Source organism: Agelaius tricolor, unplaced genomic scaffold, assembly GCF_023055355.1.
Source record: "Agelaius tricolor isolate 1412-34295 unplaced genomic scaffold, bAgeTri1.0.p SCAF_2, whole genome shotgun sequence".
Taxonomy (NCBI): Eukaryota; Metazoa; Chordata; class Aves; order Passeriformes; family Icteridae; genus Agelaius; species Agelaius tricolor.
The window spans coordinates 35846192-35918280 of NW_027269262.1; the positions used below are offsets into that span (position 1 = coordinate 35846192).

The 72089-nt window shown below is 37.5% G+C and overlaps 1 long non-coding RNA gene across 3 annotated transcripts; it reads left to right on the top strand.

Moving 5' to 3' along the window:
• The first annotated feature begins 864 nt into the window (after positions 1-864).
• LOC139604876 (uncharacterized) lies at positions 865-16765 on the top strand. 3 transcript variants are annotated; one of them, XR_011684138.1, is made up of 4 exons: positions 865-3282; positions 4529-4595; positions 6985-7053; positions 13972-16765. It is a non-coding gene; the product is annotated as an uncharacterized lncRNA (long non-coding RNA). The 3 variants fall into 3 exon arrangements; XR_011684134.1 differs by lacking the exon at positions 13972-16765 and adding an exon at positions 13286-13965 and having other exon boundaries at positions 867-3282; XR_011684135.1 differs by lacking the exon at positions 13972-16765 and having other exon boundaries at positions 870-2978; positions 3187-3282; positions 6985-9454.
• The last annotated feature ends 55324 nt before the right edge of the window (positions 16766-72089 follow it).

The window sequence follows — 72089 nt, forward strand, 5'->3', positions numbered from 1 at the left end:
AGTCTAAATGAAATAATAATATCCTTATTAGTGAAAACCAGATTGTTGATACGATAATTGAGCAGATTTATTGTCATCTCCTTGGACTAGTCTGCTGAAACAGCTTGATGTTTTATTTAATCTCATATCAGAGGAATTGCAGGCTTGTAATCCATCATTAAACAACATTTAGAATGATGGATGAAAATGTCAGCTTTCCCAACATAATCAATCCATATCTCATTAAAACATATTATTTATGTTTTTTATAATGGAACTGCAGGGGTTTCCCGAGGAAATAGAGACATCAGCTGTTGTTGAAAGATGAGATGAGCTATACTGTAATTTATGAATTAATAAATGCATATAAAAATACTTATCCACGCTATCAATTGTCTTTTACCATTTTACAAATAAATTGAGTGCCTTGGCTTTTTCCTCTTTCTGTGTATGGCAGCATTTTGTTATGTTTATTTTGTTAGTAATAATTCAGTGAGGAAAATATTAAAAAGCATGTAGGAGAGACCATTTTGCAAATTATTTCCCAGACATGGTGCAGGGAAAAGCCCTTGAATGCAAATTAGTAAGAAAGACTTTACTGTTCTGTTGCTGTTTGCTAAGGTCAGCTTTTGTCTCCGTCAGTCCCCATGCAGACAAAGCAATTCATTTCTATAACTACAATAGAGCTCCATTTTAAGGATACTTTCTACTGTGTTCTGGCTCAAAAATGAATGAAACTTTGATTTATGTGGTTATGGTGCTGTTGTAGTCATTGTCACAATGGCAGCTGTTGCCTCACTTTACATTTGAGGATCACTTTATGCTTCAACTCCTAAACATCAAGAAAAGAAAATGAGTAGTAAATGTCTGCCTTGTGTACAACAGACCAACTCATATTTCAGATGAAAGTGAAGACAAAATGTAGGTTTGATTTGCCTGTGGAACTACCATTATCTGCATCAGTGGCAGAAGGGAGTTGGCCACAGGAAACAGCTCCTATCTGTTCAGCAGCCAATGCAAAAGAAAAAGAAAAATTTTGCATTTTTGTCCTAGTGTCTTTATCAGGTCATCCTCATTGCACCAGACCAGTGACAAATGTATGTGTTGGTCATCTAGAGGTGCTTTGAATTCCTGATCCTATATGGGCTCTGGGCACAATGCACTTCCAAAATTTGTTTCTGAGTTAATTTTACCAAAGGCAATGCTGGCTGTGAAGGGAGAACAGTCTCTACAAGCTGTTAGCTTTCCAGATAACAGCCTGTGTGTATGGAAAACCAGGTATAAGACATAAAGATCTTATATTTTTCTCCACCTTAGACCTGCAGAGCAGAGATATTTTTCTTCTTTTCAATTTTCTTTGATTCATGTAACTTCACCTTAGTGTGTGTGAGGGGGGATCTGTATACACAAGACAGCAATTTTGGCTTGGTTGGTGCATGGTTCATGGAAGAAAAGGTACAGCACAGATTTTAAAAATATTACTACTTGTATATCCTAAAGAGGGGGAAAAAACTCACTTCTTCATGCAATGATGACATAAATTACATTATCAAATCCCCTAGCCCAATCATAAAAACAATCATAATATTTTCACGCTTACTCAGGAATCTATCAGTGAGCTACTACAAAACTGGTTATGCAGATTATGTGTCTTCTGAAATTACAATGATACTGTCTTCAGATTAAATAAAGGTACTCTTTATTTATGGCAGCTGGAAGAGTAACTGGAAGGCAGAAAAGATGTGCAAATTTCAGCAGTGATGTCCAGAGCAGAAACATGAATGTATTATAAAAAAAATGGCAGAAGGGAGAAAACATATTTGGTTTCTGTCAATAAACCAGAGAATGCACATATATGTCTGATTTAGTGCCTATCTCTGAAGGGCACACATACATCAGAAAATATCTGAAAGTCATATTTAGGGAATTTTTCTTATTCATTCTTCTCAGGCAAGGGAAAAGAGAATTGTGTTCTATATTATGTTCTCTCCCACCACAGTTTTCTAGGGAAAAAGAAGAGTTTAATCCCTAAGGAATTGTTCAATCAGCTTTATGGTAACGATGAGACTGATGGTGCCCTTGAGAACCTGTATGAGATGGCTGTAAAAACAGAAGATGAGGCCATCTTGCATAGCCAGCCCTTTTCAGTAAGAAATAGATTCTCTTTTATCAGATAAGAAATGTATCAGCAACAGGAGACACACAGTCTACCTTTTCTAGTCATGAGAATACTTTTCCACAAACACTGAGATTTTTGAAAAGACATGTTTATCTTTTCTCCAAGCTTAATTTTGACAATGTTGTAAAGACTTCTAAGTGACCTGAGGATTCAGTAAAGTTGTTCCTGTTCTTTAGCAGTATTGTGCTTTGCCAGCAAGTGAGTAATTTTCAATAAATATGCCATTCAACTTCAAAAAAACATGGACTAATGTTAGTCTGATCCTTTTAGTTGAATTTTGTTTATTTTTCTGAGGCCAAGAGAAATAAAAAAGCACCAGCAGTGTGTGGGTTTTGGAAAGAAAAATCTGGGCAGCACTGATAACATTCAGGCAATCAGTGAAGCCAAAATTCATTCTGTTCCAAAGAGAGGCAAGGTTTTAAATAAGTACAAATTGAAAGCATTTGACCATCAAAAACTATGTAAGGAATGAAAAGTGTGGAGAATCCACAGGTATCAATGTCCCTTTTAACATGTTAATATTTCACTTTTAGTGAAGAAAGTGATGTATTTAACCACAATGCATTCTTCAGAAAAGTTGGCACAAAGAAAGAGAAGTTTTTGTGTTTATTGTTATTAAACTAGGTATAAGCTCCAAGCAGAGCTACCAGATAGGCGTGGGTTTTTTTGGTTGTTGGGGTTGTTTTTGTTGCTGGTTTGTTTTCTTTTTTAATAGCCCTAAAGGGATTAAATGTCAGAACTTAAAACAGGCCACTGAATAAGAGCAAAGAGGAAGTGGGACAGTGGATCCAAGGAGCAGAGGGATAGAAAGTCATTTGGGGTGAGAGTTCTGTCAGATGCAATTAGATAATGTCTTATTCCTCTGTGGGTTGTTATTTTGTGATAAATACTTCAGGGTATTGCTATTTTTCATAATTTATTATATGGCTTATAACTAAAGCTAGGTTACTACTTTAAAATTAGACTGTAGAAATAAAGGCATGGCCACCTTCTTTAATAGCAACAAGTGATGTTTTAATTAACTTTAGAAAGAGTGGATGGTAAAAGAAGGAAGAATTGGATGGTGAGCTTTGAGACTACTTAAGAACTGCTCCAAACCCATTCAGGGCACAGCTATGATACAGGTGAGTATCGTTCTAAGGCACAGTTAATGTGGTAAAAAGCTTTCATTAATATTTTAGATGTGGTTGGAGAAATTAGGTGTCTTGCACTAAATATTTGTGCTAAAGTATTTTGTGCAGTAAGAGAAAGAAACAATATAACTCTAACTTTGACACTAATATTCATTACATGTATTATCTGTATGAGCCCACAATATTTCAGATCCAGTGTCTTTTTTATAGTGAGTGTCTTTTCTGTAGTCAATTTTACAAATAAGCATTAAATAAAAATGTGTTAGCTGTATGAATCCATGATACTTCAGATACAATGTCTTTTTTATGGATTTTTTTTGTATATAAAGAGTGTCTTTCAAATAATTGATTTTCACAAATAAGCATCTTAAGTAAAAATACTAAAATATAAATATGTACTATTCTGTATTATTTCTATAAATCAGTTTCTGACTTATTTTGCTAGGAAGAAACCATCCCTTTTTGCACTTAGTGGGTATGTAGTCTGCAATATTGAATGAAAGCACCAGTATGCATTATTTTATGATGGAAGCTATCAATAATCTGTACCTAATATATTGTATTGAATGAAAGACTACATAAATCAGTTATACAAAGGATCGTACAATGCTTTTAGTGAATTTCCAGAGAGTCAGAAAACCTATAAATCAATGTATTTTTTAATCAATTCAATGTCAGTGGGTTTAATTAATTCAATTTGCCTGAATAAAATTAATGATGCATTTTTAATATTTGGATTTAAAACAAATATTCAGAATGACATCTTTTATGTTTATAATGTTAAAAGATAACAGTGAGTGAGTGAGTGAGTGAGTGAGTGAGTGAGTGAGTGAGTGAGTGAGTGAGTTAGTTAGTTAGTTAGTGGATACTGTGCATCCACAATGTGCCAAAGTAGTTTGATTCAAACCTGAAGTCTCTGGAGTTGAATTGTGAGAGTGAGAGAAGATTAAGACGCCAGAGTGCACTGAAGAAGGATTTCCACAGAATATCTGGGTAGACTTTTCAGGTCATTTCCAGTGACAATTTGAGGAATACAATTTTAACTTGTGATGGGTGACTTTGGCTGGATGCCATGCACCCACCATACTGCTCTATCACTCCTGTTCTCAGCAGGACAAGGAGTCGGGGGAGAAACTAAGAGAGAAGAAAGCTCCTGGGATAACATAAAGGCAATTTAATAAAGGTCATACAGAAGCAAAGGAAAACAAGAGATTTATTGTCTACTTCTCATCATCAGGTTATGCCTACCTCCTTCCCAGAGAGCAGGGCTTTAGCACTAATAGTGATTGTTCTGGAAAACAAAGGTAATAGCAAATGCCCCTCTCTTCTCCCCACCCTTACCCTTTGTTTTATTTGCAAACCATGTTAATTTGGTATGGAATATCCTTTTGGTCAGTTTGGGTCTGTCCCCAGCCACTGGTGAGTGGGGAATGTTGAGGGACAGTGCTGATGCTGTGCCAGCCCTGCTCAGCAGGACCCAAAGCACAGGTGAGTTATCAACACGTTGCAGAGCAGAGCTCTGTGGGGTCTGCTGTGGGGAAATGAGCTCCAGCTCAGCCAGAGGCAGCACATTCACAAATCCAGTGCTCTTCAGCTCAGAGCAGCCATTTGGAAATGGAGAGCAATTCTGTGGTGGGATCATTGGGAGAGAGCCTCTAGACATGCAGAGATGCTCTAGTTTATGCTCCATCGAAGGACACAAATCCCTGGCTGGAGTATTTCAAGTGAAAGGATCCAATAGCTTTGAACAAACTTCCAGCTGGGTACAGCTGTCAGTAATTATTAACCTCACTGCAGATATGAAACACCACGGAATCAGTAACCCATATTTCTGCCTCAGAGAGGTAGAAGTTGTTCTAACTCTAGAATGAATTGCTATGGTCTTATCTTCTCCTGTACTGATTTGTTCTGTTCCTCTTGATAAAATAGAACATACAGTGCAAGAGGGCAGAACACAGTATCATTTCTGTGTGGAATAGTAGTTTCAAATCCCATGTAAGTGCTTTAATACTATACTGTTCAGGTGAAAATTGCAAAAAATATTTATCTTCACTGCCAGTTTGGCACAACTGCTAAGGTTAGCACCTGGTTTATGGTGTTGATGTCAAAAAATTAAAGGCAGTTTAGTCTATGGATTTCAAGGAAGGCAGTTCAAAAATATGGGAGAATAACATGCTTTCTCTGAGCCTCACTGAAAAGAAAAGCTATTTTAGTACTTAAACCAGCTATCCATGAGCTTCACAGTATATAAAAACATTTGACAGCAAACATGATATTTCTTCACATATGTCTCCAAGCAAAACTTTAAACTGAAAACCAAGGAAATGCTTCTAGTGCAAGGGTAGTGGGATCTGCCTTTTGATTTTATGAAAACCAAAAGCAAGTGATGGCACATGTTGTGGGACTGATACAGAGAAATCCTCATTCTGATAAAGGCAGTAGTTTCTTAGCTCCAGACTCACAGTCATTAAGCAGGTGGTTTTCCTTGCATGTGTGTTTTGCTAAGATGGAAGCATAATAAGAGTTTTTAATTTGACTTGGCTTGATAGAATCTTTATGCTCATTACAAAGAATTGAAGAAAAGCCAATTTGAGAGCAAAAGAAGAATTTTTACATCACTTACCAACATATTTATATTAGACACAGTGTAAACAGATAAACTGAAAGTATTCAATACATTTTTTGTTGTACTGCCTACAAGAAAACATCATTGAAACAGCACTGAATTTTTAAAATGAGATGTTGTCTAGTCACTGCCATGTGTGGAAGGTCATCAGTATTGTCTGCTCCTTGGTACACCTTGGAGATATCACAAAAGCTGAAGACCTTAGAGATTTGAGGTGCTTCCACTTGAAACTCTAGCCAGCTGATGACTGATTACTGGTTATTTGAATAGTGAGAACAACATAGTTACAAACTTAATAAATGTTTATGACTAAAAATGATGATTTAACAATGGTTAGTTTAACATTCAGCTAGTGATTAACATGTGCCACATGTGCTTCATTATCAAAATTGCTAGGAAAGATACTTTTCATGAAATAAAAATATCATTTTTATTATAATAATAATTCCATGCTATATTCACAGTATCTCAGATATTTTTGTTTGTTTGTATTATTTTGCACTGAATAAAACAATTCCATCTGTTCATGTTGTGTTTCCTGGGAGCTCATTCTCGACCATTTGTCAGCTGGTTGCTGTTTTTTTTAGAGAATGATGATTTTTTTGTCATAACTCCAGTAAAAGTTAATGGGTTCTGACTTCCTGGATCAGCTTGTAGGTCTCTGTGCACTGTCTCTGCTTTAACACATGATGAGCATGCAGACCCTCCTGCCTCCAACACTCTTTAAGAAGCTTTTGCAGTAATGATTTTTGGGAACCCATGGAGTCCGACATTTCAGGTTTAAAGAGGGAACTGCACACACCTCTCGAGGGCTCTGTGTGAATCCTCTGTTGCTGGTCCAGAGCTAAAGCACACGGCTTCTCCTCCTGAAAACATCCTGGATGTTAGCACCACAGTAGGTACAAACCTGATAGGACATAACAGAAGCCTTGCTACTGGCATAGACCTAGAAGGAATTTAACCCAGGGTATCCTTCTAATATCCAAGCATTTGCAGGAAGAGGATACTGGGTAAGAACTGTGCCACTCTCTTTCGCAGTAATGTGAAATCAATCCTTTTGTTCTCAGCCATAATCTTGAACGTAAGAAAGTCTAATGGGAACACTGTATATACCCTCAGTCCTCCAGAAACTCAAAGTAAGTACTGCTTTTCTGTTCTTGCCTTTCAGAACCTGCTTGATAGTTACCAGATGCAAAAACACTGGTAGCACAGACTTGCTGAGTTATATGGTATTCAGAAAAAAAACTTGTAATTGTAGCAGTTTAAAAGCTTTGACTGTTACTATAAGCACCGCTTCTGGATTAAATATGGTACCACTTTTTCAAAATAAATATTTTCAGCAGGCCCTGCAGTTAAGTGCATCATTATGATTAATTTATGCAGAATGAAGCAGCCTTTTACTTGGTAATGATTAGTGAACTTTCTAAATCTGTAAAACTTCAGTAGGCTCAAGCTCTCAATATATAGCATTGTCTATTTTTACACCACAGCTTCCATTTAACAGGACAGGAAACATCTCATCCTGAAACTGCTGATGCTGCAAGCTCCAAAATAAAAACATAAAAAAAATAGGCTTTTACTTCACCTACAGTGCAGCAGGAGTGTCAGCCCATATTAGTTTTTATCTGACCAGAAAGCAAAACCTATGAATTTTTATCACAGCATTATCTAGAAATAAACAAAAATCCTCTTGCTACAATCTTGACCCAAACTTACCTTGAGATCAGAGATTAAACAGAGAAGAAATGAGGGTGAGTAGAAGTAAGTTTAACTTTACCTTTTTTGTTTTCTACCAATTAATTATGACCACTGCCTGTTTTGTACTTAAATTTGATAAAACACTTCTTGTGTAAGGTCCCCATTAATTTGACCAGTTTCTCAGCCCAAGTTTTAGAAATTTGGAAGGTAAATACATAATTATTTAATGCATAATACCAATATGTGGCACCACGATGTACTCAGCTGGAGCTCTTGTCTAGGCCAAGTGTAAATGCACTGTAATGCTCAGGGGGAACTGGTGTGACACCAGTGTAAAAGGCAGGAGAATTAGAGCTTTTTGGTAAAGTGCTTTCATATTCTCACCACAGCCTTGTCTCTTCATACCTGTTCTGCATCATCTCTTTCTGAGCACACTTTGTCAGCTTGGAAGGAAAGCTGTCACCTGAAGTTTACATGCATATTGAGAGAGCAAAATAACACCCTTCTAAAATGCTGTGAGACTTCAAAGCCATGTATACCTGTGCTGTATTTTGTGAGCTGCAGCCCCTTTACATGTTATGACAGGATCAGCTGAACTCAAAAACTGTTTTCTTACCAACTGCTCAGAACCAATTGGTGCTGTTGCAGCTGCTTTACAGATTTCTCATGGCAGCAGGGAAGCTGCACGGGGAGGTCAATGCCACAGCACTTGTCCACAAGGCAGTTGTCAAAATGTCTGAAGTACCTGTTCCTGTCCTTAATGAAGATTATTCTTGATTTAATACAACTTCACTTTCACACACAATGTAAACCTCATAATTATCTATAAATGTAGTTCACTGTGCCCAATATATATATACAATTTCCTTCTTTTTTAGGCTGTGAGACAGGAACAAACTTATGTCCCATACAAAACCCCATTCCATGTCCATCCAAGTCCATTTAGGAGAAGATACTGTGGGTACTAATTCAGCTCTGTATTGTTCCTAGACCTTGTAATACAAACAAACACAAAGTCAGAAAAATGAACACACATCTAAGTTACTTCTACGCTTTTTGGCCTTTAGTGCCTAGGATAAGAAAAAGCCATGAACGTGTGAGGTGCTTCATAAGCTGATTGCCTACATCTGGAGCATAAATGTCTCCAGAATAGCTGCTTAAAAAACCATATTGCTGAATTGGGATTTGCACATGACATACTATAATTAGAAGGGGAAGCTGCTTGGGGAAAAAACAGACTGTAGAAGTAGCAAGATATAACGACAATGTTTCCATTTAACTTTGTTTAGTGCAAAAGACACAAAATGACAACAACATTCAAACTCTCTTTGTGCAGATGGCCCAATCAAGGGTACTTTATCTCTCGCAGGTTAACTCCTTTAGTCTGTTTTGGAAAGATGCTACATGGAAACACTTATGTTTGTCTTTCTCTAACAATGTTTTTTCTCACAAGGTCAGATTTACCAGCAGGACACCAATATCCACAAAAGTGCACTAACGAGGCAAACATGGATTTGGTGTCATTGAGTTCCTCCCCTGGTGTTTCAAATGGCAATTTCATGTGGGTGAAGTGAATACCATGTGAAGTGACAATTACATCGTGAATTGCTGTATTCTGAAGTGGAAATGAGGCAGACCTTATGCTGTCTATCTGTGACATGACTCCTACTTGTGCAGGTGCAAAAGGAGCTATTTGATCAAAGTGGTCCTGCTGTGTAAGATACATGCAAGTAAAAGGAGAGAAGAGAGGATTTCATTTTTACCACTTATCAAGCATTAATAGAAAGTCTACTTGATTAGAAGTGGGACTGTTTCATTAAACATGATCACTACAGTTTATAGGGTTTTTCAGTTCCTTTCTTCAGGGTGATTTCTCTGACTGCTCCATGAGTTACCTTCTTCCCAGTCATTTCTCTTGCCCAACCTTGACCCACAGATAGTCTTTGGCATTTCCTGATATTGTAGCTTGTGGTAGCAGAAACTGCAGAACAAAGTCTTCCCTGTGGCCTCAAGCCAAAGTGTTAGTTGTTGGTTAATGTTTAGAATGGAATGCTGACAGCCATGGGTGAAAGAAACCTGACATTTTGCATTTCTGTAAGCCTGAAATTGGAACAAAAAAATGCACTGAAAAATCCACATCCTAGCCAAAATTTTTTGATTCTTCAAAGAATCAAATGCCTTTGCAAGATTGCAGTAAAATTTCATCCAAATATTCTTTTCTCATATCACATCCATTCTCAGTTGTTTAAATAAGGAAATCATGCTTTGTAGGGGAAAAAAAACCCCACAAACTAATAATAAGCTCAGATTCTTAGGCAAGGCAGGGAGTCAACATTTGCCATGGATGCAGTCATCCATTGAAGTAGATAGTCATAAAAGGAAAAATTAAGGGCAAGCTTTGACCTGTAATTAAAACAGCTTTTCTTCTAGCAAGCCAATAAAGTGAAATATATAGTCAGTTATTGTCAAAGTACACCCTTCACTCTGCTTAACACATTGCATAATTTCTCAGGTTAGAAAAGACACCAGGCTCTGCTACACAACATTTTGATCATGCAAAAACTTTATTGTTGGTATAATGATGCAACTCAATACTTTCATTAAGCTTTTGGTGCCTGACTGTAGTTACCTCACTTTCCACATTGAAGTTTATGATCTGCTCCTCATTTCCCAGTCAAAAAATTATCATTACTTACATAGCTAGCATACAGGTGATTCCAGTTGTGGGCCTTTGTCATTAGAATGAGATCCATCACTGCTTTAACACACTGAAAATTATGATGATAAGAAAGGTGTGGTAAAGAATGAGTCTGCCTGGATGGAGTGGTGAACACCATTTCCCATTCTCAGCCAGGGTGGTGCTCCTGCATTTGGACTTGAAGGATCTGACCTACCCTGAGGCTGCTTTCTGGGCACAGGTGGTTTGAGAATACACAAAATTGCATCTGTCAGTGCTGCACAAGGCTGTAGGTCCTTTCTAAGAGAAAATGTTTGCTAGCTGAGAACGACAAGAAATTTTGTTGGAGGAGGACATCTGGTGATCTGATAGGTATTTACATGAGCTGTGCCCTTGCACAGCTGAGTCAGCCAGCTAACCAGCTACAGGATTTCTTGCACAATAGTGAAGAAGTGGGCAGGTATGCTTTGCTGTAAATCTTGGGCTTTTGCTGAGATGACACCCAAAACAACAGCAACCTTTTAACTGCCTGATTTTCAAATCAAGGCTCTTGAAATTAAATGTTGCATAGAAGTAGTGATTATGGCTACACTTCTCCTCTACAGCCATGCCATCTCCCAGCCTGTTTTGCTGACATTAATGACTACTTACACATTTCTAGCAGAATGGCCATTAAGATCCTGATATATTTACTCCTGAAGCTTCCCCTTGGACTACACATCTGGTCAGCGTAGCAGCATCTCTGAAAAACACTGACAGCTTCTTTATAAAGATTTAATTAAAAATTATTCTGAAAGCATGGTTTATTACATCCCAGAGTGATGAAAATCAGTTATTCAGCATTGTAACTGCAATGGGAGAATATCTCTGTAGTTCATGCTATTAGCCCCTGACAGATTGGATTTCTTCTTCCACATTTCAGCTTTGAAAAACCCTGCTAATAACATGCAGCTTTTTATGCTGTTTTTGTACCAAACTAGTAACTGCTGGGGTTTAATGTCTGTGTGTGTGTGTGTGTGTGTGTGTTGCAGGCAAACACCAACATGAGTGGTTTTCAAAGTCACAGGGAATATCCAGAAGGGTTAAGAAAATCTCTTCAAACCATGTTAAGAAATCACATCCTTGATTCAGGACTGAAACCCACCCATTCATATCAGAACATATCCTAAACACAGAATCAAATTTTTAAAGAATAGCTTATACTCATAAATCTATTACAGTATGAAAATTCTAAATCAGCTTTGAATTTGAGGGGGATCAGTCCTGCCCTACATAGTCTTAGGCTTGTTATGCTGTATGATGCTTGTAGGTGGCATTCTTCCAGCTTCCTAATACAAATATTCCTCTGAATAACTGATTTTTCTGGGAAGGCAACAGCAAATGATAGATGATAGCACTAATACTGGTGTACAAGTCATATAACCATTTTATATAGAGAGACAATTATTTAATCTTCTTCTCATTTTGGCCAACATAGCCCATGGAAGCTGGCAGCAGAAAGAACTTTTTAAGGAACAATAATCCTGGGTGTCTTATCATAACTTTTTCTTAAACTCCTTTGGCTATTGAACAAGGAATTCAACTTTCCCTGCACATGGGCAATTTCTCTCACAGGCAAGGTTCCTTTGTCATGTAGAACATTTTCATTCCAAAGTTTGATAAACAAAGTCAGCATTGACCTTGCTGTGGTTATTATTCTGTTTTTTAATATTTTCAAAATGACTGATACTTTGTCTTCTTAAATAAAGAAAAATCCTTCTCAGAAGAAAAATATATAAAAATATATTGCTTCCTTCTATTTCTGGATTCTGAATATTACCGGGTGCCAAGCTCTGAACATAATAAAATTGAAGACCCATGAGGGTGACCTAAAGAATCACAATGGTGAAGAATTGTGATATAGTGATTTAGCTAATTTTGTAGCAGCTGCTTGACCCTAGAAAAATGAGAAATGAGTTTTCTGTTGCTAAATTTAATGAATTCCTTTTCTGTCCTCTCATAAATTGCCAAACTTCATAAATGAAAACAAAGATGAGGTGCATGCAAATATAAAGGTTAATATGAAAATACATAATTTAAATGGAGAAATGCTGCATATTGCCATAGGAGGATTTTCTTGCATCAGATATTGCATAATTCTTCTAAATAAGGTATTTTAAAATTAGCAGATTGATGTAACACAACTTCTGTATCTTCAGAGCAATTTTCTATTATTTTCAAAACTGGCTACATATTCAAGAGCATAAATACAGCTGAGTGACTTCATTTCAGGGTAATTTTAAAGCCTCATTTACTTCTATTTTACTACAATCTGTAAGTTTGCAGTAGAACAAGGCAGCCACTTTTAGTTAGAATTAGATTTAAATACCTTTCTGAATCAGACCATGAAGTGCCTGACCATTTAGTAGGAACATGACTTACTCTTTTAGTTGTGTTTGCAGTTGTATTCAATTCAGTGCGGCTCAGCTTGATTTTGAAGGAAGCAATAGGTGTCATTTATTGGTTTATGCCACATATGAATAAATGTACCATCAATAAGCAGTGGTCAAATTGCTCTTGATGATCCCTCTAAAATGCTCATAATTACTATTTAATACACTTATGGTAATATTAAAACTAGAAATTTGCCAAATGGGGCAAGTTTCAATGTATACCCAGCCTCTAGGCTAGGCTTTTACTAGTCAGACTGTTCTGGGTGTATACAGTGGCAGTCACTAGAGTCCCCCAGCACCTAATACTCCCATATTCCATAGAGCTCTTTCAACCCAGCAGATGTTCCAAGGAACCTTATGAGTTCATGCTCCTCGGGTTTCTGTGGTTGAGATCACTCTTGAGGTATTAGAAATAGGTGATAGGTATTAGAAATAGGTGATAGTTATTAGAAAGTCTTTTTTTCCAGCCCCAGGACTGAAGAAGTAGTCAAGATTCATCTGTTCTGCTTTTCAGGGTTGTTTATTTTCTCTTATCTATAACATTTTTTCTCTGATCTGCAGGGATCTGTCCAGCAGCTCATGTTATGGCACAATGCCTACCCTTGGGGTGGTGTTATCTTTTTATACTAAGAACTACGTGTACTTTATTTACAATAATTTTCCAATACCTATCACCTATGTTAGACAGTCTGTCTCTACTCTAAACCAACCCAAAAGTGCCAACATCACAGCAGAAGATGTAGGACAAGAAGAAGAAGAAGGAGAGGACATGCCCAGATTCCTTCATCTTGCTTCTTGATCTCCCATTCTAAAACCCCAAAATTCTACTTTTTCACCCTGTGACAAATAAACTATTATTCTACTCAAACTCTTGTGGCTTGTAAATCTTCAAACGAAGTTGGTAATTTTTTCCATGGGCTAAAATTGAAGGCACAAGTGACTTTTTGATTCCGTGCCAAGGTCTCTGAGCCCCTTGCCAGGGTTTCAAGTCATCCAGGGCAGTCAGAGGAATGTCCTGGGTCCTGACATGCTCAGGATGAGTTTCCCTGCGAGCCAAAAGCCTTTCTGGCACAAGACTCAAGTTGCATTTCCCAGCTCTTGTGATATCACTCTCGTGTTATCAGTCTATGTGATAACAACTTATACTTAACTTTCCAGGATATTTAAGTACTATTTATACATTTAGTAAAGGTAAGATTTCAACAGCTACAAAAATTATATGTAATTTTCTTTTATGGTCTTCGCAGGCGAGTGAAAGACAATGGATTTCTGTTGGATCGGCGGAAGAAATGCGGCACTCAATATGAGTGATCAGCAAGTCTCAAACTTTATTGATAGTTCACACATATTTTATATTGGTGTTAATGAAGCTTATACATATTGCAAAGCTGAGCTCATTATATCGGTCAACCACGCCTACTTCTATATTCTTATGGTTATTTTGTTACTACTTCTACATTTTTGTGGTTATTCTGCTGAAACTATCCTCATATTTTTGGCAAAAGATTCTCTCATCTATCCAGTTGTTGCATCAAGGGTACAATGTCCTTGTCACTGGTTGGACACTGACTGCTGAATCCTAGACTTGCCTCCTTCTAACTTAACCAACTGTATTATGTCGACGTGACCTTTCTCAGCCAGCCAACTGTCCACAAAGCTCTCCACAGATTTCTTCTCTACAAAACTCGAGGGATGCTGGAAGTCATGAAGTCATCAAGCAAGTCACACAAGTGAACGCAGTTGCACAGGTCAGGAAACGGAGATGTCCCAGTAAATCCTGCTTGAGTCAGTCACCAGTAACTTCACTGAAATGAGCAGGATACAAAAGGAGTGCAACCAGGATCTGCTAATAATAAAGGATGTGTTCTTGGGGTGAGAGGCCTCCTGGTACTCGCTGAGGAACTCTGCTGAAGAAAGAGCAGTGTGGCTTCGATGTCTTTGGAAGCCACAAAACTGAATTTAAACTGTTGAACCAATCTGGTAAACAATCTGTGCTCTAAACAAGTCACACAAAATGTTTTCAAGAGGGCCTCTGCAATGGGCCTGGGAGCAGCCAGGGCAAGTTATTATTCAGGCTCCTCCTGCTGTTGTTGTTTCTCCATGCTCCTTTGTGGATGTGCACTGGAGCTTTTACCACCTTGTCTAATAGACAGTGCATTTATATTTTGATCATTTTTAGAGTGGCTTATGAATATGAACACTCATTAAAGTTTTTTCCCCCAGAAGTATCAAATTAGATGTTGTCAAAATTTCCTTCACTTAAAACATATGCTACATTGAAGTTAAATTAAGGTTTATTTTGAATTTGTCAAAATTTACAAAAAACTTATTTAGGTAATATTTAGTTAAAATATTCCACATTTATTAAATAAATACCTTGCATTGAAGCTTAACAGATATGCAAATCTGAAAAAATGCCATTATATTCATTACCCACCGCACTCCACTTTTATTTGGTTTAGTTTTTGGTGTTTTTTTGGTTTTTGATTTGGTTTTGGGTATGTTTTTGTTTTTGTTTTTTGGGTTCTGTTCTTGTTTTTATTTTTGGTTTTATTTTTATTTTTAATTTATTTTAAATTTATTTTTAATTTATTTTTATTTTTATTTTTATTTTTATTTTTATTTTTATTTTTATTTTTTACTATTTTTATTTTTGGTTTTGTATTCAGGTTTTTGTTTTTGCTTTTGTCTTTTGTTTTTGTTTTGTTTTGGTTTTTGTCTTTGGGTTTTGGTTTTGGTTTGGTTTTCTTTTTTTTTTTTTTTTCAAGCAAGTAGACCAAGTAGGAGTTGTTTACAGAACACTGCCTTCAATATTTGTGGGTGAAGATCTTAAAGTGTTCCCTGAGCATGACCCATCTTGGATGCACAGTCGTGACAATGTGGGTCTCTGTTGGGAAACACTCCTGGAAGAGCAGTCCAGGCTCCATCACATGGATCATCCCCATAGAGTAAAGCTGCTTTTGTAGGGCAGCAGACAACCAAAGGGTGGCACCCTGAGGATTTGCTGCTTCTGGGCTACTGCTAGTTATTCAGTAAATTTTAATTAACTTACCAGTTCCAGTATCTTTCCAGTTATACAAAAGTGAATAAGAGGAAGACCACACACATTTCTCTACTTGTGCACTAAATGTGCATTTTTTGGAACGCAGCAGGCTTTCCAGGACCTGGCATATTTTCATGTGTACATGTGCTGAGCACTCTGCGCCTACAAAGAGCTCAAAGGTCATGTCTGCATAGTCTGACAGACTGCACAGCTTCCATTTGAAAACAGAGGCACAGTGAGAAATAACTTTGCTTTGCAAAGGCAAGAGAAGCCTGAAGCAATAAATCCCCCACCTCCCTGCAAGTAGCATTGGTGCCAACATCCTAGTAGCTGTTCAAAACATTAATACTGGGATGTAGAGAACAGTTTTGCATAAGATCCAAGGGTAAGGAGTCAATCACTAATTTACACTGTCATGCTTATTTAAGCACTATTTTGTGTTTCCTAGGGACACAACATAACTTGGATAACACTTGCTGACAGATGACAGATTGTCTCCATAGCTTTATGCAACCTATGCTCTGCAAAATACTGTTCACTACAAGCAAAATTGGTACTTAGGATAAAAACTGATGAAAACATTTCTTTCCTCTTTTGCCAAGGTTCTCATGTTAAAACACTCCAACTCAACACAGTTAAAAATGGAGCAAGTAATATAAATTCAGTATGATAATATTATACAAATTTATACTCAATCAGGTGCCAGCCAAAAGATGGAACACAGATCTCATTTTCTTCTGGATTTTCATAGTAAATAAATGTTTACATTCTTCTTATCAAGAATAGTGCAACCCCAGAACATTAAAAAAATGAGTTTCACATTATAAAAACAGTATTAGGTAACTAATAAACGGACTCAGAATTTCATGGTTGTATCTCATTTTGATTAGCATGATAAAATGAAGAAACCAATCAGGATTTTTCACAAAATGGGATCTTAGTAAGAGTTAAATGTTGTACATGTCTTGTCAAAGATTTTAATTTTAATTGTCATTTAAGAGTGGTGTATTTCACTTGCCATTTTTCCTGAGGACTCTGCAGCATCTTTCCTCTGCTGTCTCACCTGAGGAGCCTGAAGGACCTTCTCATGGCATGAACTTATTTCTCCTGAGCCAAGAATCTGGTACTCTTAGCTGTGCCAAGAGCATAAAACTGTCTTTTCTGAGTGGGTGGCAATGAGTGGGAAGAGGTAAAGCAGTTTCCTTCCTGAGCAGCCAGCCTTGGGAGGAACAAGACCGATGGCTGCCATGAACAGCCAAGATAAACCCAAGGCAGGGTGCCCAGGGATGCAGAACTCACACAGTGGCGTTTGGCAGCCCTGTCCCAAAGGCCACCTGAGATCTCTCATGTTTTGCTGGGCTCTGGGCAGACAGCTGCAGTTTTGCTCCTGCCACACATCCCCAGTGGGCAGTGGTCTCCAGCAGGTAACGTTTTGTGTTTGTTTGCTTCTGTTTTTCTGTGGAAAACCAGCCAGGAGTCAATTGTAATTCTGGGCTGGAAGACATCCATCACAAAATAAGATGGAGATTGGGAGAAACTGGTAAAACAAATGAAAACATGTTGGGACTCAGGACATCTTTCTGGCTTTCTTGAGCAGCCAAGGCCCCTGCCAGGGGGCTCAGAAACCCTGGCACAAAGCCCAAGATGCCCGTGGTTTTGATTATGACCTGTGGAGCAAGTTACTAACTTTAGATGAAGATTTGCAAGCTATGACAGTTTAAGTAGAATGATAGTGAATTTATCACAGGGTGAAAAAAGTAGATTTTGGGGTTTTTAGAATGGGGGTTCAGGGAGCAAGAAGGAGGAATCTGGGCATGTCCAGCTTTTCTCCTTCTTCTTCTTGGCCTCCATCTTCTGCTGGGATATTGGCACTTTTAGAGTGGTTTAGAGTAGAAGCTCACTGTCTAACATAGATGATAGGTATTAGAAAGTAATTGTAAATATTGTACACATAGTTTTTAGTACAAAAAGATAACACCACCCCGGGAGCAGGCAGAGTGCCTTGGACTGTCCTGCTGGACGGACCTGGGCAGGACAGGAGAAAGAATTTTATAGATAAGATTCAATAAACAACCTTGAGACCAAGAAATGAAGAGCTCTGACTCCTTCTTCAAGTGCCGGGCTGGGAAAAGAGACTTTCTAACTTATCTTGGGGTCACTCTGAGCAGCAGAGAAAGGCCCCAGGACAAAAACATCCTAAGATTAATTATGCCACAGGCAGATATTAGAGAGAAGTGCATTCCTTAAATCAGATGTATGCATTCAAAAGTCTCTACCAGTAGGTGGGTACTCAAGATTTTAAGGTTGAGTGGGAGGTGCTGTTTTTTGGAAAGGGAGTGTTATACCGGTCAGGGAGAATAAAGAGTCTTATTTATTTATTTATTTACACTTTAGGACCTTCTTTTCAGTGATCCTAAAGTCTAACCTGTCTCTGGGAAGTCTGATGTTATGTGATGAATCCAGATCTCCCAGTGTTTCGTGTCATTGCCAAAGCAGAAAAAGCCTGAAAAGTGCAAGAAGGTTATCACAAAATGCATCACACAAACATAGATGTTCTGAATTATAGGTTAGCATAAAATAGCTTACTTCACTAAGCCCTAATAGTAAACCACGTAAAGACATATCAATCAGTGTGATATAAATGAAAAAAATTACACTATTCCATTCTGATCATTCTGTGAAACTTCTCAGAAGTAGAATAAAACAAATGTTTATATCTCTCTTCCTCATAACTTAAATTAAAGGAGTATAATATTGCTGTGTTTATAAAATGATATTGACCTGCTTTTAAAAAGTCAAATATGCAAGTGGTGAAGAACTGGAATACGATATGTAAAAAATACAAATGATTCATCCCTGAAGAATTTTTGTTTATTCTGTATCTCAAGCCATAAACCTCATTGGTTCACAGAAGTATTTCATTTAGTGTTCCCATGCCTTTGTTTCATATTCCAGAAGATGGCAGTAGTCCCACAGTATCTTATGGATATATAATAGTTGTTTTGTCTCCATACAGATTGTTTTTTTTCCAGCTGAGTTTCTCTATTTTACTACTTAAGGAGTAAATATTCATTAGCATTACTTCAGTGCTAACATACAGTTTGTACCTGAATTCTCTTAGCACCTATTCAGAATTTGCTTAAAAAATTAGTTTCCAAACAAAACTAAAATATAAAAAGCATTTGTATTAAAATGCCTTATTTAAGGCCATGTAAAAATACTGTGCATCTACTACTCCATTCTAGGGAGATACTAATGTCTGTTCTGTCTTGGGCTGGAGAGCAGAAAGGTATTATTAAGCTAATGATAGTTAAAACAGGTTTAATTGCAGCCCTGAGCAATCAGAAAACTTTAACACTTGAGCAAATATTATCTGTGCCTGCTGATGCATAAACTGAGGTACAAAGAAAAGCTTTTTCATTTTCATATTTGTGTTGCTAATCCTCCATTTAATCAGAAATCTTGTATTTGGTATTCTCTTAGACTCCATAAAGTCAAACCATGACACAATAAAAGCCTTAGGTCCTCTTTTTGAAAAAAAGAAGTGTATTACCCTGCAGTTGCAGCTGAAACCGAAGGTATAAATCTTCAGAAGGTGATGTTGGGTGGTAACTGCAAAAGATGATATCTGTAAATGTCTGTAGACATTTACAACCATGTTTTGGAGATCACTGGTATGGCATGAGGCTTGGTGTGACTACAAATGCCATCACAGGGAGCACAAGAACATGGCATGGGTTGGGAACATGGATGGGTTGTTTCCAATGACACTGCCTGCTGCATTTATGGTCTCTTGCTTACTGCAGAGGTTCCTGAGTCCCATGTGCATTACTCAGCTCACAATACTGTCTCTGGTGCATCAAAACCCCACTGAGAGCTGCCTCTGTGTGTACCACTGAGACCATGCCCTGTCTCTTTGTTTGCATTTTCTCAGCACTTTACACAAAAAGGACTTGAGTTTGATTGGAACATTTGGATCTTACTTGATTAAATGTAATATATTACTTTAATGCCATCTCCAGTATTCCTGAAGGTCGCTTCCTTCCCGAGTGTGTTTCAGAGTCTGTAGTTTCTTTTTCGTTTAATCTAGGAGCCAGCAATTCATTCCATTGTGATTAATGGAATTAATCACAATGGAATTATATTTTTGCCCTGCTTGCCGTGTGAACTGCAAAATATATGGAAGTTATTTTGGGGACAATAGATGAATTGAAAAGCAGCAATTGTGAAATTACCATGGTGAAATCCTAGCAAGTTTTTCTCCTTTTTTCTTGTTTCTCTTCCTCTTTCTCTGTTCTCTGAACTCAGGTGAGTTCCTGTCATGATGACCTGAGACTACTTCAAGGATAAGTAAAGGATGATTTATTCAATCAATAATCTCTCTTGACCTTGTTTCTGAAAGAAAAAGGAAAATGTGTTCAGAATAATTTAAAATCCTTCCCATGTAACTTCAGCTGCCTGGAGCTGAATACATCTTCATTATTTTTGGAAAAATGACTGAAAGGCCCAATTTCCCTCTCCAAATCCTCTTGAATGCCTACTACAGCACTGAACTGCAATAAGGAAGATACAAGATATTAGGGATTTGGGCAAAGTCATGAGGAGAAAGATGAACCCAGTTTTAAAAGTCCAAGAGTTTCAGGTACCTAAACTATTACCAAAATATGAGGATTATCTGGTGAGAGATGACTTTACACCCTGTGCCTACGACAAGCCATAATTTACTTCATTAATCACCATTTTTAAAGAAAGGACAGATTTAAGTGCTTCAGGGTCAGAAGCTGATGGTGACTGGTTTAAGTTGGACTTGAAATCACCTCTGATGCAACTGAGAGTGGCCCTGTGGCTGTGGCAGGAGGAGCTGCTGCATGTGTAAGGTGGAGTTTCAGAGACAGGAAAGGCATTGTGTTCTATGACAAAGCTGCTACAGAAAAAAATGAGAACAACAAGACAGCAGCAAGGGAGCACAATTAAGCATTCACCCATACATTTAGAGCGACCAATCAAGGCTCTACAGCAGCACATGACCTTACAGATCATCTAGTTCCAAAGGGACACCTTTACTCGAGCAGGCTGCTCAGAGCCCCATTCCTGAGGTGTTTGTTGCTGGGATAGTGGGTGAATAACTGCTGAAATTTCCTTTGTGCCTTATGAGCAGGAAAAGGACTCTATCCTTTTGTGATGCTGCACGGAGCTACGGAGGAGTTCTGGTCACAAGGAAGGTTATAGAGAAAATCTTCCTGGAAGTCATATACAAGTACAAGAAGATTGGGAACATCCTGATTTCCTTAACTAAAGGCAAGTTTGATCTGACCATCCTGATGACCTGTGAGGCAGGGACAGGTTCTGGTGACTAGAGGACAGGAGTGGCTGTTTTCTCACCTTGATCCTATGAAGATTTTTACAGTTTCACACAATTACCTTACAACCCACACACCAATATGAGCACAGCACAAGGATAAGGGGACAAAGAGGCACGCCATGAAAGTGAAAGCAAGCTGGAGGGCACACTGTGGCTGATACATAGAGTCCAAAAATACCACATCACTTCCTGAGGAGTAATGCCATGGCACACTCATAACTAAAACCAAAGTGGTTTTGATACATGCTTGGAGAGAAATTACAGATATTTATGGTGTTTATTATAATTAATTGGGTTAGTTCAAATTCTTCAAGTGTGTCTACAAGAACCCAGAGTTGTGTTTGGTAAATGAGGCAGTTTGGTTGAATGGTGGCACTTGTAGAACCTTGGCTCATTAAACTAGAGGAGGACAGATACAGGCTTTGTGAAACTCCCATGGCAAACGAATTTCACATGCACATTGGATCATGTTGGTTGTTGCTCCTCTTACACTTATGTTCTCTTCCTATAATATGTCCCAGGGCTTTTCTGAGATAAATGAATCCTAAAATCCATACTGGGGATGAGGAACAGTAAATACTAATGTTATTTCCTTCCTATCACTCTACTCTTTCCCCTAAATGAGCTGGCATTGGTGATGAGTGACAAAACATAACCAACTAAAACACATTGAAGATTATGTTACAAAAAGTTAGATGAACTCTTTTCCCCTTTCACTTTTGGCAACCTGTAGTTAATTTCGAGGTGAAAAAGCCTAATATGAAACTCCATGTTTTCCCATGTTGTCTTGGATCCTCTCTTTTATCTTGTAGAGAGGCCGTCATAAAACAGCACAACTAAGATAATGGTAATATCTAAGATAATATCACAACTAAGTGATAATAGTTGAATTTACACTTATTTTGTCATATATAAACACATGCAACTTTTTGAAATTTCATACTTACTGCGCTTAAACATTGCAGTATTTTGTTTTGTCATAAAAAAGAATGAACCAAGGGAGTGCTTCTTTCTTCTTGTCATGTTGTCTGTGTGTACATATTTATAGCAATAAACCAAAAAATTTTGTGGGAAGCCATGCCATGTATCTGAAATTTTCTGCTCAACAGCTTCTCCAAACAACTACAGTATGGATGTTTTTACCAGAAGATTTTTATTAAATGAAGTACACACAAGTGTGTCTGAAACTCTTTGATGTATGTCCCTCAAAATTGTTTCAATTTTCCCTGTCTAAAAGACATCTTCCCAGTGCATGCTAAGTTGTTGCAGAAAAATATTTCTCTTGAGCCACTTAACTTTTATCTTTGCTTTCACTCTGCTCAAGAAAATAAAGTAGGGCTGATTAATAGAATTCTCCCTACATTCTCCCTACACAATTAAAGCAGCAAAGGAGATTTAGAGGCGAAGAAAAAGGGGGATTATCTGGGACTTCAGTCAAGGCAAGTTATCAAATATTAGCTAGGACAAGGGAAAAGGATGGTTAATAACATTAGGCAGCTGTTCCCTTTTTTCCAGTTTAATGACACCTATGGTGTTCAATTTTCTTAGCATTGCATCTGTGGTTCAAGGAAAACACAGGATAGGACTGCATCCAGCACAACAAACCTTGCAATACTTTTTTTCCTGTGAAGTTACATCAAAGCTCACTAGTGTTATCAGAAAGCCATGAGGTTATGTTATCAGTATGCTCAAAGCAAAAACTAAAGTATTAATAGTCAACTAATACATGGCATTTTCCAGTCTAGGAAACAAAATGTCCTCTAAAGAATACATCACTAAGGGAGCCATGTGAGACTGCTGCAGGATGGTGCTGTTGTGAAAGGAAAGCAAACACGTCAATGCACAGGACCTCAAACTTGGATTGCCACCTCCTTCTAATCCTGACCTGACTACATGTGTCTTCACAAATCATTTCACCTCCATTCCTGACACTCTGTTCACATTGCCTACAGAGGCTGTAAATTTTCTTTTAAGTGAAGGAGCTTATTAGACTGAAGATGTACATTTTCTGTAAATTCTTGTAGAAAGACAAGTCACTGATGAAGCTGTCACCACTAATGGGTAATAACTATTTTATGGTGACAAACAGCAGAGGAGGTGAAGTGAGAACAGAGCCAGGGGAAGGCCTGAAAGGAATGACAAGTGCTTTATATTTGACACTGTGCCTTTGATTTAATGAGTCTGCTTACAAGCTTCTGTTTCAAAGTGTACTTGTGTGAATTATGGGAGTGAAGATGCATTTTCAGGTTGGATCAGTTATGGAGCAGTGTTGATCAAAACACAGGAAAATGGTGGGAGCCTGGTATTCATCAAAGCTCACAGCAGTTTTTCTTGCTTATCATCAGCTCTGCTTCTTCTGACTATCTTCTAGCTTGCAAGTTACACAAATGGGAATCCTGGACTTGTAACCAGAATTCTCAGACCCATTTTTGTTATCTTTTATATTCCTTTTTACCCCCAATTTCTTTTTTTTTATCAAGGAACAATTTTTGCCTGCAGTTAGAACTATGGATACAAACCTTTGAGGAATTTCTCTGTATTTGGCTGTTTCAACAAAGTATGCAATGCTAATATCCTCCTCTTAATTTATGCAAGCCAAGTCATTAGAGAGACAGACTTAAAATTGTATAACATACAACAAGCTTCTGGTATAACAGATTTCAAAAGAGCTCAACAAATGAACAGTTGTTTAAATGCATATACCAGTATGAACATAAGTTCCTTGTTGTCTTACTTCTTTCTAGTCAGAGGTAAGCACTGTGGAATATCATGGAGGCACTAAGGGCTATAAGTGCACTCCGAGGGAACACTAGGATGAGTAAAGGAGGGGATCACAGGGTGGTATTCTTCAGTATTTTTACTGATAACTTGGCTGACAATTGAAAGGTCACTCTTACTCAGCTAGTAAGCAATATTTTGTTTTTTAACGGTAAGCAACATCAAACTGGGAAAAAAACCAACCTGGAATTGAAAACATCCCTGACTAAGTGGAGCTGAAATAAAATTCAATCCGTCACAACTAAAAACAATGATCCATAGTCAAAAAATAAACAAAATGTAAATGCATATGTGAAAACTGTTGTGTTATATGCAAAAGTTATTGACACGACTGTCTTTACAGCCCTCAAATTACTACTATGTGAAGAATTAACACTAAGTCAGTGATGGTTCTGTGTTTCTATGTCATACTTCTGTATGCAACATCAGTAGGGTGGCAATAATTTACTAAGGATGCTGACATGAATCTAACTTCCAGCAGGTAAAACTAACCACTGGCTTCTCAGACATACTTAGGGTGCAGGTCCTTAAAGTTATCTGTCCCTGAGTCTTTCTTGTTGTCTCATCAGTATTGAGAATGCTAGCTACCAAGAAACTGTGACTACAAGCTCATCCAGTTGCAGATGTTTAGATGTAAAAATATGCAGTACACTAATTCTAATTGCAATCCTTTTATTCATAAATAAATAGGTTTTCATTTCAAAGAAGTTAGAAAGAGAAAGCTATAGAGTTTGTATAATTATGACAGCCAAGCAGCTGTTGATTTGCTTGGTACAACTCCAGCAATATTCCTAAACTTCAAATAAAACCTGCTAAATCCTACTTTTAGTGCTCATGGACTTTGAAGTCTGAGAAATTCTAGCAACATACATAATATTTCAAGACTTGCTCACTTCTTACTAATGAGGCAATGTGGGGTCCAAAAATCTCTTCATAGCAACACGTCCTAGTAGCCTATCTGAAAACATGATTTCTGCTTCAAATACTGTGTAAGATTTAATACACATCAGCAGATTTACAGTTATAAATCCATATTTCTAGAAGCTTGCAGAGTTAAATGACAGGCATGAGGAGCAGTACCTGATTCTGTGGTGACATTAACATCAACATGCCTGCTTTTGCTATTTTTTGCACCACTTTGTAAAGCATGCATCTTCCTTGTAAAATGACCTGAAAGCTTACCATTTCCCCCTAAATTTTATAATTCATTTTCTGCAAGAAGTATTCAGTCTTCCATGTGTGAGTCAGTCTTTATATGCAATGATTCTTTTGGGTCCCTTCCCCTTCAGGATATTCTATATTTAGACAAAATACTTAGATGGACTCTCTTAGACAGCTAAGAAGAACTGGGTGTCCTTATACATTTATTCAACATGTGATCTGTGTTTTATTTCAGCTACTGAGGTGGGAAAAGTTTGTAGGGAGTGGTGATAACTTGAATTAATTCTAATCATAGAGGTTGGAAGAAACACAGGAGCTTTCAGAACAACAACCTTTCTCCTAGTCCAAGAAGAAATGCTTCCTCATCCCCAAATCTCATAAATGATTGGGGTTTTTTCCCAAGCTACAATAGTTTAATTTAAGAAATGCTTTTCTTATATCCCTAGACCATTGTAGTAACCACAGCATTGTTACCACTACTGTATGAGCAGTAGAAAGAGGCTCTGACTCCAAAATAACTGCAGAGGGCACCATTAATTCATTATTTAAACCCTGCAGTGACAGGGAAGATCAATGTCCCTTGAAAATCCCAAATAATATTTTGTATGTAAATAACCCAGGGCTTTGGCAACTCTAGCATGTATTGCCAAAAGCAAATATGAGAGGATTTTGTGATACACCATTTCTTGGAAAAGTGTGTAGCTACATTACATTAAAATGTTCAGATTCTGAATAGACTGAATATAGTGTTCTGTGAGAACCTGTTCTGTTTATGCTTTATTATGATATGTTACAATACAGTGGCATTTGGCAACAACTTTTTACAATATGACTAAAACCACAAAAGAAAGATTGGCAGAAAAACAAATTTGACACTGTTCTTGTTTCTCCTTGGTGAATGCCAAGTTAATAAGACTTACACCAACTAGAAACTAGTGCTTTTTAACATTATGCTTATTTTCACTGATATCCAATCTTTAGTGCTAGCGAAGATATTGTTCTCTTTGCAATTCGTGGGACTATAAGATACTTTTTCAGGGCACAGGGCAAACTTGAATCTTTGGTTATGGGTAGGTAGTCCTGTGAGCACATACTTCATGGGAAAGACTTCAAAATATACTGTCTTGGTTTGGAAAGACAGGTGTCTGCTAAGGAAGGCAGGAGCCTCCCCTGAAATGGAAAATGTAAACCCCCTCCCTCTGAATTGCTATAAATTTTAAATTAAGGGGCTCTCAGGCAAAAAATGTGGGAGCAGGAATAACAGTTCTTTACTAGGGAAGAAAATGAAAAAGATAAAATAAACAGTGCAGTGAACTAAACAACACTGACAGAGTCAGAACAGAACCTGACGCCCTGTGGGTCAGGGTGCTGGTAGCAGTCCAATTGGAATTGTAGCTGCAGTCCTCCTGGAGTGGCAGGTGTGGCTCTGTTGGAGCAGGGACCCTGTAGAAAGGTGTAGTCTTCCTCTGAAGATCCAGTGGAAGAGGCAGCTGTTCCTCTGGGAAATCCAGTGAAGAAAGCCATGCTGGGTTCAAGAATCTCCAGATTATATCTGGGTAAAATGCTTGGCTCCTCCCTCTGGGCGGAGCATCTCACAGTCTGATGCTGTCGTTCTTCTCAGTCATGCAGTGACATTCAATAGCCTGTTACCAGCAGATGTCTCCTTGGAGGGAGGAGTGGTTGTGGAAGAGATAAAGAAAACTGCCCACTTAACAGAAGACAACTGCCATACAGATGGCAAATAGAATACAATTTGCTTGGCAATCTAGGACATATGCTTACCCTTTGTACATGAAACAAATTACAGACTTTTTTCTCATCCTCTGGAGCTCATCCCAGATCTCACTTATTTCCTCACTTGCAAGTATCTGGTTTTATGGGTCTCAAAATATTGTGGGAGCTCATTAGCAAATTTTCAGTGCAGAAGAGCAGAAAAAATGCATTGTTCATTCAGGCACTTGATGGATTTCTCAGTCTTACTTAGTAAATCATTACTTTTCTAGGAGCCTTTCCAGAGTCTTGCTTTAGTTTGGAGAACTCATCCAACAAACCTTCCTTTCTGTTCTTATGATACTGCTCAGTCCATTTAACCTGACCTTGACTTCTCCCTTTCATTACTGCCTGCAGACTAGGTATTTTCTAGTTATTAGCATTAGAATATTTAGTTGAACATTTTCCAGGGCCATGCCTATGTTAATCTACTCTCCAGTTCAGTAAAACAAAATGTCTCTGTTTCTGAATGTGCAGTGCTTGGGGTGTGTGTGTACGCACACCATGGTCCATCTGAAAATGCTCTGAAGCTCAGTCCTCTGAATGTTCATCTCTGTGGATTCAGATTATAAAGTCTGATGGGAAAACACCCTTTCTTCTAGGAACACTTCAAAACAGCTACTTGCAGCTGCCATATCTGCTCCACTTTTAAGTCTCTCACCGAGAAATTTCAATTTCAGTTTATGTCTTTCATTTGACAAATCAGAAAGCAGACACTGAATCTTGCCTCTAAACTGCAATTTTATAGAGCATGAACTGCACCAAGATAAGTCCTTCCCATCATAAGGAAGGACTCCAGTTCTCTGTCACATTTGCAGTACAAAATGGGCTGTCTTTAGCCTCTGACAATATTTGTTTAAAATTTATGGCCCTCACCCATCTGCATTTCCTAGTTCATGGTATGTATGTACAGGGAGAGAAAAAGAGGGGGAGAGAAATTCCTCCTAACGTTTATTTAAATAGAAAAGTTCCCTGTTTAAAATAGTTGTTGATGCAGAGTTTTACTTAGAATTTATTTATAAAAGACTCCACAGATGCAAGTGGATGCTAGCTGCGTACTGCTGCAGTAATATGTCCTGCAGCCTAAATAATATGTCTAACCATGCCAGAGCAGCCAGCAGGATGTGGACTAAAACTGCTTCATCCTGCATGCTGTGTAGAGACTGATTGCATTGGGGCATGATGATAAGAGTGGGAATGGATTTAAATGGCAGCCAGAAACTTCATATCACTGGGAAAGAAGATAGAGCTTTTCTACTTCCTAACTTTGTCACATGTCAACTCCTAAAGTGTGGCCAACATGGAAGTTAAAATAATAAATAACAGCGCTATGATATTTGTTGCTGTTTTCCAAGCTTTTTGTCTCAATGCATATGGAAATGGATTTTAGGACTTGAGGGGATTAACTTTTTGTTTCCTTACAAGATGTAAGACTATTTGGAGTCTTGGATGCATGAGGTAGGGAAGTCCTTATCAATGTATGTAGGCAATATATATGCTATTACCATGGCTTCATGGTAATAGCATCACACTGCTGGGTATTTGTGTTAGGCTTGAAACACATGCAAACCAGGTAATTATTGTATTTCAACACCAAGAGTCCTGATAAATATAAAAGGTGCCTTCACAGTCACTATTTGATGACAATAGTGATCCCAATGTCATTACAAGTAAGATTTAAGTCAAACATTTCTTCAAGAAAAAGATATGTTCTGCATTTCACTAGGTAAAACCCCAATATTTGCAGATAAGTGATTCAATGGATTATGGATTAAAAACTGCAACTTTGGGATTTTTATTCTGATGAAGGAATGGCTGTTTTGCTAGGGACAGGCAGCTGCTCCTCATTTTTTCTCTTCTCCACAAAGCCAGATAGACCCTAAGCATAATAACACACAGTTAGGATAATGTTATCACCATATGTTGTAACAAAATGATAGTTGCAATGTTATAAGAAGAAATAGTAAAATATATCTCGTTATTTTTACTGTACAGTAATTTCTGAAATTGTTTTGCCCAGTTTCATGTGACTGCTTCAAAAGATGAATCTAATTAAGGACTAGCTGATTAAACAGCTGACATAACTTGTAGGAATACCCCTCCACAGCTTCCCTGGCAATCAGCTCTCTGAAGGGTTAACCCTGGCTGGACTCCAGGCTCCCAGCAAAGCCACTCTATCACTTGTCTTATCTCAAAAGGCCAGGGGAAGGAAAATATAACTAAATGCTCATGGATCAAGATAAGGACAGGGAGAGATCACTCTACTGGTTACTGTCAAAACAGGCAAAACAGACTTCACTTGGAAAAATTAGTTTCATTTATTACCAGTCAAATGAGAGTAGGATAATGGGATAAAAACCCAGATCTTAAACCCTCTTAATCCTATACTTCCCTTCTTTCTGTTGCTCCCGAGTTCTATCCCTCCTTCCTATCAGTGGTGCAGGGGCACAGGGAATGGGGGCTGCAGTCAATTTATCACACATGTTCTCTGCTGCATCTTCCTCTTCAGAGGGAGGACTCCTCACACTCCTCACCTGCTCCAGTGTGGGGTTCCTCCCACTGGAGATAGACCTCCACAAGTTCTCCAGTGTGAATCTTTCCCAAGGGCTGCAGTTCTTCACAAACTGCTCCAGTTTGGGTCCCTTCCACATGTTACAGTCAACAGGAACTGGCTGCCCTAATGCATCTCCTCATTCCAAGGGGCCACAGGAAGCTTGCTACACGGGGGCTTCCAAGAGGGTCACAGCCTCCTTCATGCATCCACCTGCTCCAGAATGGAGTCCTCCATGTCCCTCTCCCTTCAGGGGTGCAGCTGCCTCAGCATGGTCTTCACCACAGGTTGCAGGGGAATCTCTGCTCCAGCACCTGGAGAACCTCCTGCCCCTCCCTCTTTGTCTGCAGAGATGTTTTTCTCAATTATTCTCACTTCTATCTCTGGTTGTACTGGTGTTTTCCAGCAACTATTTCCCCTTTCTTAAATCTGTTATCCTAAAGATGCCACCACTGTCACGGATGGACTCAGCCTTGGACAATGGTGGGTCTGTCTTGGAGCTGACTGGCACTGGCTCTGTTGGACATGGCAAACCTTCTGGCAGCTTCTCACAGAAGCCACTCCTGTAGCTGCCCTGCTGCCAAAACCTTCCCATGCAAACCCAATACAGGCTTGTACTCCCAAAATTCCCCAACACCTTCTCGAAGAACTCCCTTCCCACTGCTCACCTGACCTGACCAGGCTGAGGCCACTGGGGCTGTGGGACCACCACAATAAAGGTCTTTGGGCAAGACCCATTGTTCTTCAATGATTTTAGCAATGTTTAAGCCATTAATCATTTCAGTCTCACACACCTCTCTGGGGGATATAGCATATCTATTGAGGATCTTATTATATGAGATGTATTGCCACAGTAATCCAGCTGCAAGGGAAGGTGTGAAAGACTCCATTGCGTGCATCAAAAAGGAGGCAGAATTTTAAAGCAGTAAATTCAGTACATTAATCTGTATCCATGTGTGGTATTCACATATTCTTTGAGCAGAGAGAGACATAATTCTCTTACCCAGGATTTTCCTGGGAAGCTGAAAGTCTGTGAGAAAGCTCAGACAAAGAAGAAAAACAATTCTTATCTTCACATTCTGCATCTGTTGTTTGGCACATGTGGAATGCATCATGGAGATTGTTTACCAAAAGGGATTTCTTAATTGGACACTGGTGATGGTGTTTTGGATTGACTGAGCAATTAGGTCAAAGCTGTGTCATGACTGTCTGTAAGAGGTCATGTGTTTTCCTTTAGTAAAATATGGTATAGTATTAGTGTAGTATGTAGTATAGCTTAATAAAGCATTTTGTTCAGCCTTCTGAAATCATGGAGTCAAGGCTCATTATTGTCTGCTCAGGGGGCTCACTGTTACAATATCCATGGTATTACTAGAGTGTGTGTCACACTGACAAGCAGTGGTGAAGCAGGGTTGAGGGTTGATGGTCATGGTTAGTGAGTCAGTGTCAGAGGCAGAGCCATAGCACAGTGGCTGGGGGGACTCTGACTTCTCTGTTGCTAGAAGAGGAAAACACATGCTGTGTTCATATCAGATGACAAATATGAGTTTTGTTCTGCTCCAAAACTTACTCTGTGAGATAACAGAGTGGAGCCTGTAAGTAATTTTCCTCATGGCATCACTGGATGCCTTGCTATTACCATTGCAATGAGACAAACCTTTTGCCCATGGGGGTGCAGTCACACATGGCCCACTTTTCTGTGATTAAATTCACCTCCCTCAGCTACATTGGCAAGACAAACTCAGAGGCTTTCAGGAATGCTGAAAGGTCTGCATACACCTTGGAGAGGAAATGCAATCATAGAATCATTTAGGTTGGAAAAAGTCATTTAGATAATCAAATCTAATCGTTAACCTAAGACAGCAGTGTTCACCATTTAACCATGCCCCTAAGTGCTACATCTACACACCTTTTAAATATCACCAGGAATGCTGACTCTGCCTTAGGCAGCCTGTCCCAACACTTGACAACCCTTTCTATGAAGAAATTTTTCCTGATATCCAACCTAAATCTCCCCTAATGCAACTTGAGGCTGTTTCCTCTTGTCCCATCTCTTGTTATTTGGGAGGAGAGACTGACCTCCACCTGGCCACACCCTCCTCTCAGGCACCTGTAGAGGTGATAAGGTCCTCCCTGAGCCTCCTTTTCTCCAGGCTGAACATCCCCAGCTCCCTCAGCCACTCCTAAGATTTTGCAGATATCTATAATCCCTAAGTATTTTGCATACCTTACTTACCTGCTATGAAGTAATTATTTTCAATATGTTTCAGCCAATTTTTCTGAGGTACAGCTGATCTATCCAAAGGTGTCAAAGAGATCCTCTCCTTTCAATGTGTATTTTATCTATCAGGCTATTCTTTTGTGGATAGAGTAGTTCCAGTTATTTAAAGTGAGTGTTTATGACACCAGTAAAACATCAGGATGGCATTTAAACCAGGAGTTTTTGAAAAATAAATATATACCAGAAAGTCAATTTAATAATTAGCCATCAGGAATCTTCTGAAATGGACCCTTATAATTTGGCATTTCATGTAGAAATTAATGCTTTTTGAAATAAAAACCAGGTAGCTTTCATCTGTTGTGTAGCCTCATAATTACTATGCAGAAAATAGAGAAATTAATATATTTGTAGCAAAGAGTGTTAGTACCTAATATTTCAAATAACAAGCATATACCATGACTGTATTACTGCTGTTTAAATGCCATTGGTGTGTAGGGCTAGTTAGAAAAATGTTTGCAGCTACAATCTTGTTATGGAAAAATGGAATGGAAATATTTCATAATTGGAAAGGTGAGCTAAGAATGCCACCACCTACGAGTGCCAGGTAGTCCTACAGGCATTGGTTCAAATGTTGGAGCTGTGTAGGGAAGGAAAACCTGCCTTGGCAGAAATGAATGAAAACCAAGCATCATTTGGAGAAGGGAGGAAACAATGACAATGACAGCAAACTCAAGCACACCTAGCATATTGAACCAACCCTAATGCAAGTGTTCAGCTTCTAGTGGTTGCAGAGAGTGTGTAACAGCAACACATGAACAGAAAAGTGCCCTCCAAAGTGACTCTGAATTTTGGGTGATTCCTGATCCTTCCTTTGAGCTCATAAACCATGAGGGGAGGAGGAGAAAAATATCTTAGCTGTGGCTATCTCTTGCTAACACTTAAATAATGTGTTTGCTACCAAAGGAGGAACTTCTGAAGGGTCAAAAGGCTGACCTGCAGGACTGGACAGCAGCACAGATGGGAAACTCAGAGCACTCTGACAGAGTTTAGCTCTGTAGAGCCAAGCAAAAAAAAACCAAAATAAATTACCTCCTCCACGTTTTTATTTCCTGGTTCCAGGAAATTAACTTTGGATTTTCTTTAATAGACACTGAAGAAGATTTTATTGCATATATGCATATAATTGATAACAGGGAGAATTTCCAGATTTTATAGCCCTTGAGCAGCACAATAGGCTATATTCAGTATCCTTACTGGAGGCTGATAATTTTATCTCTGTCATCCTCCAGCTATCTGATAAACAGCCTACATTTGCTTGATCAGCTGGTATGGCAACAAAACATGGCATTTATGTTCATTTTCTGGAGCAGGGGCTTCTATGAAATATCCATACTGCTGCAGTTGTCAGTGGTTGGTGGCTGTCATCCAGCCATGAAAATGTCCAGGGACACAAAGAACAAGCCAAATAATCTTCTTATTTTCATAATTTTCATTGCTAAAACAAGCAGGAGGTTCCAATGAATCAGTTGATATTTATTGAAAGAAAATAAAAATACACTAAAATGTAAAATAAGAAAAGTAAATTAGTTAGTGTGTCCTCTATAGCACAAATTAGGATTCTTGTTCTGGATGTTCCTGATGATATTAAGACTTTAGGCATTAGGAAAGCACCACATTGTAATTTTTTTTATTCCCCACGATGTGGATAGTTCCCTTCATTAATGCATGCTTGATAACAATTATTTTAGCCAAGATGTAGATGGATATAAGAACAAAGGACCACCCTTAGCTAGGACAATGAATTGAATTTGACAGTAGAGGTAATCAGGGCAGGAGGAAGCACTGCAAGAGCAGAAGCAAGTCCAGTTGGCGAGTCAAGAGAGACAGGCGTGTGTGACATATGGCAATGCCTGAGAGCTTTGCAAACTCTGCAGTAGATGTCACCCTCAGCAGGAATTTTCAGCCCCTAAGCAGCCCAAAGTCAACACAAACTGTTAAGGAAAAAAGACCATCATTTCTCCACTCAGCATGCAGTGTCCTGAGCATTTCTTGGGAAATAGCAAAGTGCAGATCACTGATCTGATTGATTACTCTGAGACCACATCATCAGTGGCACTGGTCATGATTTTCAAATTTGCAGCTTTGCTGGCTGTAAGTGTGCCAGTGCAAGGGGAAAGGAAAAGCTACAGTAGCTCTAGTGCACAGACACAAAAGCCCACCACAGCTTGTCAAGCTGATAGCAGCAGGCTCTACAGCAGCAGCAGCAGCAGCAGCAGGAGCTTGCCATTCCCCCATCTGGGCTCTCCAGGTTGCCAGTCACCCTGTCCATGTCAAGCATTCCCCAGGAAGGATGGGGTACAGGGCAGCAGGGGCAATGGTGCTGCTGCAGCTGCTGCTGCCACCCTGCTGTCCTTGCACTGGCAGCTGCAGCAGCATCACAGGGAAATATCCTTGGCAGGCTAGCCTTGCCTTTGGATGCTCTCCACTCTTCAGCAAATAAAGGATTATTCTCTGCAGGATAATTTCACATGTGGTTGATTGCCAGCTGCCTCACAAGCACTAGCTCTGGTAAGAGAGCTTCTGCTGACTGGACACGACTGACATGGGCCTGAAACTTCAGAATGCCTTCACTGCTGTCCTCAACACACTGCAGCACTCCAGAGAAAGTCAGCACAGCTCTCAGGGTGGTGGCTGCTGCTGCTGGTCATCCCAGGCTGCTCTTGATGAGTGTGCTAAGGAACACAGGGGCTACAGTCATTGTTCACCTTTCCCGGGACTCTTTTGTAGATGACATCAACAAGATCAAGCAACAGCCCCAGCTGCTTGGAATTTATGATTTTGGAAGGAAAAAAAAACAAGCAGGAAAGTATTGCCTATTAATTGTGACAAACATAAAATTTGGATCTTTCTTAGCCAAGAAATGATGATGATGAGTCACAAAATTCCAGTTCCAGAAGCTCTCCTAAAGTGGCTGCTAATCCAGAGTTGAATCAAAACACAGATGAGTTCATTTTACAAATCTGCTACTGGTAGGTCTCTGAGCCAAGAAACTCACATCTCATACAACAGCCACAGCTGATAGGTAAGGTATTTATAAATGTTTGCAGAACCTTCAGTCATTTCCAGCTCACTTCTTTTAACTCCATTTATAATTTCAAACCTTTTGAGTCCCCAGCAGAAAAAAACTGGCAATGGTGGGGCCAGAAACCAGGATTTTTTTATTCAATTTCATGGATGACAACAATCCAAATGCAGTTACTGCTGATATTTGGCTTAAAATAATCTCCTTAATCTACTCTACACCCTTGTTCTCTAGAGACTGAGGTTGCTTTACTCAAATTCAAAGACAATGATAACATGAACAGAATAGCGTGGAGTGGGGCAGTAAGCTGAAGACAAACTGGTAGAATAGAGATCTCATTTTTGGAAGACAAACAAAAAATTTCTTAAGGCTGGGTTCTTTTCAACATTCAACACTTAAAAATAACCAGCAGTAGAGGAAATCAGATTTTCTGAAAATCCGTTCTCTGTCTCAGTGCCTCTGAAATTTTGTTGCTTCCTATAGAAATCTAAATTTATTTGAAAATGATCATTTAGATGTTTAAAGTCAGGCATCAAACAATGGGATCAACCTCTTGAGGAGGTCTTCTTTCATCCAACACAGAAGAATGAGCTCTCACCATCTACTCCTACAAACTGGTTTTAAACAAAACTGTAGTTCAAATGTCTTTGTTAGCTGCTCCTTTCCAGTTACCCCCTTTTTTGTGCTAGTGACTGAAAAATGGATCACAAAATTCAAGAAAGTTAACCTGAGGGACTACTAGCCCTAGAAAAATATTTTTGTACAAATAAAACATACAGAAAATGTTAAAGAACTCTCAAAGCTAGGTTAAGTAACAAACCCAGAAAAGTTACAGGGAGGAAAATTAATTTCTAGAGACTTTGGTCTCTGTCTAAATAAAACAGAAATAAAAAGAAAAACAGAATCAGAGCATATCCAAGATCAAAACACAACAAAACTAATAGCAGTGACTAACAAGAATGAAATTAAAGATTATTCAAAAAGTTAATTAATGAGATGCATAAGGTAAACTGAGTCAATTGCTGCAATACATTTGGTTTAATAAAAATAAAGACATCGGATTGGGGCTTTCCCCATGTTCAGTTTTTCCTGTTCCAGATCATAATTTATTTTTGATAAACTTGGAGACACATGTCTGAGAATAAGAATTGCTAACCTGCCACATGGCTGAAATTGCTTTTGCTGTTGTAATTTTATGGTGAATGCAAATGGGACAATACGATTCTGTATATGTAATTGCTGAATTTATTATTCATAGTACTGTTTTTTTTTAAATACACAGAGGAGATGATGAATTTGTACTCATTTATCTATTATCTGAGAGACCCAGATCCATTCACTTTGAAGACAGTTACAGAAACAAATAAGGAACAGCTATTTGCACAAAGTTTTGAATAAATAAATAGATTCAATTAATTTATTTGCCAGGGATTTGGGTCTTACACTGCTGTCTATACCTGTTATCACTTGATTGCCTGCCCCAGTTTTCACTTCCAACAAGTTTTGCTTCTTCTGGTGCACCCAGTGAAGTTCTGGACTAGGAAGCTCATCCTCCCAGGCTCTCTGACCAAATGAACTGCCCCAGATTGCAGCTCACAAGAAGGCTGCACTAATGGTCAGTGACCTGGTGAAAACATTGCCCAACAAGAGATGACTCACATGCTTTGGAAATCAATGTAATTAATACTTGTTTTCAGATGAAAATACCCCCTGCTGTGAAATTTACATTTCTTTCTGCGTCCTCTGTGCATCACATTTTGGGTATGAGCATGGAAGGCATATTTTTCATGCAGTCTAAAACCATGCTGCTACCAATGATTTTGCACTTTCCCTGGCTGTGACTCTATATTCACATGTGATGGCTGAGCCTTATGAGTTTGACTATTTAATTACTCTGATTGAACATAAATCCTTCTTTTGTGCATAACATTTACTTTCAGTCCTTGCACAGCTAAATCAAAATCTTTAATTTAAATAAGAGCAAGTGAGGGGACACAAGACCAAAGTGTGGGTGGGAGCACCAGCATCTCCTTCCCCCATTTTGGTGGTATCATGTCTTTAGATTGGCTGGACGGGAACAAACCTCCTACCTCCAGTTAGGGTTTGTTTAGTAAAAGGAGTTAAATTTTGTTTAGTATCTGATGTTTTGCAAATGCAGCTAACATTTAAACTATGTAAATGAGGCTGAAAGTCTGATGTTCAGTTAAAACATTTTGCTTTCAGATTTACCCTTCCTCTCAGCTGTTTGCTACATCAAATTTTATTCCTTTCATTCTTATCATGTGAGACTGTCTTTTCATCTCTTCCATCCCCCAGATTCCTTCCATCCTGGAATACATCAATGAAATCACATTAAGTTTACTCTAAAATAATTTAGTAGCATTTAACAGACTGTGGATTGAAATTCATGTCTCACAGGGTTCTGGTTTTGCAGTGCAAATTATCCTGGAAAATATGGCAGAAAACTGCAGGAATTGAAACACAAAGGCAGTTTTTACAAGAATCTGTGGTCAGTAATATCACAATAGTATATGGAGGAAGAACACAACCAAGCTGAAAATATGGAACTAATCTGTCCCATGGGCCATTACTCAGCTGCAGTGCTTGTGCCACATGTCAGAGCAAATGTCCTTCATAAGAATGTTATTTGACAGGACTTTGGGGACCAAACATGTTACTGCTGCTGCAATGCCAGTAAATTCTCCCCAGACTGTTCCTGACGAGTGTTTTGTTCATTCCCACCCACTCCACCTGAGAGACAGCCTTCTGGACAGGGTCACCACCTACTTTCTTGAACCAGAGGACCAAGAGCTGAACACTCTGTGCGTGTCTGTGCTCAGACCCACTGAACCCCTCGGATGATGTCTTAGTGGAGACAAAAAAGAACTGAACTGGAAAAAGGGGTCACCTGTGTGCTGTCTCTCATGGGATATCAAAAAGAAAAGTCTGACTAAACCATTTGTGGACATGGCAGGTGGTTGTTTCTGGATGAACACTTACAAGATGAGAAGAATGTTGCTGGGTAGAGGCAGGAGGGCAGCAAGGAAGGTTGATGCAGTTTAAGTGCAGGAGGTTGTTTGAGGGGAGTAGTGTGAGCCATGAGTGTGGCAACAGGATTTCTGGCTGACCTCTCCAGTATTTCCTCTCGTTACGGGGAGATCATACGATTGATGTTAATGACTGAGCTGGCCCCATCCATCTCCTATTGCCTCTTTTTGCCAACAGATGTGAACAAAATTAGCAGCTGGTATTATTCTCTGCTGTTGCCCCATTGCTCTCATTAATGAGGCAGCCTGAGTGCAGTCCTCTATTCCTGCTTCCCTGCCAGTCAGCCCCTGGGCCAGGATAACAGCCCTTGCCTTTCTCTTGGCCTCATGCTGTAGTCCTCAGTAATTTTGTTTCAAGGTGTTTAGAGGCTAGGACTGTTTAATCTGTTCCCTTCACCATTTTAGTTTGATTCCTGCTATGGGCTTTTTGTTCATGTGTCAAGCTCCAGGAGAACACTATTTAAAATGTGAAGTGTGAAAGCAACAGAGAGCTGCAATGGCACAATGTGTTATTCTCCTCCATGTAATCTGAATAATTCGTCAGCTGAAAAGTCCAGGAGTGAATTTTGAATTTGCCACCCTCCCCTTTTTTTGCAGAAACCACCTTTTTGAGCCCAGACCAGTTAGAGGTTTGATGGCATTGAAGGTTGCTTTTGTAGCTGAGGACTGAAGAGGAACTCCAGTTGTGTTGGGCTGTAGTTTAAATGACCAGATACCTGGTTAGATACAGGCAGCTTGGGTGAAAAACTTGAATATTCACTTGATCAATGCAAACACATCCAAACTGTGCAGTTACCCCAGGGCTGTGGTATATTTCAGTTATATATTACACATGTTGATTTCTCCAGCATGTTCTGTTATTGCCAGAAAAGGGAACGAGTGGGACAGTAGATTTGTGATCACTGGTGAGTGGGAAAAACAGAAATGTGTTTGTTTTACATCATTTTTAGTAAGCGATATTTTTTATTTGCAGAGTTTAAGAACTAAAAAAATGATGTTGTCGCCAAAAAAAATAAAGACATCTCTTACATAGAAACTCCATAAGAATTGGTGTGGTTACCATATAGAAAGGCTCAGCATTTCCTCTTTCAGGGATAATGCATTGTTCTCTCTTGAATTAAACCACCTTTCTCTTTTCTGAAGTGTAATTGTAGGAGTAAGAAGTTATATTAGTTGCTATGTTAGTATGGAACAAATACCAGGCTACTATTAAGAACTTCTACTGTTCCAGTGACAAAGAAAAAGAATAAATTCATACTTTGAGACTTTTTTTCTATAATAATGTTGATCAATACCTTTGACAAAAATTAATGCAATTTCTCTCTCATTTTATATTAATAGATTAATTTTTTACATTTGGAATTGGAAACTACTTAATTATTTCTGTTATAGTGACATTATAGTCATTACAAAATGTTGTTGAGTGAAATCAAATTCTAAAGCTTTAGTTCCCTTTTTGTCACCACAAAAGCTCAAGCTGGTGGTAGTAGGCATTTGTAATCCCAGTGGGGCATGTTTATTGCTTGTATAACCAGCATGGTCCTGCTTTAAGTTTTCTGCTTTCATTTTTATACCAAAGAATCACAGACTCTATCTGGTACAGATTTACAGTCACAGACTTCTGCAAACATTCCTCTGGCAATAAGCCAGAATCTGCTTTGTCCTTTTGCTTTCTTTCAAATTAGCTCAATAAACATCAGAGGATTATTCACACCAGACAAAAAAGCACTGTAAAGCACAGCTGAACACTTATCATCTTGCCCTGGCTACACCTCAAATGTAAAATGTGAGCAGGAACCTTTGGGCTTAGTTCCAGTAAGTCAGAAAATAAATACATATGCCAGGATGGCAAGTGAGACCTGCTCCCTGTCCATCAGGGGATGGGAGAGGAGAGGAGAGGAGAGGAGAGGAGAGGAGAGGAGAGGAGAGGAGAGGAGAGGAGAGGAGAGGAGAGGAGAGGAGAGGAGAGGAGAGAGGAGCTCTCTTTCAAAAAGGATAAAGTTGGATGTTTGGACCAGCCCGTCTCATAGCTGACCTGTGGTAACACAGTGCAGGACTTCAGGCAATGAGCCTTTCAGTTAATATTTTCTTCTTTAAACAAGACTATCCCATACCACTTAGGATTGGTTATGAGTAAAGAAAGATTTTCATTTGTCAATGTATTTTGCTCAAGTGAAATAAAATATAAAAGCAAAATAAATGAAACAATGTATCAAAAGGTAGGTACTATGAGAATCTTGCCCTAGAAATACAAAACTATTTCTAAACTATGGCTTCCACCTGCATGCCTGTAATTTAGTAAAAATATCACCATAAACAATTAAATACCATTTCTATTTATGTTTCAGTTAAAAAGATGTGCTTATATTTGTTGTTGCCTGTCCAGGTTGTTATAAGTACCTTTAACAGTTTCTAAACATGATCTAATTCTTTTTTTAAAACATAAATGATGGAACAATCATATGGTGGTGATATGTGAATAATAATTTTTAGGAGTCTATATAAAGAAGCAGAGAAAACTTAGGCACTATGTTACTGAAAATTGCTCTGAGGTAACTCATTGCTGTGTTATAAAACTTTTAACTTTCTGAACACATTAAATATTAATTCTAACAATTCTCCCTTAGCTCCCCAGTCACCATGGAGTTATCAAGGCAAGTCCAAAGCACAAGGGACAAAAAAACCTCTCCAAAACAAAAATTATCATCTCCTATAATTTGCTGAGAGAGGTTCAACTTCATTAATAAAAGTTATTTATCCTGAAGAAGATACATATACATGCCACTTAACTTTCAGAAAGTATAAATATTTTGCCATTTCCTTCACAGTCAGCAAAGTTTCCACACTGCTTTGTGAAGACATATAACATTAGATATGTTTTCAAATACTTTCTTCATCACAGAGAAATATTTTCCAGCTAGACCGTAGCGATCTCACTTCTCATCTTACTCTCTATGTCTATCTTAGTATCACTTAAGTTGAAGTTTTGCTTCACTAACTGGTATAATTAAAATATCACAGTGAGAGGGCTTAATTTGAAATGCCTCTGTGAGCTAAATTAATTTTGTATTCTCAGACTGAAAGTCACACGGAAGGATTTATTGTAAACAGATCTAGTCTGATAGAGTATTTTGTGGAATGCTTTCTCATGGGGACATTCTCATTTAAAAGAATCCCTCCTCGAAAGGCAAAATGTTATATTCATGTGGGCTTTCCACTAACCTTCTCTCCACTAAGAGACAGAACTAGAACCACATTTCACACTATGTCTTTTCAAAGGGAATAGCTCCAATGAAACCAACAGAGTTAAAATGAAAATGGAAAAAAATGGAAAAAAATTAAAAACAACAGGTGCTCTTAGTTTCTAAATAGAATCACAATTAAAGTCCTTTGGCTTAATTATCTCAGCTGTATGTTCAGCTGTAGCCCTGCACTAGGCCCACTGTCATTCCAGCAGGTTGTGACCCTGCACGCCTGTGCTGCAAACAGGGCAACAAATGCAGCCCTGCTGCAGAAATTTGCAAGCCCTGAAGACACCCCTTGAAACTTTGTTGTCATCTTCTAATAGATCAGTGTGTCTTAGGCGGCAAATGCAAGATGTGGCCGGGGGTGTGCATTCTCTTGCCACCTGCTAGAGGTGGGGCAGTCATCTTCTGTTAGTTGGGCCACCTGTTAAAACCAGGTGGGGCAGTTTTCTTTGTCTCTTCTACAACCAATCCCCCTTCTGGGGAGATATCTTCTGTTAATGGGCTACCGAGTGTCACTGCATGAATGATAAAATTACATCATCCCACTGGGAGATGCTCTGCCCTGGGGGGGAGCCAAGCATTCCTACCTGGATATAATCTGAGGTTTGGAACTCCACAATCAGCCTTTCCCCACTGGATTCCCAGAGGATCAGACTTTTTCCCACTAGATTCCCAAAGGAAGATCAGGCCCAATCTACACCACCACTGGACCTTCGGAAGAAAACGACATCCTTTCCATGAGCTCCTTGTTTCAACAGAACCACACCTGTCACTCCAGGAGGACTGCAGCCACCATTTAATGGGACTGCTACCAACAGGGTGTTAGGTCATATTCTGACTGTCAGTGTTGTTTTGTATTGCTGCATTCTTATTTTAGTTTTATTTTTTCCTAATAAAGAACTATTATTCTTACTCCCATATCTTTGCCTAAAAGCCCTTTAATTTCAAAATTATAATGATTCAGAGGGAGAGGGTCTATATGTTCCATTTCAGAAGAGGCTCCTGCCTTCCTTATCAGACACCTGTCTTTTCAAACCAAGACACTGTGTTGTAGGACATTTGTAGTTATTTGTGTTGGCACTTCAGACTGAAGCCATGCTCTCCAGTTTGCTTGCAAGTGAGAGCTAGGCTAGTTCTGCATGCATTTATTGCATGCATTTATCCCCATGAGTAAATCAAATAGAATTATGAGGTTATATAATTCATGTTTGAGGATCTTTTTGTGACAAGACAGTTTCACAGGAGATGATGTGATTTTTGGTCGCCATGGTACTGCCCTCCCTTGCACCCCTTTCCTCTGCTGTGCTTTCACCTTGCCCTCTTCATGCTGGACACAGCATTCATCAGCCTGCAGTGAGCTATTTCAGATCATTTACCGTGCAAAAACCAATTTGTTATTCTTTGTAGCTGGATTTACAGTGCTCAAAAAGAATGTAAATGAGCTTCACAGCTTCAAGCACAATCCTCACTGTTTTGTCTCAACCATACCAGAAATCTGATTTTGAAACATCCTTTAAAAATCTGCAACCCACTGCTCTGATTTTAGCTGTTGATTGACTGCATTCCAGAGCACAGGCAGAAACAGAATTGTTGTGAATGCATGTTACCTTCATAATCAAACACCCTATAATTCAACACTTAATTTTCCATCTTAACTGAGAACTTCATCACCAATACTTGATTTTGTTTCAGCACACAGATAAAATCATTACACATTAGAGGCTGAAAATCTCTGCAGGGTATCACAAGAAGCACAAGCACTCAGTAATAATTTCTTATTTATAATTACTATGGGGACTTGTAATTTAATCTGTCCTAAATTCATTAGTGCCATGTTGATACAGTACCACCCTGGATAATTAATCAAGATATCATCAACACTAAGTCAAAAGCCTTGCAGGAGCAAGTCTGCTACATCAATAATCTTATTTTTATCAACCAAACTTGCAATCTCATCAAGAAGTAACTGTGCTAGCAGCAGAGAGAAGAACATCTTTAAAACTGTGAAAGCACATACAGGCTGTTCTTTTATTGTGTTTACTTTGCTAGCAAAGTCAGCTTATGAAGTTGATATTGAAGAGGAGTTCAGATGGTCTGTAAAGTGAATGAAACTTGCAGGAATAACTGGAGCTTATGTAGTATTTCTTCCTATGTCTTGTCTTGTGATATTTTGATGATAAACTGTTAGTTTTTTAAACCTTTCAAATCTTGTCTAGGTAACAACCTTATTTGGCTTTGCAATTTTGCCTAAGAAATAGTGGCCACTGACCTCACATACAGGTATTCTAATATAATATTTTTTACTGTACATGACCTTTGTGGAATCCAAAACTGGTACATCAACTTTCCAATATACAATTTATCCTCGAAAGTATTTGGACAGTTATATATTTTTTTGAAAGATTATCACTGGATAAGATCCCAGGAAGAGGCTTTACTGAGTCTGTGGATCTAAGACTCGCCTTCAGATACTTTACTCCTCAGTCCTCTCAGCCCCATCTTTCCTAAAACTTGCGGCAGTAATTTTTACACTTTTCCCAAGATTGATGCCATGGCTGATGGACTAATCAACTTTTACATATGTTTTTCAATTTTATTGACTAGAGGTGCAATGCTGGTCTTCTGTCAGCTCAAGGATCTTCCTGGACAGCTGCTGGCTTAGAAACCTGTGTCTTTATTGATCACCCTGTTCTGAGTAACAGTTCAATTAGCACATATTTATTAATCAGTCTTCTTCAACAGAAATTATTTATGTACTCCTAAATTCAGAATATAAGTTTCTCTGAATTATTACTGATGTTGCCACAATGTTTACCTAATGACATGCTAATGTTATTAGTTCTTTTTTTTTAATCACTAAAAAATTTTTTTTCTGACTGCCCTTAACCCTTCCTACTTTTTTTTTCTTCATTGATATTTTTTACATCATTTTCTACATAAAACTCACAGCTTTTGGTATCACTGTGCAAATTTTTTCCATTTGAGCAGTGTTGGAGGTCTTGTGGTTAAGATTATGATAGCTCCTAGTTAACATCTCCCTTACTTGAAGTTGAAAGTAGGCCAGCCAAAGCATTTTTAATTAGTGGGCAGACAGAGATGATTAAACACTAGATCGTGGTTTTAGAGCATCTCATTTTTCTTGAAGAAGTATTGTTTTCTTTTTTTAGAATCATAAAATCATAGAATGTCCTGAGTTGGAAGGAACAAGATCATCTAGTTCCAACCCCCTCTGCCACAGACAGGGACAGCTTCCACTAGAACAGGTCACTCAGAGCCCCATGCAGCCTGGCCTTGGGCACTTCAGTGGTCAGGCATCCACAACTTCTCTGGGCAACCTGTTCTGACACCTCACCATCCTCACAGTAAAGAATTTCTTAATATCTAATCTAACCCTGGCCTTTCAGTAATTCCTCCTTGCCCTGTCACCAACTGCTCTCGTAGACTCCCTCTCCATCTTTCTTAAAAGCACCTTTCAGGTACCAGAAGGTGACAATTAGGTCATCCTGAAACCTTTTCTTTTCCAGGCTGAGTAAATTCAGTTGTCTCAGCCTTTCCTTGTAGGAGAGGTGCTCCACTCCTCTAAGCATGAGCTGTTACGAAACGGTTTTTGTGGTCATGACAAGCATTCATTTGTGTGTGTGTACGTGTACCTTTCCTTCTTCCATAGCCTCACTAATATTTGAACCCATAGCTCAGCTTTTCCTCATTTTGCCTGGGTAAGATAACCCCAAATGGGCAACAAATTAATGAAAATGCAGCAGCCAAGGTAAAGCAGGTAATCTACCTGCAGAGGTGACTGCCATGGTAATCCCCTGTTCCAGAAGATCCATGAGGATCCATTATACCTGTCCCATATGTGGGAAGAGCTGCTGCCAGTATTCATGCATCGTTGGCAGAGACCTGTGAGAAACCAGGCTTCCTCATTTCGTGTCATCACACGTGCGATCCACAGAGTTTGTTCAAAAATTACTTCTCCTATTTGATCGTAATTGCTTTCAGTGTTGTGAATTGGCTCTGACCAGCACTGACAATTTGTATGACCCCCTGCCACGTTCACTGTCAAGTTGTTTATTTAAACTATAACAACTCAGTTAACTAAGCTGGACCAACACAGATGCAATAAGCACTTCTGCAAAATAAACCAGATGAATCACACTGCAGAAGTGCCTTTATCTCTGCTGAATAAAGGACACTTGGATAGCTAGCTTAGATCAGCCATCTAAATTTTTGACAGCTAAAATTAGTGAGGAGAACCTGGGCAAAAGGCCTGGACTGGGTCAGTGCAACATCTATTGTGTATGTCTTCTTATTTTAGCTTAATGACAAAACTGTCAGAGTCCTAAGACAGGCCATTATCTTATCTACAGTTCTTTTCCCACTACCCTAACATTAGATTTAGAGGTTTAGTAATTGTCAGACTTAGGCTGGAACATAATAGCCTGGTTTATGAAGTGGTAGCATCTTTGTACCTGAATACCCTTAAACAGATCTCCCTCTTTCTCTCTCTCTCTATATATATTATAATGTATATGATATATCAGTATACATATTTACATGTATTTAAATAAATAAATAATAAATGTATATACACACATATACACACACACATAAACACATATACACACGCACGTATATATGTATATATATATGTGTGTGTGTGTGTGTGTGTATGTGTAGGGGATCAGCCATCCAGAACTGGATATGTAGGGATACAGACTCATTTGTCCAAAATAAAAAGGTATTTCTTTTTGTAAACCTAGGAGACCAAATATTAGAGTTCCCAATTGGGAACATAAATGGGCTGTTTGCCTTCTAGGGTTACTTCTGGTTTTCCTGTTGAAAAATATAATGTCTTAGAGCATCACTGGATGCCTGAGGAAATACTGTTTCTACTGTCATATATTTTGCTGTGATTTGTTCATCTCTACCACCCAGGGATTATTATTGTTTGAAGCAGCACATTGATCTGCAAACAACATATCTTCTAATCACTTTTTTATGCAAGCAACTAGTTCTGGAAAGTTTTAACTCTTATAAATACAACTAATAAATAAAATTTATTAATTTTAATATTTATATTAAATTAATTAATATTTTTCCTAAATGACAGAATATTTTTACAGGAAAGAAGAAGGCAAAATTTCAGAAAAAACAATCTAAAGCAATTCCTGCTCAATATATGGTTTGATATGAATTTGCTAACATGAGCAAGACAGAATTCTGTGAAAGGTTCCCTAAAGTGGAAAAACGAGTTAATGACCTTCTCCAAAATGTAAAAATACTGCTTTACTTAATGTTTCTTCACCAAAATCTGCCAAACAGTACTTGCACCTAGTCCAGTATCCCAGAAGTAGCCAACAAGATTTTATCTAGAAATGTAACAAAAAATAGAAATGAGAAGAAATATATGCAAAGCTAACATTCAGTTGTTAAAACCTTTTTTTTTCATGCCTCCTTTATTACTCATTGGCTTATTCCATAATGTCTGAGAGTCCTTGTCCATTTAATGTGGTGCTGACTAGTATAATTGAATACACTTACTAGCCATAGCTGAAAAAAGTATTTCATTTACACTGAAGGCACTTGACATTATCCCAACCTTACCTTAATGCGTGTGCCAACGTAATTTACATCGCCTCTACAATCTCTTTTATGCTGCCATAGTGGCATCAAGTGATCTAGCAGATATGAAAATCTGATTCTGCCTACTCTCAGCTATGTTGTAGGAAAGAATACTGAAGGTAAGTGGTGTTATTCTAAAATTTCATATGTTTTTATCAGCCTTAAATATCTTCATGAAAATTAAGAAGGATGTCTAATTTATTCTTTAAATTCCATGTAGAGAATTATTGATTGTTTTAAAAGAATGAGCCTTCTGCCCCTTCCCTCCCATGTGGCTCAATGACATTGCATTTTGCTGGGCTATTTCTCCACTGGGTTGGCAGGTTGAGTCTCAGCAGTCAGACAAGTGTAAGCAGGCTATTAATTTGCTTTCTTTTCTACTCTCTCACTTCTACTGCAGTGACGAAGAGGATCAGAACTGTACCTTCAAGAGCTGGGCAAAGCATGCATCCAAACAATGTCATCATGCCCTTCTTTTGTTACCTGTTCTCGGCCTGAGAATTACTAGCACTTGATTTGCCTCTCACAGGTCAGTTGATTCACGCAAAGACGTCTTGCATGCTACACTCTTAACACTGATGAATGTGAGAATGCTTCTGACTTCACAGACTCATGCAGAACTCCCTCTTATATTCTAATCATTTAAGGGGAAAAAGTAAAAATAAAAAAGACCTGAGATGCATGCTCCAGTCTGATTCATATCTTGGAGAAGAGTCAGTCACACGGCAGCCCTCCTACTATTTGCTTTCCACAGTTTGCAAACATGAACATTCAGGCTGTATGTGAAATGCAGATCACTCAAACACAAAATCCCTATAAAATCAGGGAAAGAAAAAAGATGGATTTTCAAATTACTGTACAGTGATGACTGAGATTTGCTTGCCTCTGTGTGTGTCATGTATTTCTCAAAATCAGCTGTATCTCAGCTGCCTTTTATTTTGGTTCCTTTTTGGACTATTTTTCCATATAAGATTTGACAGAAATTTGATAAGTATGATTGTATAAATGAAAAATTTAAAAATCTGTCTACTGTAACAGAAACAGTGTTTTGATGACTTTTTATTTAACATCAGTCAAAAAAAATGGTATCCAATAAATAGGTCTATTTCCCCCCTACATGCACACTATCGTTAATGGTAATTATCTTGATTAATGGAGGGCAAAAATGAGGAGTAAGAACTGAAATGAGAATTTAAATTGAAGAAGCCTCAGGCTTTCACAGAAGAAAGGCAGAACTTAATTAGCTAGCAGAAAAGATTTGTGGTGAAACCTAAAGAATCAAATTAATAATATAATTTTTTTCTCTTAGGTAGTTGGATGCTTATAAGTTAAAAAGAAACTCATCCTAAATAATGTGGAATTACCAGATTCTTAAATTATGCAAGCTTGAATTTCCCAAAGTTATCCTTTCATTCTTAATGCCTTTGTATATGTCCTGTTGATCTGAAGCAAAGGAATACAGGAAAATAAACAAATTAGTATATTTTTCTGACTGTCTACAAATAAAAAGAAGCAAAAGTAAGATATTATTTTTATTTCTAATGCAGCCAAGAAAAGTAACATTATTGGAGTTTTTTACAAGGCAACAAGTTAAGTAAGGTGACTCAATAAGCTACGTGAAAAATACTACTTTAAAGCATTGGCTATTGGAAGATGAAGATAAATCAGGAGATTAACAGCAGGACTCCATAAGTAAAAATTAAATGACATATTTAGTGCCAAGAGTAGTAAAAGTTATATTGTTGCCTCAAGGTACTTTTTATTTTAACTTCCAGATGTTGACTAGAGCTGTGCTCTTTGTTGCCATAGTACAAATACATCTCTAGTAGTCTAAAGAAAAAAGGAAAACACTTTAAAATTTGATTTTCTTTTATTCTTTTTCCCAGTGCTTCATAGCTGGGCAACTTATCGCATCCAGAGGAAAAAAATGAGATAAAGATATAACTTGTAAAGCTTTAAAAAGTTCTCATCCTCCCAGCTCTGAATGCTCTTGATTTTGGTCACACACAGAAAATGAGGGGTTCAGATCCAATGGGAGTTGCCTCTCCATTACCTCTGGCTTGCACTACTCACCTATTTTTTGCTTGCTGCTCTGTTGGTGTATACAAGCCTGGGGATCATTGTCAGTTATTTTCCTTTACCTAGGAGACAAAAATTGGAGACAAGATAACTCCTCTTTGTGATAAACCAGTGTCTGAGGGAGAGTTCAATTAAAGAAAAGAGAAACAAAACCAAAAAAAGACAACCCAACAGCAATCCTGAAGCATAGGTATTTCTGTACCACTGCCACAAACAGCCAAAACAGGCTGCACAAACCGAAGTATGGATTCACTTCTTGTCCCAATGGTTTGTTATGACACAAACATAACAAACAAAATGAAAGAATTGAGATGTTATGCCTTGAATTCACCCTGTCGGCTCATTCACCAATTATTTTAGTCCTCTCCCTTTTATAGGAAAAAGAATAAATTGTTCCATTTTCAGGTGTTTTATGAACCTGTTCTAAGATATTAGTCATTTGGTTTCAGATCAGATTGCACACATGCACTCACACACATGCAAGACATTATGCTGAATCAAGTTCCAAAGTGATTTTGTAGGGTTTAGAGTCTTTAGACTTCTAGTGACCTTGCTGGGTAGCTCTTAACTGGGTGTACTACACTTATCAGAGAGGGCCAGGGAGCAAATGTGAGGATCATATCCTCTTGCTCCTGGGTCTGCTTTGTAATTATCCTATAATGTTTCTCTGCAGAAAAGCCTGCAAACAGTTTTGAAGATATAGTTTGTTCCATTAAGCTCTCACCTCGAGCATAGTGGATGTGACTGCATCCTCCACTGCTCTTCCAGCAACCTGTGCACCTCCAAGCACCTCCAAGTGCCCTTTAGCAGCAGCACATGCAGTGCACAGCCTGCTATAAAATTTCTACCAGTGAGCTCCAAGAAAATCCTCTGATACTCTGAAACACTTTGTACTGAAGGGAAAAATAAGTGAGAAAGTAAGAGAAAAAGAAAGATGTTGAGAAGTAACATCCTGAAGATTATAATACACATTTTCAAGGAACTTTTTGTGGATTTTTAATATATGCTCTAGAGTTGAGTGTAGTTACTGGAGTTTTTTTGCTTTGTATTTAGTAGGTTTAAGCCTGTTCCACTGCTATTAACTGTAGCATGAACACAACCACTTTTTTCCCATAAGATGTTAGGATAGTATCCAAAAGGCAGATGTATTTATTTAAAATGAAAATGAAAAATTAAGTGGAAGAACTGATAAGCAGTGGTTGGAATTTCCACATTCCTTTTAAATCAAATGGCAGAAATGTTCAACCAGCTTTGTTTTAAATTTTAACAAGCAACTACTGCAGCCTTTAAGTGCCAGGTTTCTTTGCTTGCACATGCTAATGACCGGATCCATTTCAAGGCAGCTGGTTCTACTTTCTGCTCTGTCCTTTTGGCTGGGCAGGCACTGCATTTCTGGTGATGTGGTCTTCACTCTTTTCCTGCCAGCAAAGAAGCCTGTTACCAAGTCAAATCAAACACAGGTTAATGTGAGAGGGAGACTGCAGTCCTTGTGTGCTGCACCGAGAAGAGTTTAGACTGTGAAATCAGTACTGTGACTAACACAGAAATTTTCATCTAAAAGTACGTTTTCTAATCTAACCTTAAACCTAAAATAGACTCTATTTCCTCCAAGAAAAAGTTTCAGACAAGTGAGATTAAAGAACCACTTCAAAGTACTGGTCTTAGGAACAAAAAACAAAAGAAAATAAAAGGAAATCAAAACCACAAAAGGAGACCACACAGTTTGAATGTTTTTAATAATCCCAAACACCAAGGAAAAACAGCTTCAAGCAAGAGAAAATAAGCCTCAGTTTGATTTCATTTTAGAAAGAGTGAGGTTGCACAGTTCAAGGCCTACAGACACCGACTGGGCACAAGAAATTCTGACAGGTCCCCATGGTCTGGACTTGCCTTGCATTCTCCTCTGGAAGTCAGAGAATATCCTGGAAAGTCTGAAGCAGGATTCGTGTCAGGCTCTGATTCTGGGCACAGCTTTGCTTAGTCAAGGCTGATTTCTTTCTATTTTCTTAGACTGACAATGTAAATGAGGCAGAGCAATTGTCTTGGCACCATATCATTAACCTTGAATGCTTTTACAGTCTCACAGTCTTCTTGGTGCCATTCTACCACAGTTACATATTAGTAGAACATTCATTGTTGTTTTCTTCTTGACAAACTCATCAGATACATCTCTGCTAGATTTTGAAATTTTAGATTTGCAATGTTTCATGCTTAACTTTGGCCACCATAATTATTCACAACAAAGTAACCATTAAGAGTTCAGACTCTCAAAAGAGCTTAATGTAAATTCAGTAACTTAGCATTGGACCTAGTAAACATAAATTTATTTCTGAGTGTGTTTAGCAAAAAAAATTAAGGGAGTTTCTCTTCCCTCTCAGATGCCTTACTCTCAGTGTTCTCTGATAAGGTTTCAACAAGAGCAAGAGCACAGTCTTACTGACATAAAATGAAAAACATCTTCTCAGGTGTTACTGTCGTTTCTAGCAATGAGGTCGCTTCCCAAAAGATTTTATCAGGATTATAAACTATATGCCAATGGCACAGATGGCAGAAAAGGATATGATCATCATAAGAAGCTCAAAGAATTACTAAAATTTACATTCAATTTTTGCTTGTGTATAAGTATCTAATAATTTGTCCCTTTTAAGTAACATAAGGTTTTCTTTAGTGCAAATGTTTCATTTCAGTTCCTTTAAGGGAAGACAAAATGAGTTGTCCATTTGTTCCATAAGTTACCTGAAGACAGCAAACCCAGCTTAGCTTTAACATCTAAGACATTTGACATGCGCTGAGGAAAATGTGTGTGCCTGACTATATGCTAAGAAATGTGCAAGGACCAAAGAAAGGCCATCTCTCTGTCAGGAAATTACTGTCTTCAAACACAAGTGGGATAGGAGATGTTTAGTATTAATGACTTGGAAAAATGTTGCATCAAAACCACATCCACATCTGTCTTCTTCCTTTTGTGAGGCTCTTAAAACCACATTGCATGCATTATTTTTCAGCATTGTGTAAAAACTGAAACATAAGATTGTGTGTAACTATCAGCAGCTGTCAGATAAATTTAGTTATTTTTGTTTGTCCAGAATAAATTTCATCTGGGAAAGTTTGATGGAAGTAGAGACAAAGATGTTGCGACAAGTTCTTTGTGGAAATTAAAACTTGTTTTACTTTGAACACATCCTTTTTAGGGAGCTGGTAGGCTTCTGCAAAGCTTAATAACGTCAATCCACCAACAATGGAGCATTATTCAGCCAGAAGCTCTGGGTTCTCTGGATGAATTTAATCTTAGGAAATCCCAAGCCTATCTGACTTTGCTACTGCAAATGCTTTGGGGTACAATCCTCCATTTTGTAATATGTTCAATCTTTAAAAAGTGGTAGAAAAAATATGCAGTGCAATAGCCAGAAATGGAGCTGGTGTGATGAGTATTTTCATCATGTTTCTAATCTGAAAGCCTATTGTTCCTTCCTGTTGATGTCCACTGGCATTTCCATTGATTTTTGTTTGCCCCCTGATCCTCATCCATGCAAAAGCAGTGAGTCTTCTATGCATCACACAAAACTGCAGCAAAAAATCTTTTGCCTTTCATTTTCCTTTAGCAATATTTCTGTCTGTCAGGTTCCTAAATGTAATGACCAAATCTTTGGGAACAAAGACACAAAATAAATTTCCTGTTATCTGTCTAATGCAGGGCTTATTCCTAAAAGTAGTGTTTTTGAAGTGCAGGAACTTGATGTGTATGATAATTTTCATACCCTTTTATCTTCTGAATTTTAAAAGAAATTCACATAATTGAACTCTGAAAATCTAGACCACTTTTTGCTGTGTGTCATAAAAGATACCTATTATAAAAGCTTGATTTTTGGCATGCTTACAAGATTTCAAAAGATACAAAGCCACAAAATGAAGAGATTATGAAAATCTGTATTATAAAAGCTGCCAAGGTCATAATTAATTTTTTTTTGTTAAATGTGTTAAGGAATGTAGTTCAGAAAATTTCATTCACACAATATGTTTAAAAAAAGGCAGTTATGCAGTTTACTTTTCATTAAAAAAAAAAAAAAAAAGAGAGACAGATGTGAAGAGAGTCTCCTTTAGATTCTTAGGCCAGATCTGAAGCAATTGCAATGTAAAGCTTTGGATTGGATCTCCAGACAGAAATCTTACTTCAATGGCTGTGTAAAAATGTGGTCTTTTTCATGTGGGTTGATTGTCTGTGTAGTCATACACTGGTGACTGTAATAAAGGAGCAAAGTTCCTTCTTTTTCTACAGGCTAAGTGACCCTGCACATGTATGAGCATATTCATGTTTAACTGAGAGACTCATGGAGTTTCCAAAGCTCTAAAACTGATAAATCAAAAAGAGAGGGTTTGAAATTTATTGATATAAAACATAGTACAAAATTTCAGTGAATTCAGATGACATGGAATTAATGGAAGATGACAGAGAGGCAGATCTAATGTCTTTTCCTTATATTAAATCTAAGAAATGAGCTTCATATAAAACTGTATTTCACTTTAATGAAAAGTGGCCATGCATTTTAGCATTTCATTTTCTAAGCTAGAGAATTAGTGGAAAATTTATAGTGCACCACTAGAAAAATAAAGTATACTATTATGAAAATAGATACTTCTAATTCTTCACTGTCTGAAAACCCTACAGAAGAATAAAGGTGAAGAGTCCCCTGTGTTAAAAATGCTCTTGCAAAGCTAAGTGACACTAAAGATTCTGCTACTTTATTCCAAAGAAAAGGAAGTTTGGATATGTCAGAGATTTAAAGAGACTCTTCTATTGCAAGTGTAGTTCTTATCTGAGACACTTTGATATCCAGCCTCTAAAGGAAATGGGATTTAGTAAGGTTTGTGTATCTACAGATGAATGTAGGTCCAGCCTGAGTTATTCAAGTCCACATTTCACTATACTGTTCAAACAGGTTATTTGTTCTCCCGAATAAAAAAGACAGATCTTCATAAAACAAACAAACCAACAAAATCACCAAAATCAAACAAACAAAACCCAAACAAAACAAAAAAACAAAACTAAAAACCAAAACCACACAAACAAACAAAACTAAAAATGAAACAAGAACAACAAAAAAACCCAAAACATTTAAAGGTTGGGTGTTGTTTTGGGGTTTTTTTTCTTTCTCAATTGAACTGCATTATTTTTTCTTTAGTAGTTTCTCTGGCACAACTGTATGATAACAGACCTGTTATAAAGCTAGAGATGTCATAAAAAAGAGACAGATTAGGGTTTTTGAGGATACCATTATAGTTGGAACCACTTGAATAGCATTTGGACACAACAGGAACTGGCATGATTTCCTGAACTAAGAGAAATAACCAGCAGCACAGACCTAAATTGGGGAATAATCAGGCAGACAGTATTTCTTCAGAAATGAACCTGAAGGACATATTTACCACTCTCTGATGTAGAAAGCTTCAATGATAAAAAAGGATTAGGGCTGTACCTGCAGGTTAGAAAGCATTGAGAAATGATGGGATTATTAGATGAGGTTGGGTAAAGTAGCTGATCTCTCAGACTCTCACTTCACTTTATTATTATGCTTTCTGCAGAAGAGTGCACTGTCTAGGTAATTTATGAATTTTTTTATATGCCCATATTTGCAGAGACCTTTCCAGTGAGTTATTTCTGCACTGTGCATCCTGGTTCTCTGCAGCTGTGGTGCCATGAGCACCATTCCAAGGAAGCACCACCCTCCTGCTGCACTCCTCCAGAAATGCAGAGCACTGGAGTAACAGGAGATTCAATCAAACACTGAAATAGTTGTGGAGAATACTGAGGTTTATATTCTTGGCCTATTTAAAATACTGTTTTTTAATCAAGGTGAGAAAACATTTGAAATATACAATACGACATTAAAAAAATAGAAGATCTTCTTGGCTGTAAGAGAACATTTTAAGAATCAAAAAAAATCTGAGAGATTTGTATGTCTGAACAACTTCCTCTAGCCAAGGAAAATATTTACAAACTGAGTTTAATTTCCTTTCCACATATCTTGGATGTACTAGCAAGATTATTTTTAAATGTGTAGTGTTTAGCTCTTGTCTTTGCTATCCCTACTCCTTTTCATGTAGTTCTGAGTTCTACCTCTTTCTATTTCTACAATTTGACAGGTTGTTTGCAGCTTCATATCATTGTTTGTTCTGAATTTTTTCAACTTTTGGAAAAATGGCTATTTTCCTTATACTCTAGTAAATTTTTTCTCAAATGAAAACTTCTTTGATTAGACTTACTAGTTGATAGGGAAAGTTATCACTGGTAAAATACACTTTTTTTTCCAATAATCTGTGCCTGCATTAAAAAGGTGATGCTCATATAATAGAGCAGAAAAAGTATTTACCCCTGGGATTAAAATAAGTAATTAAGATACACAATAGAGCTGGCAAAACCATTTTTAAAGAATGAAAACTATGCCTGATATAAAAATATCATGAGGAGTACTACAAATTCATTTATTCCAGGACATGATTTTCCCCCTCTATTTTGTTTTTATTTGCCTTTATGATAAATGTATCTCATGATGTAAACAAACTTTGTATAGGCACTTTTACTTTTTAATAGGAAGTTTTGCATTTTATGATGCTGAGAAAGAGATTCCTAAAATCATGGGACTTGCTTCTACTCACATTTTCAAAATTTATATCATAATTGTTTATGAAGGCAATAAATTACCCTAAGATACCCCACAGAGTGAAGTAGTTTTTGAATTGGTGTGGAACTTGTTGAAAGTCTCTATTAGGATGTGACTCATGATAGTCTCATGTAAAGAGACTACAAAGCATTAAAGAAGTTAATATGTTCTTCCTTCATGTCTTCTGATGTATTTCTACACAAAGTGCAAATTTTTTTAAATTTTAGTGGAATTCCAACAAACCAGACTTAAAGGAGATTTGCATATGTCACTAAGTAATCTGGATATGCATATGTTCACTGGCCACCCATTTCAATTATGTTATTCTATGTGAAAATTTATTTATCAGAATAAATAGAACCCAGCATAAAGAGTAGTAAGAGCTGTTATAAAAATTGTTATTTTTATTTTTCATTTCTCCTTGTGAAATATTATGAATAATATTCTGATAAGTCTAAGTTTTACAGCACATGGATTGTTCTGGAAAATGAAAAATTCAGAAAAACATTTCAATTCTTGCTTCAGCTCTACTTATGGAATCAATCTTAGGATACACAAGAAATTTCTGAGTGGAAAATAAGGTTGAAGAATAGAGATAAGATGAACAATAATATCATCCAAAAAGTAGGAAAGATGAGAAATGGAGGAAGTAGGTTATGGTTTATGAATTTACTGATGGGTCTGAGTATTGAAGCACTAAGTCATATCTCTTTGAAGTGAGATTTTTGTTTCATCCTTCATTAGGTCTAATAAGAACAACAAAACCATGCATAAGTTCCAAGGGGAAAAAAAAACCCTCATCTTTGAAGCAATAATTTTGTCAGAAAAGAAATTTGCCTTTGTCAGAGAGAAGTTTGCCTTCCAGAAAACAGCTGAGTAAACAAGGGGAAGGAAAGAATTAGAAGCATTTTGCTCCTACATACTCCTACATCATCTAAAAAGCTGCCATTTTCTCACTCTGTGCCATTTAATGGCCATTGCCACGCAAATGTGTTTCCCACAACAAAAACTCCCTGGTTCTCATGGCTTAGAGGTCAGTGAATGTTCACTTCTCTGTGGAGCAAGGGGCTTCTTGGCAGCTGTCCTCTGTCCTGCTGCTTTCACATTCTGTGCAATATTTTTGTAATTCAGGGTGTTTTTACTGCATAAGTTTCAGTGTGAATTGCATTCATACTCTACTGCAGTGATCTGAGTTGGGGTTTTATTTTTTTGCTTAGTAATTTGTTGAGTTTGTTTTTCTTAAATATGTGTTACTGGTTAGAACAATTAGCCATATGTTTTCTTTCACTCTTTTATATGAATAGCAGGATTTGTCAGTTCCACCCTTTAGAAGAGCAATTAATCACTTTAGTAGTGATTGTAGTCTTTCTCATTTTGAGAAGATTTTTGTTTAGCTTCCACATGGTGGAATTTCAAAAATGCCTAATATCAAAAAAGGAAAAGTTTTTTCTTTGCAACACTGTTGGTTAGCATTGTAAGGTAGCAATGTTACTTGATGAGACAGCAATAAAATGTCTATAATGTAGATAATAAAATTTTTATCATGAGAAGTTTTTCCAATTGTCCAGCTACTGCTAATTCATGGCCTGTTCTTCTCAACAAACTTGAGGAAGGACAATTTTCTATCTTTGCATATTAGGATAGGGAAAATACCAAGGAAGGTCTTACTCAGATGATTTTGTAAGAAGAAAATCTGCTAGCAATAACCTGGGAAGTGACAGGTCATGAGGAATAACTGTGAAAATGTCAGCACTTTTATCTTGTTCTTCAATAAAAGTAATAAACCGAGAGTTAGCAGAATTAAAACCACTGATATTAGAGAAAGGGAAAATGGTGGGAAATAAAATAATAAAGTAGATAAAACTAATGCTAGTAAGCTTAAAGAATTGAATAAAGTGATATCAGAGAACTGAGAAGCATAACATTGCAGGGGATAAAATAATGGCTGTTTTAAAAAGAGAATAAAGAAGAACTAGAAGATGCTATATATTGTGCTACACTGTCAGCAAAAATAATCCAGTGAACTATTTGTAAAGGTATGGAAGGAAAAAATGAAGAATACCATCAAAATGTATGCACTTAACAGAACTCTCCTGATAATATCGAATCAATCAAATCCCCTCTTCTGACAGGAGGGCAGAAGGCCTGAGGAAGCTGCAGGTATTCATATCCAGACTCTGAATCAAACCTTTAAAATATAATCAGGTCTTCCCTGACAGTGTCTTTTAAGGAAGTTTTCAGATATCAAAAAGGTAGAAATACAGGTGAGTGCAAAACTCAAACTGGGAAGTGCTGCAGTCTCCTGGTGGGCAGAATCAGGTGGGTCCCTATGAACCAAAGGAATTATTATCCACAGGCTTTACAGGAATTATTATCTACAGGCTTCTGCCTTCAAGCAGGAGCAGTCAACTGCGCAAAGACACAGCTGGTGAACAGTGGTTTGTGGAAGAGGAGTGGGACATGCTAGAATCTTGCAAGCTGAAGATGCATCAGCATCATCCTCTCCTTCCAAGATCATCCTGGCAGGAAGAAGAAGACTTCTCCTCTAAAGCAAGTTATACCAAGAGGATGATGTGTTATATCCAGCTGTATCATACTGCATGTAATGGGTAGCAAAGAGATTTCAAAGTGCCAGCAAAAAGAATAATTACAACTCTGTAAGAAGGTTCCACAAAAGAAGGCTTAAACACAACTGAGATTCTAGTTCAGAGCTGTAAAACTGAAGGACAATCTATGTATGCTAAAATGTCTCCCCATGTCCAAATGGAAAAGGGAAGATGCAAAGGACTTAAATTTAGAGAAGGGATATGTAGCTTAGACACTGAGAAAAGGTTCATAACTTAAAATGTCCTACTTTCACATATATATATGAGGTGGACATATTTAATAGTTTAGGGAAAAAGTAGTTCAACATTACAGATTATTTTCATAACCCTGTTTTCCTTCTCCAATGCAAAACCAATTTAGGCTACACAGCCTAAACTTGCAGATAATATTAATACAATGAGTTAAACACTTGTGAGGTGATTTTAAAACAAAAGACAAAGCCCTCTTTTCTCCCACCAGCTATACAGAGCTTTGGAGCAGTGGGTAGAAGGCTCAGCTGCTTGACAGTGCAGACTGCTCAGGCTAACGAGTTTAAGTTAAGACATTTTTCAGTCTGATTGCCTTGTCTGGAGAGTTTGTACAGAAGGACCTCATTAATTCCAGTTTGTTTGAACCAAGCTCTTTATAACTTTCTAGAAGCATTACCTCACTCTGGCAATCTCTGGGAACATCCTGACCAGCTTTTGGTCTAATGAGCAATCCTGAAAATCATTATCTGAGCATGAGTGGAGAGAAGAGGTGTGCTATGCAGAGCATCAGGTACAGACATGAGAAAATGCAGAGCTGAAGGAAACCTCTGCACGGAGCTGTTGGTGCAGATGCACTCCTAGAGCTGACTGTTCCCAGGGGACAACCACCCCCTCCCACACCCATGTGCCATCTAATCAGTGCTGGCTAATTGGAGCCTCTCCAGAATCTCAGGAGCACTTTTGCTGCCTGATGGCAAACATCTTAACCAGCTTTTGTGCCTCACTGTTTGGACTTAAAGTGTCTTATATTTAACTGAATTCTATACTAAAATAGAAATGCTTGAATTTGCTAGGGTAGTAAATAAAAAGCAAAAACTTTCTTTCCTGCTTCCAAACTTGCACAATGCTGATCTCAGGTACAGCACAGTATTTGGTCAGAAGTGCTCTAAACTCAGTAAGTTTACAGAAATTGAAAAGATTATTCTTAAGGAAGATTAACCAGATACAGCAAATTCCTTTTGAGATATTAAAGTACCTTAGTGCTCAGTCACTTCAATATTAATTTCCTTTTTAAACTGCATTTTCATCATGGGGATTTTAGGAGGCTTCTCCCTTCACAAATTAGAGGTCACCAATGTTGATTTTCATAATGCCCTCCCAAAACCAGGGGAAAGTTTTGCTTTTTTATCTTGCTGGAGATTTTGATCATTACAATTTCCAAAAAGGTAGAAAAGGGATGTTTAAATTAAAAGATGATGCCAGCAGCAGAACAATAGGCAGAAACTGGCTGTGACTGAATTTAGGCTAGAGATTGGAAAGTACTTTCCAATCACCACACAGTGAGATCCTGAAACACTTTCCCAGTAGGAGCAAACACATTTCCTCCTTGTTCTTAAAAAGTGTCAATAAGTTGGTGACTCTTATTATACAACAAAATAACACTGCCAGTAGGATTTTTTTGTATGATTTTTTCTTATTCTGATTTTTCCAAAATGTCCATTCAGGAGGGATCAGAAATAGGGTTAAGCAAGGTGTGAGATACACAGGAGTCTGCAGATAAAAATGTAACTATGCACTCTCTGTCATCATTTTCACTCCAACTCCTGTGGCTCAGTGATTTTTAGGATACCACTCACAGACAAATCTTTTTCAAAGAACTTCTGTGTGTGCCCCAGAAGGACTGATGCTCTCTGCTAATCAAGAACATTATTATGGAGTATGTAGCTTTCAGGTTTTTGACATATGTTTATTTCAAAATCCCACTCATGGCCTTCACTCTTAGTTTATTAACATATCATATCATATGAGCCATTCTGAGCCATTAACATGGATTTTATAATTCATGGTCTGAACTATCTGGGTTTCAGATTGTTGATGATGTGAACACAGATATACTAAACCTGAATCACGGGATAAATAAGCTCCAACAATCCAATGGCTCTCCACCAGATGTATTTAGAAATGCATTCTCTCAAGCTCAGTTATGTGATTTAAGAGTAATAATGACACAGAAGACAATGATCATTATTTAAATTTTTTCACCAGCTTAATAAATTTTCATACATTCAAACTATATGAGTGCTTACCTTTACAGCAAAAACCTCAGGCAATCCTTACATTATTTTTAAGAGTAATAATACTGTACATATGAGTGCTTTAAATCAGCTATTTACTTAATTTGTACTGCTGTTTCAATTTCTTTTATGCCTTATTTTGTCATATTACTAAGATGTAGGTTTCCATGCTGCACAAAATTTATGCATTTGAAGACAAATACCTATATTAGGAAAAGAGAAATGAACTCTGTTTTTGATTCTTAGGGTCCTTCAAATAATGAATGCTAGGCAGGGCTGGGTAATGTTACAGAGATACTTAAAAACATTTCATTTTCAGAACCAAAATGAAGAATTTCAGTGAACTGTTGAAATTTTCCTTTAAATGAAAATACAAGAAAGATGACGTTAGTAGAATAAGATAAATAAAGATCATATACTTCTAACTTTAAAAGAAAAACCACTAAATACAGAGTTTTATATGAAATATCACAAAGTAAACCACAATTTTAAGTGTGAAGCAAACTAAGTCAGTAAACTACAAGTCTGGCTGTAGTTCTGACCCTTTAAATCTCTGGGTTATTCTATGCTGGCATAGCATGTTGATGAGAAAGAGGAAAGAAATTGCAACTTATTTTAATTCAGAGCAAGTGATTCAGAGAGTGACTGTGTACTGATTGTGCAGATTGTTCAATTTGAAACTCTTATTTTCTTGGTGAAGAGGCAAGACATATGGACACTGCTTGAAATTTATGTTACTGAATAAATAAAGCTTCAGAATAAAAACCTGGTTTTCTATGAACCTGTTATTATCCTCGGGTGGTTGGATGAGTTGTCAAGAGAATTACAGGTAGTTTAGCCATCAGATCAAGAGAAAATAGAAGAAATGAAATGAAGCATATTGCCTTACACACTCTGCAATTTTGATAGAGTTGGATAATGGAATGAACAAAAATTTCCGCTCTCAGAAGTATCAGAAGTACCTAACATGACAAGGTTCTAAGTTCCAGATTTGTCTTCAAAAAATAAAAAAAGAATATAACACACTAGCATCTCTATCCTGATACTGTGAACATAGCTTATGTCACCATGAAATAGGAATGTTTACACAGCCATCTAGAACATATTTTTGACTGGTTTTTCCACAATATATACTAGCCAGATCTTGCAAAGATAAATCAGGTGGGAACCGTACCAACAGAACACATTGCAGATATGTTTTATAAAATATATTCTGTCCATTTTATATTCAGACTGGTTTTATCTATTTCCAATCAGAGCATGAATCCAATGAGAGAGAGTATAAAGGGTGTAAAAAATAAGTCAATGATATATAAAAAAGCAATAAAATAGGCTGGGCTAGAATTTGAAAAGCTACCAAAGGACCATGCAGATAGAGGGAAAGTCACACTCTGCAATGCAAAAGAAGCAAATATGTAAATGTCAATAATTTACAACCTAAGCATATTTTATTGCAGGCAGTTTTATCTGCCTGTTTAATGTATTGAAGCTTTGGGGAAGGAGGGCATGTTGAAGAGCTTTCTAGAAATTTCACAGAGTTGGTTTATTTGAGGGATTTAAGCTTTTTTTTCCTTAAGGAAAATCAAAAGCCAGTGGCTTTCAGATACTCTTACCTCATGCATCCATCTTACCTCACACTCTGATGCTGCCTCTAGCATTTCCTTTCACAGACTGCAAGGCCATTTTTCTCTTGAAACTATAATTGTCACCTCATTTTTTCAAGTCAGCATTAGCTCATTGAAACTATCTGTAGTCTTGTTTCTTTTCAAAAATAAAGAGTTCTGTTCTTTCTAATTTCATGGCAGGAAAAAAGAGCACTTTGAAAAGAAATTAATATTTGTACATTTGTAAAATGCATCAGTTGCTATTATTCACAATTTCAAAATCTCAAGATCATTGCTCAAGAGTAATTCCCTGAAAATTCTTTATGTTATTTAACATTTTTTAATCATGTTAAAGTATTTACCAAAAATTATATTCATCAGACATTTCAGAACACTGAACACAATCTTTATGCATTCAGATGGATTCATAAGCAGTTCTACATCACCACAATGGTATTTAGAGGATATTAATTTGTTATAAACCACCCTATGGCAGTATTTGCAAATAAAACCCAAAAGAGCTGAATGAATCCAGCTTTAAAAATTTTTTTTGAGTCTTCTTTGCTTCCCAAATGTTATAACAAGTATGTATCAATTCCCCAAGTTGTGTATGTTCCTACTCTTTGCACAACATACAATAGGTAAAGAAGGGCTTCAAGAAGTAACTAAACTCTCCCCTGGTAATATTGCCAGATTATTATCTGGAGATCTTCATCTGGGAAAATTTCTGATTTTAGATGGTCCTGTTTGGTTTTACAGAATTGAGCCAAATCAAGAATGTTTCTTTTCAGTAATTTAAAATTAAGTATGGAGCATTTAAATTGGTTTTGAATGAAAAGATATTGAACAAATTGTTTCCCTACTAGTGATTTTAGAACTAATGTTGCTTGAAATAGTTTTTTGGCAGCTACAGTGCTGAGAAACAAAGTATTGCAGATCACCTCTGCTACTGATCTTTCTTAGGAATTAGTTATACTGTTTTCTAATAGATCTTTTGGCATATAAATATGGAGTAAAAAAAAAAAAAAAGATGGCACTTTCCATTAAAAAAATAATATAGTATTAATGACTTGCTTCTGATTACTTTTATATATTCTTTTAATTTTCATGCTAAAGTAAACATAGAAATAGATTTTAAATTTGAGGAATTTAAAACATTGCTTTTGGAAAGGATAAATATAGAGGTGAAAGAATCCATATAAATTAGAGACCAATTTTTCTTTTTTAATTAAAGATAGATAAATAGATAGACAGATAGACAAATAGATAGATAGATAGATATCTCTGAAAGAGAAGTAGTCTTCTCAGCTTTTTTTTTTTTAGAGAGCATGTTGGACTTAAAAAAGTTATTGAGAGATGTGTCTTTCCTAGTCCTGATGAAATGAACATTGAAATCTAGTTTTATGAGATTTTTATTTCCAATCAATGTGACAGAATCACTAATCCTTGTCAAGCACTGCCATTTCTGTATATAATCTTGAAATATCTGCCTGGATACGATAGCATCACAAATCTAAGCTACACCATTTGTTCAGATTTGAACCAATTCAGACTTGAAGAGAAATAAAATATTGAAGCAAAACCTAATCCAGAACTGCACATCTTTTTGTTTGTTCGCCATCTGCACTTCTCCAAAATCAAATTTTTTTTTCCTCCCAGGAGCAGCCAAGCTGCCAAACCCTGCTGGATTGCCTTTTCCCCCCTTGCATATCTAACCAACCAACCTGCAAGCTGGGACAATTGGATAGTAGTCTCCAGGTTGGTGATTATAGAAGTGTTTTATAGACTTTCTTAAAATTTTAACCTGGCCTCGGTTGCTGCCAATTAAAGCCTAAAAAAGAGTTGAAATAAAACTTCAGTGCTTTAGCATTATTTTTAATTGCCTTTCCCCCCTCTTTCTCTATTTTCTCTTTTATGGTTGGATTCAATATCTTTCCCCATTGAAATTAATGATAACATTAAATTGATTTAATCTGTTCCAGCTTAAACTCCAATGAACATATATAAAATTTGGATTTCACATCTTCTCATCACACTTTTCAAACATATTGTCCAGAGATGTTGGGGAGTCTCGAGGGAGATACTCAAGAACCATCTGGACACAATCCTGTGCCATGTACTATAGGATGACCCTCCTGGAGCAGGGAGATTGGACCAGATGACCCCACTGTGGTCCCTTCCAAGATTACCCGGTCTGTGATTCTGTGTCTCTGTGACATGTACAGAGCACTCCACTTAGAACTCAAAGTTACAAACATCAAATCGAAGAGGTGCAAATCTGACATGCATTAAAGCATCAATGTGTACTTTTCTACAGAAGTAGAATGACCATGTTTCAGTAAAGAGAAGACACAAGGTTTTTGTTTCTGTGGCCCTGTTCCAGGACAATCCAACAGCATTTACACTGTGCATACAACCCACAGTTCATCAGGCCTCTTGGAAGGAAGAATTCTGATTTAATAACTCAACTTGCCAAAATCTGTGTAATAAAAAGGTTTTACATGGACAGAAACTTTACTATTGATCCTAAAATATACAAAGAACACTGAACATACAAAACACAGACTATCTCTATAAAATTCTAATGTATAGACATAAAGTTACTGCATACTCCACCTAAGCCTCTGCATCAATGAAATTTACAGATAATTAATAATGGCAGGCTAAAGTATTGCCAGGCTCTAACAAAATGCATAAAGTAAGAAAAAAAGGAAGAAGGAAAAAAAGCATGCTAGCTTAAATGGAAGAAAAACTAAACGATCTTATCAAGTCCCCCAAAATACTGACAGAAGCTGTTAAATGTCAAGGTCTTTCTACTCAGATACCTGCTTCTCATTGTGATGCTTGATGATTCCATTAAATTCCAGCTCCCTGCTGTTGGAAAACTGCAATCCAGACAACAAATCAGTCAAGTCTTGAAAGCCAACATATGAGCCTTGTAGTAGATTAAGCACGTACTAGTGAACAGAACAGAGAAACTGCCAGAATGAAGATGCTATGCCCTCCTATAAACAAACTAACTTCTACTTTCCAACATGATGTGAAAACACATTTTGGGCATCAAGGTTTTTAGCTTAGAATAATATCTGCTGTCATTCCTTCTATGATCATTTGGATACCCTAAGTGTATTAACTAATAAGACACAGTATTTCCATTAAAATAAAATACATGCATAACTTCATTTTTTTCAGACTTTATTAAAGTAGTTCTGTTCTGTGTAGATTTCAAATTTGTGTGTAATTAACTTGTTGTCTAACCATTACAAACTCTTTAGTTTTGAACAGTTTCCTAGGCTTCCCTTGCAGACAATTTCCAAGCAGTTTTCTTATATGTTACCACAATGACAGATTACAAAGTTGCATTCCTTTTCTTAAAATATATTTCTGCCATTTTAGTTTCTCTTGCCTTTGGTTACCCTGTGTTTTGATTTTGCTATTTTACCAATACAGATATTATCTTAGTCCCTGCTGCAGCTGGGAAGGGATGTGGCAAAACTACTCTACTGCTACTCAAGTCAAGAGAATTTCTTAACTGAATAGGCTCTAGTTTGGTAATTTTTTTTTTTTTTACACTGGAAATGTTTACTATATATTGAGAAGAGAAAATGTAATATCAAGACACAAAATGATGGGATTTAACCCTAGTAAGAGAAATAAAAATCTCCTTTTTTGCCCTAAAATGAAAAGATTAATTCCAGCAACAATATTTTATTTTTATTTAAGCTATACCGTTTCCCTATGAGTCATCAAGAAAGTGGAAATCTTTTCTTCTGAATTTGATGAGAAATTCTTTTTCCTTATCTAAGGAATATTTTTCTATTATGAAAACACCAAAATGTTTGCAAGTGTTGCAAACTGTTGTACAACCATGGCTATTAATTAGCAAGTAGCTCCTCTGACAGCTTAATACATTAAATGTTTAATTACCACAGAAATTGCTTATCAAATTGCTGTCTGATTGTTAAAAAGACTTTGTGATTGCTCAGTAGTCTCATTTGTCATAGGTGGACTTTGTAAACTTGGCAAATTTCAAGTAATTTATGTTGCTACAATTTGCATTTAAGTTGTCAGTGAGTGCTGTTACTGCACAGTACTTCTGCTTAGGACAAACTACATTCTGTTACACCCTTTATTTCCAGTCAGTTTTAATGAATATAAAAAAGCATGATAATATAAATATAAAGCATGATCAAAAATCAGTCTTGCAAATGATGACTTATGTGGCTTCAGCCCACCAGAGGAATAGCTTTGTACAGAGATCAGCTTCTGTGAGTCTAAGCTTCAGGGAAAACTAAGGGAAAGTTTTCTAACTCTTCTTGTAGGAAATGGGCACACCAAATTTTCCTAACAGTGCTGACACAGCCTGCAAATGTAGATTAACAATTAAGGACATGAAGCTGATTTACAGCATTCATTACTAATAGGTATCTATGGCCTTTAATCACTGAGTGCCAAGGAAGATGATAGGATACTGTAACTATGGAGAGTACATTTTAACTATGATGAGAAGCTGATGAAGGGAAAAAAATTTGGAAGCATTTCTCATGTTAATGTCAAAATAAGTATTTCTAACATTTTGTTTGTATCTGAGGAAAACATGCATAGCATATTGCTGATTCTGAAACAGTTTCCCTCATGGCAATACATGTGCTCAAACAGCTCAGCTGGGGATGCATCAGGTCAGCTTTGTGATTCATTGCAAAGCTATCTACCTCACTTTGCAGACACAAAATTACATTTGATTGTTGAAAAATAGTTTAAATGAACACTATTACTAATGGTTTTTTTGGTATCGTTTAACAAAACAACACTTGCCCAACTTCACTAAGAGAGAAGTATGTGGCAATCAGCTGAAAAACTGTTTTCATGTTTTCTGAATATTTAGAAAAAGTTTACAAGTCAGTTAAATTTCCTAAAACACCATACAAAGAAAAGCTTACAAGGAGCACAAAAAGTGGTAGAATTGTTCTTTCTATTGCAGCATGCTTCAAAAAGGAAGTGAACAGGAATATGCAAAAAGTTTCAGAACATGAAGTCTATTGGTAAGCAAAGCCTTTGCCACCCAAAATATGCATTGCCTACTGTTGAGTAGTTTAACCAAACCACAGAAGGCATTTAACCAAACCACAGCCAGTATTTCCTGTTTGCTTTCAATGCCATCTTAGAGAACAAAAAGCAAAAGATTGTTTTGGGATGCAGAAATTTTCACTTTAAATTGCTATTTTCTTATGAGTTATATTCAAGAAAAATAGAGTGATATACATCTAAAGACATAATTTGCTCTTGCAACAAATATAAACAATGTAAAGGGATCTTTTACTATTACTATTACTTTTTAATAATGACTTCAGTGAGTAAATTCTATGGCATAAAAATGAATCTTTTTTCTTTTTTGTGAATCAAAATCCAGAAAAGCAATAACCCCCTGAAGCAATATACTTCTTGAACAAAAGAAAAAAAATCAATGCCATTATTTATGTAGCTGTTCTTAGTATAAGTCAATGATAGAAAATTGACTTGATGGAAAATAAGTCAAAGATAGCAAATCATCCTCGTGTCTCCTATGTGCTACAAACTATTTATGGAGAAGAGTTGTTGTACACATGTACATTGTGATGTCATACTTTCTTAATTGACTTCTGACTTTAGTTGTGGAACAAAATTTTAGCACCTTCAGAATGAAGGATTATTGGGTCATCCAAGTTTGACACCTAAAACTATTATTACATTTCATGTTAAGCTTCAAATTACTTAGAGCTTTTCACTGGGAAATGGAAAAAGAATAAATCCCCAGTTCACTATGATATAGATACTCCTGTGTTATCCATCCCTAACTTTCTAGGGTTACCTTTCTCCATGTTAAAAGCATTGCTATTTCTTTAATAACACAAACTTCATAGTCTCTCTTTCGTATATCCTGGGCTACAATTTTAGAAAAGCAAGGGGTACTGGAGTTGGGTGGTTGCCCACTGTTTTGTCAAGGGTTGTCACATTAGACCAGATTCTCTAGGAAGGATTCAAGGAGGAGTTTCTGATGGTTAAAATGGCTTAATATACTGATGGTTAAAAGGGTTAAATGGTATAAATATAATATTTTAAAAAATTTTTGTATGTACAGGGTGAATTCTTATAAGGAAAATAAATATTGCCTATAAGAAAAAGATTAGCAAGGTCTTTGCACACTAAATGCAAAACAAATTTGTTTGAGATGTTCAGATACACAGAGATTCATAGAAATAGCCTGAAGAAAGTATTGGGAAAATTCAAATCCTTGATAACAATCACTACTGAAGGGAAAAATTGCTTCTGCTGTAAAACATATTAAAATTCCAAATAATAATTGCCATGGTGCCTAAAAAATAATTGCCCACAAGTTTGAAGCACTCATTTGGATATGATTTTCTAGGAAAGCTTTGTAATTAATAAGAAAGTAAATCCAGCATATCTAATCTAAAGAAACAAAGTCAATATTCCCTTCTTAAATAATATGAAAGCTTATTATGTTTTAGCCATTATAAAAGCATTTTAAAACTTTTAACATGATTGGTCAGGGTAGTTTGGAAGATGCACAGCAGGTAAAATTTGCATACTGCTACATGTCCTCTACTGTTCCAACATCCTTAAAATTTATGCTAATTTATTTTTATCATAATTAGAGCCAAAGTAATCAAATGTAATTTTGTGAAAAGAAAGATAGATCAAAACCAAACCAGTGCTGAGGGCCTTGAAAAGACACAACTAATTTGAAACCAGAAGTAACCTGAAGAATGGCATCCACTGAAAGGACCAGAAGAGAGATGCCTTTCATTTGAAAGCATTATGAAAGTTCTGACATTAGCCATGTCATGGTTTCATCCATAGAAGTGAGGATCCCATTAGTCTGGGATAAGAAGAACTGAATAGTCATTTGTGCAAATGATTTACTGGCATACTTAGAGACATAGAAACTTCAAAACTTCAATGGCCTTCTTGATGAAAGTCACTGAGAGATTCAGCAGAATATCTCCACAGTGGATTAACTTGAATAAATTAGAGATAATACATTGTGGGTTTGTAATATCTCTGGAGTGTCCTTATGTTACATTATTAAGTTAACTTCAAAATGAGTAACAGAATAATGATATGAAATCTCCTGGGGCACTGAGGAAGATTATGGGATACACCTGGATTCAATCTAGACTCTTCTCAAAAAGCCTAAATCAACTTTTCTCCATAACTAACTGCCTCATTTTTATAAAATATCCCTCAAAAAAAGGTAATAAAAAAAGTCTTAAAATTGATATGTAGTGGTAATTCCAGAGGAAGACAAATGTCAGAATAAAATACCTTAATTTACTTCTGGGAAGATTAATTCAGAAGATCATACAATGATAAAACTATATTCATTTTAAGTTATTTTTAAAAGGGAGTGTTTTGATTGAAGACATTATATGCTGTTTTGATAACTATCAAAATTCCTTTATCATTATATTAAGTATATCAAGTAGGTTTTTTCCTACCTTCTCTGTCTTCAGTTACATATTTTAGTAAACAAACAGATCTGGAGGGCATTAAAATTTCTCTTCAAGATCTTGTTTAGAAATCCATCACGGTTTAAGCCCAGACGATAACTCGGCTCCATGCAGCCTCAGGCTTGCTGCCCTCCTGTTGGGGTGGGGGAGAGGATTGGAAGACTAAGAATGTGAGAACTTGTGCAGAGCAAAACAAGGAATTTATTCATCACTTCCCATGTCCAGGTAGGTGTTCAGCCATGCCCAGGAAATCAGGGCTCTATCATGTGTCACAGTGACTTGGGAAGTCAAATGCCGCCACTCCAAATGTCCCGCTCTTCCTTCCGTTTTCCCCAGCTCTATCTTCTGAGCAGTGCACCACATGGTAAGGAATGCCCCTTGGGTCAGTTGGGGTCAGTTGTTCCAGATATGTCCCCTCCCAGTTCCTTGTGAACCCCAAGTTTCCTTGGTGGGGTGGGATGAGGAGCAGGAGAGGCCTCGACTCTGTCCTAGCACTGCTCAGCATTAACAAAAACATCCCTGTCTTACCAGCACTGCATCCAGCATAAATCCAATACACAGCCCATACAAGCTGCTGTGAATAAAATTAACTCCATCCTGACCAAAACCAGCACAGTGGCTCACAGGAGTGTGCAACCCAAAATCTGCCTGCATGTTTGGGACCTTAATGAGGCTGTTGCTCCATGATGAGCTCAGCCAGCACCAAGGTCTGCTGAGTCTCCTTTTCTTTCTCAGTTGTCCTGTGAAGTCTTTTAGTACTAGTTCAGATCAGCTTGCTGAGACCTTGCTGGATGAGGATATTTCTGTTTTGGGCAAGGTGTGCAGACAGTCTGATCTGTTGGATTTCAGCAACAACCTTCTCAAGGATTGGAAGAGACGGAAAGAAAAGGTTATGACAGAAGGATGGGTTTTGATCATTTTGGTAACATCTCGTCTTAAACTACACCTTCTTTCATTTGAATTTAACTCTTTCCATATAAAATCACAGACTTTATAGCAAATTAAAGGAAAAACCAAATAGAGCAAAAATACTTAGGAAGTGGAAGTTAGAGTGATGTTAGAAAGTAGAAGGGGAAAAGAACATAAGGGACAAAAAGCCCACTCACCTACATGAAACATACAACACAATGAAAAGGTTTTTCATAAATATATAAATTGAAATAATTTTACTTAGGGAATGTAAAACATTTCCTATGTAACACAGTTAATGGATAACAGGTTATCAGGGTGATGAGTTACTTTTGCACACCCACACATCATTTAGTTTCACATAATTGCAAAAAATTCAATTTCCTTCCTCTTACAGTATATGGCATAATGTCTTCAGTGTTGTAGCATGCTTAGAGTCCATGAGTCACACAGACTAAAACATGATAAGAAGCGGGTCTAAAAGATTAAATTTGAGTAATTAAATTATTGCTGTGTAATTACAACTCTGACTTTTAAACTCTAGCAAATTGTTCATACTCTTCAACTTTTATGTTAAGACAGCATACTTGGATTAAATGTTACAAGTTTTATACATTTGATTTTATATATATGTATAAAACTCATATGTTACATTTTAAGCATAGTGAATTGCAATGATGTTGCTAAAGATTAAGCTGACAGGAAAATAATGCAAAAATGCCTGCATCTACTGAGCAACAATTGCCTCTGAAGATACTGTTGAGAGGTATTAGGGCTTTACTCTAATAAGAAATCTTTAAAGAAGAAAAAGTCATTTGCAGTTATAACACTGTGTGCTTTAGTACCCTGTTTGCTTAGCTGTGCTTAGCATGGGTAGCCAGGTTTGCTGAAGCCTGAGGCTGCAAGCTGTGAACTTTCCCCTAGATATGATTTTCTCTGGAATGGAGTTCATTTTCTTAGTAATTTTCCTACTAGCTGCTATAGTGCTATGTTTTGAATTTAGTACAAGAATAATGTTGACAACACACTGATGTTTTAGTTGTTGCTATGTAGTCCTTACTCTAAATCAAGGAATTCTTAGTTTCCCATGCTCTGCTGACAGAGCTAGTGCACAACAAGTACCCACCAGAAGTCAAGGAGGCTACAGCAATCAGAACTGGCAACTCGGTGAGGTAAGAACAGTAAACCCACCTGAGTTGATATCTGGAGAAAGAATCCAATAAGGATTTATAAGACACCAGACCAGAAATCAACATTGGGCCAGAAAGTGAATGTAAGGCACATGAAGAGCACCTGAAGAACAGGTGCATAGAGACTGGGAGGGTACAAAAATCTGGGGAATTCTTTGTTCTGGGTCCCCCTCCAGAGGCATCCAGCTTGAGCTGCCCTGCTACTGGACCTCCCTACTAAATTATTTCCTTATTTATTTTTTATATATCCATCACCTAAGACTCTACTGTGGGAAACCTGAGCACCTCTGTAGTTACACTCCCAGCCTATGGAGGCATTCTCCGGGTGCCCCAGCCAGAGACACACCCTGTCTACAGGCAGCAGCACCTGCTGCCCGGGGTAGTTTGGGTTGTCCACCATCCTAACTGTCCCACACATCCAGCCTGGGATCCTTGCTCTAGTGTACTCTTTTGGCCACAGTCTTCTGTGAGCAACCAGGCTGCTCAACACCTGTTTGTCACAGTTTCTCAGCTTTAGCTGTGAACCGCATTCAGAGGTGATGACTGCAAAAACTGAGATGCCAAAGCTCTAGATGCTTCCTCTGTGAGGTGATTAGGCCAACTAGACCATGCATTTCCTTGATCTCTGCTGGAGTCCTGTAACACCAAAAAAACCCAA